Source organism: Cavia porcellus, unplaced genomic scaffold (assembly GCF_034190915.1).
Source record: "Cavia porcellus strain 051 isolate PalLab524CR breed Dunkin Hartley unplaced genomic scaffold, mCavPor4.1 scaffold_15, whole genome shotgun sequence".
In the NCBI taxonomy this organism is placed as follows: Eukaryota; Metazoa; Chordata; class Mammalia; order Rodentia; family Caviidae; genus Cavia; species Cavia porcellus.
In genome coordinates, this window is record NW_026947498.1 from 44,479,721 (window position 1) to 44,551,809 (window position 72,089).

A 72,089-nucleotide genomic window follows, 5' to 3' on the forward strand; every position below is an offset into this window, starting at 1 on the left:
TGAACTGAAACCTCCACAAACTGTGAGCTAAATAAATCTTTCCCCCAGGGTAAAAAAGAAAGAATGATCACTAAAACTCTCCAACTGAAAGAGGTGGAGCTTTTGAAAAATGACTGGATTCATTTCGGGAATACAGCTGACTTGTTCTTAGAAGATGACACATAACTGGATTAAGGTCACTGTGTGAACCACCTGGAAAGGTGTATCTCTCTTGCAGACTTCTCCTCCCTTTCTCAATTCCTGGTAATCCAGGCCATACTGATATGACCGCCAAGGGGTTGTCCTGAGCTGGAACTCTGTACAAATTCACTTTCAGAAAGCATACCTCTGCTAAGAAGAAAGCTTTTAAGGGAGTAAGTCTAACTTAATCATAACATTCCAACTATATCCCCAAAACTTACACACACCTCTTTATGTCACTCTCTTCTTTGACTCACTTGGTCATTGAAATCGTACATTCTACAGGTCTGTTAGGTGTTTCTTAAACAAACGAAATAACATACCAGGATAAATAGAGACAACTCATTGTTGCTACACCAACACATATCAGACCTAATTATTCCTAACCCACAAGTGAAGACATTTCAGATTTATAATTTTGCTTAACATAAGAAAATATATTATTTATAACAAAAAAATGTTATAATCCCTGCTACAAATTTTTAAAGATTCCAGAGTTTCTCAAAGTTCAAAGTCTCTTTGAAGACACAGGCCAAATCTTAGTTGTGAGACTGTGAAAATGCAATACAAGTTATGTAATCCCCAGGTGCAGTGGCGGAAGGCAAGTATTTCCATTCCAAATTGAGAAGGGGAATAGAAAAGAACTGAACCAAAGCCACTTTAAAATACAGCGTGGCGTCATCAAGCACTGTTGAGTCATATCTGGCATGCAAGGCACACCGTGGTAAAATGTGAGTTCCAAGAGGGTTGACTGGTGCAAACACTATGACATTGCTGATTGCAGCCCACATAGCCTTTCTACTGAGTTGCTCCCCTCAGCCTGTAGCTTTCTTTAGTAGAGATTTCACATTCCTACTATCTTCAACTTCCTGTGATTGCTACTGTACCTTTGGTTTTATTCCCACAGGTTTGTATCTTCCGCTCTCAGGCAACTGCTTGGCCTCACCAGCCTTTCACTGAAATCTGTGCAGACGTTTCTTTAACCCACAACACTCAGAGCTTGCATGTTCATAAAATCAGCATCATACCAAAGAAGCCTATCTCTGCTCTCAGTAGAACTAGTGTCCAAAAACTATTAAACCATGGTTGCAGCAGATGGTAGATTTCTTTAGTACTGAACACAGTAAAATGAAGCACAGGCAACTCATTCATCATAAGGCCATTTTAAGAAAGGGACCTAGGGAGTGGCCATACCAAAAGAAAAAAAAAAAAAAAAAGACTGACATTTTTGCACGCATGAGCCTCTGGGGGCTGAGGCCTTGCTGATGTTCGAAATACTCTTGTGGCATTTTCCTTTCTTATTCTGGAAAAACTACTTTACTTCTGTAAAAAGGAAATAATCTCTTTAGTTCCCTTGAGTTTTGGTCTCAATTTTACCTATGCTATCTTCTGGGCCAAATTTTACTCTTTTTAAATTTCTCTGATCTGGCTTTGGTCTCTGATTCTCACTGTAAATCTGGCTAATGGCAACCAGCAGTACCTATGCCACACCCTGAATGTTGTGCCTCTTTGAAACTTTTCCTAACAGATTGATTAGTCCACAGTCCTTAATCTCACTGTCTCACAATAATTTCAGGTCTTGGGTAAAATATAGACAAATTTTATGCCAAAGTGTAAAATACCTGGCATATAGACCAAAGCCATTGAAGTCTCTATTCTCCACTGAAACTCCCCAAATCTGATGATGATTATCAGCATTTCTGGCAGCATTTGATCTTTTGACCTCTGACAAGAATCAACAATAAGGATCTACTAAGAATATTTTAGAATGTATCTGAAAATCTTACTATACACCTTCTACAAACCCGTTTCAAAGGCTAGAAACTAGTAGGCCAGATACAGTCACAACAACAGCCCACTTTCTCAAGTAGTATTCTTTTATATTAACCAGTCTTCTTGTCACTGGAACATAACATGCAACTCATGAAACATAAGGTGACTTAATTTAGCTCATGTTTTAAGAAATCTCATTACATGGTCAGCAGGCTTCAAGATAATAACACTATGGCAAGAGGGCATGATGGAGCAAAGCTGCTTAGTTTACAGTGGTGGGAAGACAAAAGCAGAGAAATAGTGCCAGAGGGAAACAGGTGAAGGACCACATGCTGTACCTGTGGTCAGGCCACTACAACACAGTGTTATGCATCAGGAGTGCATTCTACTAATTTCCTGCTTCTCTTTTGTTTTGTTTTATTTTATTTTATTTGAAAGAGGATAAAGCTGAACAAAATAAACAGAATAAAGCCAATCAGAACTATTTTCTTCAAAATAGTTGCTCACACCATGTGAAATAATAAAATCAAACAAAACAAGACAGAAAAACACAACAATGAAAACAATACGGTAATTCAAAACAAAATAATAGGAAATAACAATGATTATCATCTTCCCTGTCACTTTCACAATGTCCATTGTACATTTTGGGACCTATTTACTCCTTCAGTTTTTTATGGAATGGCCATAACAGAATGCTCACCTATATGAGTTTGAAACATCTCTCCCATAAGCATGATCTCAAGTTGCATCCATTTAAATAGAGAGCCTTGAAATTATCCTTCTTTATAGTGAGAACCTTTCCATAAAAATATATCTTTCTTATCCATTCCATGATTGATGGGCAGGACACCCCTGCTTTTGTTCTGGTTTTCTGTCTCATGGAACACTGTTTTATCTCCTTTGACTTTTGCTTTGTGAATTTCCTTTCGAGTTAAATGTTTTTCTTGTATACAGTGTATTGATGGATCTGGTTCTTGATACACTCTCGCTGTTTTTCCTTTTATTGGTGAACTGAGGCCATCTACATTAATGATGGTTATAACTTGCATGTGTTGGCTTGTCAGTGCCATGCTAACCTCCTGCTGTTGGTTCCCCACTTCTCCCCTCTATTCAACTATCTGCCCTGTTTGGCAGTCCCCTTCTGTTGCTTTTCCTGGAGCTGTGGTCATCTTTATTTTTCTCTAGAATATCCTTCAGCACTCTCTATGGGGTTGGTTTGGCGATCATGGATTCCTTCAGTTGTTCTGTATCATGGAAGTATCTTATTTTTCCATTAATTTTGAAAGATAGTTTTGCAGGGTATATCAAAGCACTGGGTTGGAAGTTGTTTTCTTTTAGGATTTTCAACTCTTCACACTCTTCTTGACTTGATGGTTTGTGTTGCAAAGGCTACCATGATTCTGATGAATTTTCTTTTATAGATGATCTGTCTCTTTTATTTAACAGCCTTTCATACTGTGTTGTGAGGAATATCTGAGATGTTGATCATTACACTTCTGGGTGTAGACTTATTTTGGTTATGGGTAGTTGTAGTTGTATATACCTTGCTTATCTGCATACCAAGACTTTTCCCATGTTTGGGAAGTTTTCTGCTCTTACATCTGTAAGTAGTCTTTTTATGTTATTCATGTTGATGCTTACTTTTTTGCTGATACCTATCATTCTTAAATTTTTTTATTTGTGTTGTCTTGCAGCCATTGTATTATTGTTTCCTGGTTCCTTGTTATTTTTAAGAGATCTTTCCTTTCCTTTCGCAATCACTAGCTGCAATCCAGACTTGAAGGTCTGAAAGTCTTTCTTCAATCTCTTTTGCCAGGTTTTGCTGGAAGTTTTTAATTTCTTTGAATCTGTTTTATGCAGTATATTCCTTCCTATGTGTTCATTCAAAGTTTCCATCATTTTCCTATGCCCTCTTTTTTATTTGTGTCTTCTCAAGATATGTTCAGTAAATCTTTCACGTTGTGATTGCTTTTGCCTGAGTTATTATTTCTGATGTGACTACTTCTGTAGCCTCATTATTTGATTCTTTATTTCCTCTGCTATCCTTTCAGAGATCTCAGGTATGTGATTTCCATTGTCTTCTATGACTATATCTCCTAGACTTGTTCTGTGTGGACTGTACTTCTGAGATTGCCTTGTGCTACTTCACTTTGAAATTTTCCTGACTTCCTTCTGACAAGCTGGTTGTGGAGTCCAAGGCACTTCCCACATTGGGCACCCTCCATGGTGTAGAACAATGGACCAGCCACCTGGGTTTCTCTAAACCCTGGTTCCTGGGGAGGCAGTGGGGCACGGGTGTGTAGGGATTCCAGGCCCATGCAACTACACTGAGGCTTCCTTGATGGACATACGTGTGTGGCTGTGCTGCTGTTGCTTCTCTTGGCCTGTGTGGCTAAACTGGGACTCCTCTAGTGGTGACAGATACACAAGGTGTATCTGGCTGTTTCTCCCTCCACACACTGGTTGAAGGCAGAAAACAAGCAACCCTTTGGTGGGAGGAGCACAGAAGCATGTCCTCTGTTTCTCCCTGCTTGTTCTGGTTCCCTGAGGAAAGCAAGCGTCCCGATGGCAGCAGGTGTGTAGAGGTGGGTCTGGCTGTCTCCATTTCCTGTTTCTTAATCAAATGAAGCTGACATACCCATAGTAATGGTGACAATATGTTTTTTTATGACGGTAGTTGCTGTCCTTTAATCTATACCATATTTTTCTTTTTTGCTGCATATTAGCTATACAGAGTTGTGGGGGTTACATGTTGGCATGGGTTTACATGGGTATAACATATTTTGTCATTACTGTTCCCTTTTGTTCCTGAGTCTACTAAGCCCCACATCCTTCTCTAATAGTATTTCTTACAGTTTCAGATCATCTCTTTCTCTTTATAAAATTATTTTACATTCTTCATGTGAGATATTTGATGTTGTGAACTGTGTTTATTTCAGCCAATCTGTGGGCTCCTGTTTCATTTTTATGTAAATTATAAGGCACTTTTATGCAGCATTTTCAATTTCTTCTTTAAATCTCTTATAATTTTTCTTGTAGATTGTTGTCATTCCATATTTAGGCTTATTTCTAAAGTTTTTTATTATTTGAGGTAAATATTAATGATGTTATTTTGTCATTTTTCCTCAGAAATTTTTTATTAGGATTTAGAAAAGCTACTAATTCAGTTTATGTTGTTTGCCTTACCACTTTGTTGAATTCTTAGCAGACTTAAGCATCTTCAGTGGACTTTAAGGATCTTTTACTGAATGATCCCATTGTCTATAGAGATAACTTGTTTTTACTCCTGTCCTGTTTGCACCCAATTGTTTTGCTTTTCTTGCCTAGTTGCTCGAAAATTTAAAGTCATATAATTGAAAAACATAGCAATTTGGACACCATTATCTACTTCCCAATTTTTAGGAAAAATATTTCAGTTTTTACCCTTTCAATATGACATGGGAAGGCAGTGAATTCAAATTTATTTAGACATTTTTTTCAGTCTGCCAAAGCATCAGATGATGCCTACCCAGAGGCAGCAAGACCTTGTGCTTTCTACAGGATTACATAATACAACAGCAAAAAAAAAAAAAAAAACAAGATATTGAGACACATGCACAAAGAAGAAAATATTCATGACAATTCTAGTCCTCATTTTTCTACCCAGAATGGCATGAAACTCATAGTGATACTCCTTCTTCAACGGGTTCTGGGATTATAGACGTGCACAAATACATATGGCTATTAGAAAATTTTAAAATCAAATCTCTCTTTCATGCATAAATTCTATAGGAAATTAAACTTAGAATTTTTAGCAAGCATAAAGAATTGAGTTTCAAATTAACTATAGGGTTAAAATACATAATTATCCCCAAGCTTCTTAGCCTTTCAATTCTGTTGGTCTTTCTCTGATGCTTGTACTTTTTCTCTGGTTTGTCTTTTCTAGTTACCCAGATGTGTCCTTTCCATTCTGTTCTAATTCCTCTTCTTTTTGTTCTTTTCCCAACAAAATTTGCTGCTCCACTCCTCCTGTCCTTTTTCTCTTCTCCTTCCCTTTTATTCTAATTATAATGGAAAATCATTGAAAATTTTTATAAACAAATCTATTTTGATTTGTAAATATGCCAGCTGTTCTTTCTTCAAGTCCCCTGCAGGGCTCACTCTTTGGCATTTCTTTCCTATTTACTTCTCGTTATTCTCTGTTCTTGATCCTGCACCCAAATGAAATATGCTCTCACTGAAGCCAAGAAAACTGTCTAGGTTTTATAATTAGTGATTTCTGTTCATCATTATCATACATGTGTTTTAGGTTTTAGCACTGTACTTCACCATGTCCTTTTTTGCAGTATTTCCTCGCTTTATGTCCCCATTATTCAACTTTCAAATTTTCTTTCTGATTCTCTGATTTCTCCGCATAGTGTTTTTTGGTCTCTCTCTTGTCTGTCTTTTGTTTGAGCATGGACTCTAGGTTGCAAAAGGAAATTAATTTCTTGCATGGAATTTTGGCTCTTAAATAGAAAACTAGACAGACTGAAGGAATCTGCTGTAAAAATGAGCACGCACAGAATAAAGGCAACTAGTCAACGGCCAAATTTTTTTTCCCAATACCAGCACAGTGAAGGATGCCATGGTGGCTGGGGAAAGTTCGAATGTCAAAGCTCACTATCAGTTCCATTGTCTGGTGCAGCACATGTTTTATGGAGTCTATTCTTGTCTTGATTTCAATTCCAAAATTCCCTTTTTTCTTTGCTCCTTTGATTCCTGCTTTCCACATTCCAAATCTATGATGGACTGATTCAACTTGCCAAGCCTCGATTAAATCTCTTCACTTGAGATTCAACAATGTGCAGCACTTGGGTTTCTAGTTTTTGAGAAACTGAGTCTCCATTTTCAGTGTTTACGTGGAAGCAAAGGATATAAACTGTTGTCCACCTAAAATTGCACACACAAATTTTATAAAGTGTTTAATCGAACTTGTAAGTTTATTTCCTATCTATTTTGTTTTACTTTTAGCATAATTTTCTAGGTATAGGTTATCCTTAACTATGCTTTTAATTACTCCAATGCCTCCCATACTATTATGTTCATAAATGATATTTGCACCAGTAATTGCATCTCATCTGGATTTTCAAATGATGTTTCTTCCACATAACTGCCAAAGAATTTGGGTTCTCATTCTCATTTTAATTCATCATGCGATTCTACTTCTTTTATTGACCGCTCTCTGCACACTTAATATTTCATGCAATCCTATTGGCTCTACATTCATTTTGAGTCAATTCTTTTGGTCCACTTAATGCCTTAACACTTTACATGCATGTGAATCATGCATCATATTTTACCAATCCGTATTTCAAGCCTTCATTATTGAACTACAGAATCTATCTCTGTAGTAATCTCTCGCATTCTGTGAATTAGTAATAAAGTTCCCCCCAGGCAATCAAGATATAATCTGATTTAACATTCCTAGACAATGAAAAGAAGTTCCTGATTATTGTCTTATAATCCTGATTCCACTCATTTCATCCTCTACTGTATTTTCTGTAATAACAACTATTTAAAAACTATCTCACCAGTCATTGTGCCTTAAGAGGTTCATCGTGCATGGCTATTGCCAGGAGACTAAAGCTTAAGGTCTTTCACCTGCCTTACAATATATTTGATAATCTCGCATCTCTTCCTTGAACCTGAATCCACTTGTCAATTTCAGAATCTTTCTAGTGTTCACATACATTTAACATATACTTGGAATAGCTCATTATACCTCTATTTCTGAAATTTCAGTAAACTCAAATCATTGTTTCATTTCTTCAGTTCTCTCCAAATGCTTTCTAGTAATTATAGTTCAATAAGATAAAATCTAAATAAGTCATTGTTCTAAGTGTATAATTTTATTTGAAGTCTCCAAAAATTTTGCCTTATAAGTACTTCAACAGTATTATTTTCTTTGCATTTCGTTTCTAGGGACATCCATTGCCAACATGGAAAATAAAACTGCAGCATTGCTGACGGAGTTTGTCCTCACGGGGCTCCCATATCAACTGGAATGGCAGATTGCCCTCTTCCTGGTGTTCTTCACAACATGTCTCACCGCGATTGTGGGAAACTTGGGGCTCATTGCTCTCATCTGGAATGACCCTCATCTTCACATACCCATGTACCTGTTTCTTGGGAATTTAGCATTTGTGGATACTTGGTTATCATCTACTGTGACACCAAAGATGCTGGTAAACTTGGTAGCTAAGAGCAAATTGATATCGCTCTCTGAATGCATGACAAAATTTTTTTCCTTTGCAACCAGTGCTACAATGGAATGTTTTCTCTTGGCAGCAATGGCTTGTGATCACGACACTGCCATATGAAGCCTTTACTTTATCCGGCTACTATGACCAATAGACTGTATCCATCTATTAATTTTATCATTTGTAGGTGGCTTTCTTAATTCTTTAATTTATAAAGGACTTTTATTCAGATTAACCTTCTGTAACTCCAATGTGATACATCACTTTTATTGTGACATTAGACCATTGTTAAAAATTTCTTGTACAGATCCTTCCATTCATTATCTAACATTTTTTATTTTGTCAGGCTCAATTCAGTTATTCACAATTGTGACTGTTATTGTCTCCTATACATTTGTTTTCTTTACAATTTTAAAAAAGAAATCTCTCAAAGGCACGAGGAAAGCTTTCTCTGCCTGTGGATCTCATCTTCTTTCTATGTCTTAATATTATGGTAGTCTTGTCTTCATCTATATGCCTCCTGCATCTTCACAAGCAGATGATCAAGATATGATGGACTCTTTATTTTACACAGTCATAATTTCTGTGTTAAATCCAGTCATCTACAGCCTGAGAAATAAGAAAGTAATAGATTCTCTAACAAAAGCATTAAGGGGAAATGTTTAGATTTTATACTATAGTATATTTTCCTTAAAATAGTTACAAATTCATACAAGTTAGGTTCGGTTAACTGTTAGTACACATTACCTTATTTTGCAATTATAACAGCCATAGTTTAAGTTACTAGTATCTGATAAACTACATTAAAGATTTGTATCTGTCATTCAGGATCATATAAGGAAATTTAATTAGGTGATTAAACTATGATAATTAAAAGAGGAAAACAAAAATATTTTGCAGACTCTTAAGCTCTTCCATGTGATTTTACAAATGAATTTAGTGCTAAGACTGTGTACGTCTTCTGATCATGACTTAAGAATGGTATTATACTTAAGTATGCAATATCAGTGCAAGGATATATGTTGGAGACTTACTTCATGCTTGCTTCATAGTGGTAGCAGGTTTGTGTTCGAACAGGGAAATCTCATGAATTTTATTGTCCATTGAAAGGTTGTTTATTCTCCTTGATCAGGAAATGGTGGGTTTCACTTTTGTAAGAATTCTACATATATATCACACTGAGAAATGAACAGAAATGGTAAAAAGAAATAAAAATAAGGAAGAAATTATAAATTGGGGCAGCAACAAATAATTAGAAGAGAGTCAGGGGTTTAGCTAGCTCAGCAATATGGCAAGTGTGAGATTGCCTGGCAAGTGTGAGGTTCTGAGTTCAATCCCTGGTACAAAAGAAAAGAAAAGAAAAGAAAAGAAAAGAAAAGAAAAGAAAAGAAAAGAAAAGAAAAGAAAATTAGAATATACTTTAGTTCATTGTGTTCCAATCAGTAAGAAGAGAAAAGTTGTCTTTCCCAGACTATTAAGGATCTTTTGTTTCCAAGGATATGTTTTTATTTTGTTGGTTAATCTTAAAATCTTCATTAGCTTGGAAAGGTAACAGATTACATCGAAGATTAAATTTTGAGGATCTAGACAAGGAAAGTGACAGAACAGAAAGGAAATTGTCTCAGCCGTCTATGAATTTAAAAATTGAATAGTACAACACAAAAATTCATTAAATTTAAAGTTTGCGGAATATGAACTTTCCAATGACAAACTTTAACTTTGTATTACAAAAGTTAAAACAATGCTATTATGATAAGATCTCAAACTGTGCAGTGGGCAGTTGGAGAGAGCGTGAAAATGAAAAAGAGTCAGAATGTTTTGTCCCTTGAAACTGGAGCAAACTAATTCTATAGTCTTCAAGTACAAAAACTTATTCATTTTAGATCACCCCTGCATTTTCTCCCTCAATACTTAAATATTATAATCTCTAACTTTATTGCCTTTAAAACAGATTAACCACATATTTCTACTCTAAATTTTATTTTAAACAATCATTCAGTCATATTTATTCTGAATTACTGATCACGCAGACCTAATATTGATCAGAACCCATTAACTCATCCAAAATATTGGGTCTAAGTGGCTGAACAAACAGGTGCTCAAACTTCTGTATGATGGCAGTATTTTTATCAGTACTGTGCTGCTGAGATAATTCATAAACAGCTTATGGCAATGTGGCTGTCTAATTTTGGATGGTTCCTCCATATGTTACAGAAAATACTTAAAAAGGTATAAATTGGCTTTTCCTGTGTTTACTGTCTTGTGAACTCCATATGAAACCTCTGATGCTAGGTTGGAGAGAAAAGCAAATACAGCGAGATTGGAAATCGTGGAAATTTGAGCCACTCGTGCATGTACCTTTACTTTTGCCACAGAACCTGTCTAGGTCCAACCTCTTTAACACACTTCTTTTGATGACACTGTCCTGCTTTACATGGTCACCTTAATGTTTTGTGTGTCTGATAATACAGAGTTCACGAGGGGTGGCTCAAAGTGCATGATTGCATGTTTGACCTCAGTCAAATGCTTGGCCTCCACAAAGACCCCATAGCAAGCTAAGAACTGCTTATCCAAAGGAGAATACTTGCCTTCAGAAGGTACAAAGCTTTGCTTCAAATTCCAAAGATTTAGCCTGTAAGTCACCTGTGGAGAACTTCCAAAGGCTTGCTAGCCCAAGATACAGCAACTAGACCCAATAATAAAGCTTCTTTCGGTATTGAGCTCTAAAAAGTCAAGATTTGCATCACTGCATCAATGGGTCAATGAACTCATATAAGAAAATGTGGCTTCTGTTATATAAAAAGGTCCACATGTATATGCCTTGTTTTGAGTTGGAAAAGGAACCATATGCAAAATCTTATCTATAACCTTAGAAGAGATATATCAACATATCCCGCATCAGTGGGCCTTGGTAATTTCACTGTTGTAGAAGGTTATTGGATATGTTTCAACTCCTCTGGTATGCAAATATAATGGATGCTTATATCAGTACACAGAATCCAAACAACCTGATATCATCAGTGTAGTGGGCCAGTATGATTTTGTGGCAAGGAAAGGTGGTCATGATCCCTGAAAATATTTGCAAATTGTAATTTGATAAAATACTTATCTCCAGATTAAGAATCCTTTATCAAAATAAAAAGAAAACTAAATAATGAATTTAAAAACTGACAAAAAATTTGAACAGAGGCTTTCATTAAAAAATTATATACAGATATCAAATAAAGATATTAAATGAGATGGGTGGTTTTCAAGTAGGTGAAATTAGATGGCAGAATGGGATTCTCAGTCATCATTCCTATACAGAAACATTAATTTGAACAATCATACACATGAAGATACCTTCACAAGAGGTAAACACATAGTTCAGAAATCACAGAATCTGATGATAAGAATAGGAAGACTCACTGAAGCCAATAGAATGAGCTTTACATCATCAGTGTGGCCCCGCCCTCAAATCCAGGCAGCACAGCATGGAGACAGATAATGTCTGCTTGGAGGAAAGAGAAGGAAATAAGCATAGTATTTTGCATGGGATCCCAGGATAAGGTCAATCACTGTAAAACTCTGGACCGGAAAGAGACAGTTCATAAGCACAAGCAAATCCTTGTGAACTGAGGCTCTAGATTTACCCTGGTACCAGATGGGACGCATGCACCCTGTGAGATGGATATGATTTTATACCTACATCACTGAAGAATGACTGCATTGGTCTCAGATTCTGAAAAAATCTCAGTGGCAGTCAGGCCTCGGTAATTATGGGCTTGAGTTACCCCAATCCTATGCCAGCCTTAGCAGGCATGTGACTCCAGTCTGATCCTCAAAGGCTATGTGCTCCAGCTGAGCTGTACAACCTGGAAAGGAATACACACTATTGCTGACAAAGTTTATTTACATAGAACTCCAGTATCACAGTGGCAAATTCCCAAGTTCTCGCTCTCCTTGATGATATACATTAATACGTCTTGGGAGCATTTGGTATTACTGTTTTTATCTTGAAAAAGTGTCTGTCTCGGTAACTTTTCTCTCATTACTGGGACAAAACACCTGACACTCAAAATGAAGGAAGGGAGGGTTTAAATATTTAGCTCACTATTTGTGCAGGCTTCAGTCCATAATCTGCTGGCTCCAAGGCAGGGTGGCATGGCACTGGGATACCTCTTCAAGGCAGCAGCCAGAGCCAAAAGGGGAGAGAGCAAGCCTCTTTTTCTCCCTTGTATTGTATCCAACCACCCCAACCCTCCCTTCCATACCCCCACCCCGCCTCAGGGCCCTGCTGCACTCACAAAATCCCCTTGCCCTCCTGTTGCACAGGATGAGGATGTTTACAAAGTAAGGAGCCTGGCTCCCTGCTGTGTCTCTCAGTTAAACTTCTAAACTTCTCAAGTTGACACATTGTATCAACCAAAAGAGAGTCTAATGAGGGCCTTTAAAAGGCCCAAAAATGAATAAACATTTTATTGTTTTATGACCCAAAATTCTTTGAAGGCTGGCTTTCATTGTACTTCATAGTCTTTAAATGTACTGAGAGCTCATTTTCATGTCACCTTTGATATGAAAACCAACACTGAAATTCCACACACATCCCTTTGCTGCTGAATTCCTAATGAACTCCTCAATCAAAAGCATACTCATGTGTGTGTTTCACAATCTTTAGTCATTTATCTACCTCATCCTGAGGATACTTTGTTACCAAGAATTATTGTCAGACGGTTCTGCACTTAATGAATTCCAATTAAATCATTTACGTCCTCAATATATTTCAGAGCTGTCTTTACCACCAGATTGTCTGAAAATATGATATATACAGACATATGTATATCTCTATCATCTATCATATCTATCATCCATTTGTCATCTACATAGCATCATCTTCTTTAATCTACTCAGTTGACTTACCTTATTTAATGTCCTTTCTACAAACCCTTTGGTTTAACTGATTTTTTCCCTCGTCCCATTCTTCTAATACAACATATTTATAAATAAATGAATTACTGAACGGTCATTCTTTCAAGTACTTGCCTTTGCTCAGACAGACATCTTTACAGAGAATTCCCTTGCTCCCCTCCAGCTACCCTTTTTATTTATAATTGAAATGATACTCTTTTTAAACGTCTTTCCAGCTCTTACAGTTTCCATAGAGCACTTCAAAATTTTTCAATAAGAATAGAAGACTATCTCATTTGAAGCAGTTTTTGGTCCTTGACCACATTTAGCCACAAGTAGTACTGATTTTCTTATTTTTAAATTACAAATTAATCCAACTGTTATTTTGCCTTTCACACTGAAGAGCACAGTGGCCGACACACATGAAGCTCTAGATAATTATTTCTGAAATATCTGTAGACTTTAATGAAGGTGACAACATGAATACACAGAGTACACAAGAGAACATCGCTCTTTTTGAGACCTGAATAAACCACGGGAGGTTCCTGGGGCTCAGGTGGCTACATCACAACAGCTCCACTTGTTTCCCTCACAAGCAGAGGGTCACGTATCTCAGCCACAGTCCAAGAACAGGGAGTGAAGACACCAAAATCCAGCCAGCCTTACTTATTTGCTGTACAAGATACTTGCTATCACAAATGTCCATTGTTTGTTATGTCTTTACCCTGTTGTCTTCGAAGAGATGGTTTCTTAACAATATTTAGATTTCAGTTCATTTGGTATCTTTCAAACTCTAGCTGAAGAAAGAACTCCTTGATTTCTCTTTCATCATAATGATCTATTTCCTTGAGTGAGAATGTAGATGTTAAGCTACAGATGTGATAAGTATGCGTGACCTGTGGAGTGTACTTTAGGTCCACTGATTAGGGGCCAGGCCTTTAGGATACTCTCTGATGACAGGACTCTCTGAGCCTTCCTTTACCCTTGTGTAGACTACAGCTCCCTCTCTTTTGTTTTTCAGTGAAACCTCAATTACTTTATACCTTCCCGAAACTTACACCATTTCAGTACTGTTGTAGATTTATTTCTCTTTGTGTATGATTTTATCATTGTGTGGAATGTTATGATATGGTAAAATACATACATGTACAAAGCCCAAAATAATATTTGAAATTTCCATGTGTCATTTTACTTTTGTGGTATTATTATTTTTAAACATAAAAATAAACATAAAACTTTTGTATATTAATAGTATACCATGTGAATTTTATATTTGTACATATTAAATAATATTTAAATCTTATATATTTAAATATAATATTTAAATCAGATTAAGCATATGTATCTCATCAGATAATATTTTTATGATGAAAACTCAAAATCTTTTCTCCTACTTTCATAAGTATACGATATATATAGTATATTTACTTTTTCTCATTGCTGAAACAAAATATGCAACATTCAAAGCTAAAGGAGGAAAAGTGTGTTTAGCTCAAATTGTAGAGATTTCAATTCATAGCTGGCTGGTTCCTCGGCTGGGTGACACGGCAAAGGGACATTCTAGAGGAGAAACAGTTTGTGGCAGGTAGAAGCCTGCAGAGGGGGAAAGTAGCACAGAAGCAATGGTGGCCTCCTCCTCTTCTGTCCCTCCACACTGCGGGCCATTTGGGTGAGCAGCACTCACACGCAGAGTGGGGCACCTTTAATTTCAGCGTTGCACACTTAAAATCCCAGCATCACACAATTTAATCCCAGCATCACACACCCTGGAATGAGTCACCTCTGTTAAGCTCCACCAGTGACTGCATGAGGCTTTGGAGGGACATCTAGCCACAGGTCGTGACATTCCTCTCCTGGCTCCTGAAAATTCCTTTATGAAAAAGTCACACCATCCATTTCTAAGAGTTGCCAAAGTCTTTCATTGCTGAAAATGCCAAGTCCTGGGGCTGGGGGTTTAGCTCAGCGGCATAAGCACCTGCCTTGCAAGCAGGCGGTCGTGAGTTCGATCCCCGGTACCGATAAAAATGAAAAAGACAAAAAAAAAAAAAAAAAAAAAAAAAAAAGAAAATGCCAAGTCCAAAGTTTCCCCTGAGGACTTAAGGCAAACTTTTAGCTATGAGCTCTTACACAACTGAGAAGAAAGTTAAACGTTTCCAATGTACAACTTCAGAATATAAACATTACCATTCCAAATGTACAAATAAGGTGATAGGAATAGACTCGAAATTCTAAAATCCAGCAGCCTGCATTTTGTTCTGCCTCCTTTTCTCAAGCAGGAGATGTTGCTTCATTGTAGGCTGCTCATAGACAGTTGAAAAGTGACATAAGCAGTTCTTATAGTCTTCTTCAGTGTCACACTAAGGGTGCAGGGTGGTCTCTCATTTGATTTCCTGAGCAATCATAAGGGCAGCTGGTAAGTCAATACTGCTCAAGCATGTCTTCTCAGGTTTATTTTTTTGTTTGTTTGGTTGGTTTTGGGGGGGAGAGGTTGTGTGTGTGTGTGTGTGTGTGTGTGTGTTGAGGTTTATGGACTGACTAGTGGAAAGCCTTTCTTGTTCATACATAGACCTTTGTAGCTAGTGTGTCATTTTCAGAGGTTCGCTCTGGGAGTGGCTGACAACAGGCCCTGGAGCTAGCCCTGCTGGTTGGCTCTGTTGTTTCTGGATGAAGGTGCAAATCCTCCACACTTGTCTTTTCTCTGGGCACTGGCCTTATCCACAGCCAGGCCTGTCAGTTGTTTGGTGCCTCTGCTGCCCCATGTCAAGGGGAGAAAAATGAAGTACAGACTTGGAGTTATCTGGCATGCACTCATGGTGCAGAATTCCTGGGCAGTGAGTTGGCTGCGGGAACACCCAGCTCTGGGGGATTTCAAGGTCTCTGGGTCCTAGGTTACCTCCTCAGGGGCTGAAGCTCCCTGCAGGCACAGACAGACCACTCCCTGGTCACCACTGTTTCCACCCTCCATGATCTCAGCAACTTGTTCTATAATTCCGAGACATGTATATGAATGCAGTCATCCTTAATTGTCGTACAAAGTAACATAATCATAGGAAATTAATAGGTGGATGTCAGCATTCACTCATCCGGAAGGGGAAAAGTTAGGATTTGATCCCAGAAAATAGAACACATTCTTAGCCAATATGTTTTATTGCCTCCCCCTGACCCGAATATGTGACTCTAAGTCTAGGTGATTGATGGATTAGAAGTTAAAACTTTGGGGAATTTATGAACCTTTACAAATATCACACAGCAACTATCACATCCAGGGTTAAATCCAAGTCTTCTAATGCTTCATCTACTAGGGTTTCAAAATATTGTTTATGACTGGCAATTTGTTTTGATTAAAAAGTATATTTTATGGGCTGGGGATTCAGCTCAGCGGCATAAGCGCCTGCCTTGCAAGTAGACAGTCCTGAGTTCGATCCCTGGTACCGATAAAAGGGGAAAAAAAAAATTGAAAAAAAAAGTATATTTTTCCACTGTGCTTTTATCACTTAATATTTTCAGAAATAAACTGTTGTTTTCAGATCTAGTTAAGATATTAACGATTAAAGCTATGACGTTCAGTCAGAGGAATCAATAAACGTTAATCAATCATCAGCCACATTAAAAAAAAATTGCGTTTTTCCCAGTAACAGGAAAAAGTTTTTATTTGTTTCCTAACTTTTTATTTTATTTTGTCTGTGTTGGCAAGTATAAATTAGTCAGCATTCGGCTCCATTTTTTCCCCCCTTGGAAAAAAGGACATTTATGCCATGCCCTGCCTGGGAATGTGTGGCCTATGCTGCCATCTAGTGGTCATATTGTGCTTAACACTGAGGATTGCCCTGCTCTAGTGCTAGGAGCTCACTGGTGTCCTCACTCCTGAGACAGTTGATTCTGCAGCTCATGAATGACGTGAGAGGGGAATTTAAAAGCTTGGAAAAATATTTTTCTAGTGGAGATTCTGGAATGTTCAGAAACAGAAAGAGCACTGCTGAGCGAAAGCAAGGCTTCTTAGTTAACTAGCAGCACAATTCTCCCTACTTCTCTCACCGTGGTCAGTTACGCTATGGTTCAATATACAAAAGAAAAATAAATTTCAGAAGTAAAACCAAATAACTTTTTACAAGGAACACACATGTACAACTTTTTAATGTAATAGTTTTTACATTTTTACACATAAAACACATGCAGACCTTTTCATTTTAATGACAGTTCTAAATAACAAAATACTACACAGAATTTACACTGTATTAGGCATTATAGAGATGATTTAAAGTGTACGTGAGCATGTGCGCAGTTTGTATAAAAATAATATATCATTTTTAAATAAAGAAATTGAGAATGGTTGAATTATGCTATCTTGGGTGCTTGGAATTTGTTTTTGTTAGGAGTTCTTGATCCAGTCTAAGAGCATAACTTCTTTTATTTTTCATTTGTGGGCAAAATAATAACTCATACCCCAGGATGAATATTAGGGCCATAGCTATGCTTTCCAAGTGTTCACTTTGTTTCCTTTCAAAGAAACTGGCTGACAACACCAGCTCACCAGCGGGGAAGAAGTATAAACAGGAAGCAATTGATGAAAGGGCGAGCTTAAACTAGCAAAACATTCCCCACGGACTCTATGATTCACTTTGTTTCCTGTTCGTTGCCACTTTCTAATTTTGACAGATGTGGCTCCCCTCCCCCACACGCACTCTTTTTTTTTTTTTCTTAAGCTTTCTGGGCTTGCAGAGGAAGGCGCTAACGGGGCGGGGTTAAGAAGTCTGCACAGCATCCACAGAGACAGATGCTTTACTGAAATTGAACTGAAACCCTAAGACCTTCTGTGGATTGTTCCTTGCCTTTGCCTTATTTTTATGCAGGCCATTTCCCGCTTAATGTTCACCGCAAGAATAAACTTCTTATAATTTTGCTGACATACATACTGATGTGAAAATAACATTTGTTATTGATTGATTGATTTCTTGATGAAAACTATTCTTTTTGGAGTGAGATGAAATATCAGTGCTTTTTAAATTTGTAATTCTCAAATAACCAGTGATGTTGAATATTTTTTCATGTATGTATTTGCAATTTGTACTTCTTATCTGAGATGTGTGTATTCTTCTAAAATGCCTTTATTTGAATTACATCTTTGAATTTAGATATCATTTTTTTTTTCAATTCTTTACATGTTCTAGACAGAAGTTCTTTGAGGGACACTTAGATAATTTTTTTTCCATTCTGTGGGTTTTCTTTTCACTCCATTGATTTCTTTTGATGTGTAAAACTTTTTAATAGGGATCCCAGTTGTTGATTCTTTGAAGTATTTCGTGTGCAGTTTACATTTTGTTCATCAAATCTCTGCTTACCTGTCTTCAAGATTTCTATGTACATTGTCTTCCATTACATTTAGTGTTTCTGTTTAATATTTAGATCTTTGATATATTTTGACTTTAATTTATTTCATGGTGATACACATGTGTGTAGTTTTAGTGTTTGGCATGTAGAAAGCCAGTTTTTCCAGCACCATTTATTACAAATGCTTTTGCCCAGAGAACATGTTTGACTCCTTTGCCAAAAATGAAGTGGCTGAATGTCTTTACAGTCCTGTATTCATCTTCTACTCTAATATATTGTTCCTTATGTCTTTTTCCTTGCCAGTACCATACTGATTTTATTACAGTACCTTTGTAGTAGAATTTCAAATCTGGGATTCTGATGCCTCCTGCTTTGCCTTTGTTTCTCAGGATTGGCTTCGCTATCCTAGATCTTTTCTGTTTCCAAATGATTTTTAGAAATGATTTCTCTATATCTGTGAGGTATTTTGATCAAGATTGCATTACATTGTGTAACAGTTTTGGGAGTATGACCATATTTTCACAATATTGGGTCTTTTTATCCATGAGCAAAGCATACTGTAATTTGTAATTTGCAGTATTCAGAATGTTTCTGTGCTTTGTTAGATTTATTCCAAGGTATTTCATTTTTTGGGATGCTATTGTGAAAGGTGCTATTTCTCCAATACTTCTCTCAGTCAATTTGCTTTTTGTGTACAGAAATGCTGTTAATTTTTGGTCCTAACTTTGTATCCAGCTGTGCTACTGAATTTACTTATTTAATCTACTCACTTGGTGGAGTTTTTGAGGTCTGCTATGTAGAGTATCATGCCATTTACAAATAATGATAATTTAGCTTATTCTTTCCTATCTTTGTTTTATTTCTCTCTCTTGTCTACTGCTCTGGCTACTGTTACCAGAACTGTATTGAAGGAGTGGTGATATTGGATGACCTTCTCTTGTTCCTGACTTTATAGTGAAAGCTTCCAGTTTTTGTCTATTTTGTATGATATTGGCTATTCGTTTGTCATAGATGCTTTTTATCAGATCGAGGTAGAGACCGTCTATACTGGTTTTCTGTGGAGTCTTTATCATGAATGACTATTGGACTTTATCAAAAGCACTTTCTACATCTATTTCTATGACCATACGATTTTTGTCTTTGGCTCTTTTGATGTGGTGCATTATGTTTATTGGTTTGCATATATTGACCCATTCCTGGGATGAATCCTACTTGGTCATGATGTATAATCTCCTGAATGATTTGCTGTATTCTGTCTGCTATTTTATTGAGAATTTTTGCCTCTATGTTCATTAGGGAGATTGGCCTGTGGGTCTCCTGTTTGGTTGAGTCTTTCTCTGGTTTCAGCATCAGAACAAGGCTTGCCTCCAGGAATGGGGTAGGGAGCATTGTTACCCTTTCAGTTTCATTAAAGAGTTTGAAGAATATTAACATTAAATCTCTAAATTTATTCTAGAATTCAGCCATAAATCCACAAGGACTTTTATTTGTTAGTAAGTTTTTAATTACATATTTGATTTCAGTAGTTGGTAGTGGGTTATTTGAATTTTTTGTATCTTCTTGATTCAACTTTGCTAACTGGTGAGTTTCTAGGAATCTATCCATTTCTTCTGTGTTTTCCAGCATGAGTAAAGACCTTTAAAGTGATTAATAAAGATCTTCTGAATTTCCACATGATCTGTAGTGATTTCATCATTTTAATTTCTCATTGCACACATTTGAGTTTTTTCTTAACTTTTCTTGATAAGGTTGGCTAAGGTTTTACCAATTTTGTTTAATGTTTCAAAGAACCAACTCAATTAATTCTTTGTACTATTTTCTTAGTCTCAATTACATTAAGTTCTACTCTGATCTTTACAATTTCTTCCCTTCTATGAGCTTTGGTCTTGACTTGCCGATTGCTCATTTGTGCTGTTCTGTTTTCCTGAAATGAGAATTCACTGCCATATTTCCTGCTTAGGATTGCTTTCATCGCATCCCACAGGTTTAAGTACGTTATATCTGCATTTTCATTTAACTGTAGATATTGTTCAATTTGTTCTTTAATTTTATCTGTGACACATTGGTTGTTCAAGAGGGGGTTATTTTTTCGTGCGTCTATGTAGTTTTTGTAGCTTCTTTGCCATTAGTTTCCAATTTCATTGCATTATGTTCAGATAATATGCATGGGATAATGTTAGTTCCTTTGCACTTGCTTAGGCATCTTCCTTGGGTAGTACGTGTTCTATTTTGGAGAACATCCCACGTGCAGCTGAAGAGAATGTGTATTCTGATGTTGTTGGGTGGAACCCTCTGTAAACATCTATTAAATTCATTTGTTAACAGGTTTGATTCATTTCTGCTATTTCTTTGCTGACATTCTGTCTTTTGATCTATCCCTTTGTGATAATGGGTTATTATGCCCCTGTTATCCTTGTGTTACTGCATATTTGATGTTTCCTGTCTATTGATATTTTCTTGTATACTCGGGCACTCCCATGTTGGATGCATACATATTTAAGACTGTTACCCCTTCCTCTTGAACTTTTCCCCTAGCAAGTATGCAGTCACTTTCTCTATCTCAGTCGGTCATTTTTGGTTTTAAGTTCAGTTTATCTGTGAAGAGAGTATCTACCATTTCTTTTCTGGGTTCCTGTTGCATGGAGTACTGCTTTTGATATTTTGACTTTTTGTCCATGAATTTCTTTTTGAGTTAAATGTGTTTCTTGTATACATATCTTTGGATCTTGTTTCGTGACCCATTCTGCCAACCTGTTTTTTGTTTTGTTTTGTTTTGTTTTTTTGGATTAGTAAACTGAGGCCATTTACATTGATGATTATAACTGATAGGGTATTGGCCTAGCTTTGTCATGTTATTTTTTACTTGCTTCTCCCTCCTTTTTGTTTGTCTTGTCCAGTGGCTTCTTTCTATTTTTGTGATCATTTTTATCTCTATCTAGAATGTCTTCCAGTAACCTTTCTAGGATTGTTTTGGCGGACATGAATTTCTGCATTTGTTCTTTGTCATGGAAATATCCTGTCTCTTATTTTTGAAAGACACTTTTGTAGGTTATATCAATCTAGGCAGGAAGCTGTTTTAATTTGATTTTTAAGGACTCAAAAACTTTACTGAGCTCTCCTTGACTTGAAGGTTTGTGTTCAGAAGTCAGTGTGATTCAAAAATAAACTTTCCTTTATAGGTGACCGGTATCTTTGGTCTAACAATTTTTACCATTCTGGGATTTTTGGGGAGCTGAATTTCTGGAATCTTGATTATTATATATTTGGCTGTATATTTATTTTGGTTATAGCTTTTTGGGATTCTATATGCCTCAGTTACCTGTATTTCAGATTCTGTCACCATGCTTTGGCAATTTTCTGCTCTTATTTATTCAATTATTTCTTTTTATATCACTTGTGTTGACTTCTGTTTTTTAATTGATATCTAATCAGTTTTACCTTATTTTTCTTTGTATCGTGTTGGAGGTGTTGAACTGTTATTTCATGGTTCTCTGATATTTTTAAGAGATTTTTTTCATTTTTTATCAGTAGCTGCAATTGTGTCTTCAGGATCTGAAAGTCTTCATTATTGTTCAAGCTATTTTGCCAGATTTCAATAGAATTTTAATTTCCTGGATATCTCTTTGCATCTGCTTCATGCATTTTATTTTTTTCTTGTATTATTCTTTCAAAATGTCTATGATTTTCCTATGTGCATCTGTGTTCCTTTATTCATCTATGTCTTCTCTAGCTGGGGTAAAAAATTCCTTCATTAAGATTGTCATTTGTTACATTAGCTTAGAGATTATTTCTGATCTGATTTTCTCTGTAGCCTCATGGATTTGTTTTCTTTACTTTACTTGGTGTTTTTACAAAAATTTAAATTATGTGTCTTCAATGTCTTTATGTCAGCATCTCCTGTACTTGTTCCAGATGGGCTGGAGGTCTGAGACTGCATTTTGTGTTTTATATTGTCATTTTAACTTCTTGGATTGTATTTCAATCATTTCAGTCCCACTAGTTCTGTCAATCCTTTGTGTGTGTTTCAGTCAGTGTCATACTTTGGCTAATATTCACCTACTTGCTGAGCCCCACACTGTAGGAGACAGGCCAGTCACCTAAATTCCTCCTGCACGGTCAGTTGGGTTGGTCCTGGATTCTTCCTGAGCTAACCAGCCTAGGCATATCGGTGTGATACAAACCTTAGCTAATACTGTTGCTGCAGGCTCATACATTTCCAGGCCACTGCACTTGCCTGTCCATGGAGTGCACTACAGCCGGGGCCCTACTGTGTTACAGGGAATCTTGCAGGCCCAACCAGCTTCCCTGCACTCTTCCTGGCCTCCAAAATCCTCCAGGTGGGGAAAGATGCTGCTGAGGCCTCTGCCAGCTGATCAAGTGTTTAGTATAAACCTCAAATCTCTATCTTCTTTATATTTTCAGCCTAAAATAATAGGAAAATTTCAACCAAAAGAAGCAAATTTTAAAAGTGAACAAAACATAGAAAAATGTTCTAAGACAAGTGTTTTAAGTAGAAACAAATTATGTGCCTATAATGGACACTATAAAATAAGAATTTTTGTGAGAATGGCAATTCCCATTTTTCTTCATGATCTATTATGGTAGCCACGAACATTAGCCTCTTGTACTTCATGAGCATTTGAAATGCAACTAATACAGTTGAGGAATTGAGCTATAAATTTATTTAAATTTAATTTATTTCAATTCAGAATTCTTTACTATTCACCACTTTACAGTGGGCCCCCATGTACATGGTATCTACTTCATTACATTATATCTGGTGATGATGTTTTCTAATTTTCAACATTTTTAGTGTGATTGGCATTATATAACAAAGCATTTTACTGGATTCTCTGCTGTTTCTTCATTAAAATTTCAGAAACACTGTTTATTTTACTTATATAGTATGCCTGAGTTATATTACATGGTTCATTTTGCATAAGGAAAAATGCATTATCTGGTGTGAACAATGATTATCATAAACTAAGCAAATCACACATATTTTATATGCAAAAAGTATTCTAATTTAAAGACTTCAGGTGACTGACTGTGCTTGGAATTGTTTCTGTATACACTAGTGTGTTCCATTGATTTATGGGTCTGCTATTTCCCCATTACCATACTGTTTTGTCACTGTAGCTTGATAGTATAATTGAAGTCAAGGATTGTGATGCCATCCTACCTTGCCTTTGTTTCCAAGAATTGGTTTTATCAGTTCTGCTTCAAAATGAATTTTAGCATTGTTTCCTCCAAATCTGTAATGTATGATATTGATTTTTTTTTGTCTTTTTCCTTTTTATCAGTAACAGGGATCGAACTCACGACTGCCTGCTTTCAAGGCAGGCGCATATGTCGCTGAGCAAAACCCCAGCCCCCAATATTGATATTTTGACCAAGACTGCATTAAATCTGTAAATCATTTTTACAGGATGGCCATTGTGATTGTATGTGTTCTTTCTTCCCAAGAACCAGGAAAATGTTTCCATTTTTTTCATATCATCTTCAGTCTCTTTTTTTTCTGAGTACTGTATGTTTCAATGTAAAGTCTTTTACTTCTTTCCTTACATTGAAACTTAAATATTTAAATTTTTTGGATGCAATTTTGAAAGGTGTTATTTTCATAATTTTCCTCTCAGTGAGTATCCTATTCATATACAGGGATGTTTTTGATTTTTGGATGTTGACTTTCTTTCCAACTACAGTAGTGAATTTTTTATTAAATTTGGAATTATTTTGGTACTGTTTATGGGGTCTTCTATGTAGAGTATCATGTCAATCACAATACTCACAATTTAACTTCTTCTTTTCCTATCCTTATTCCTTTTAATTTTTTCTCTTGTCTAGTTGTTCCAGTTAATGCTTCCAGAACTATATTAAACAGGATTCCTGGCAGTGGACACCCTTGTCTTGTTCCTCATTTCACAGGAATTCTTTCAGTTCTTGACCATTCAGTATGCTGTTGGTTTGGCTGTTGGTTTCTCATAGATCTTGTATCAGATAAAGATTATCTATTCCAATTTTTTGTAATTTTTCCCATGGTTGCATATTTGATTTATCAAATGCTTTTTATGCATGTGTTGAGATGATCATGTCATTTTTGTTCTTAGCTCTGTTAATGTTGTGTATTAAGTTCATTAATTTACTTATTTTCAACCATCCTGCATCCCCTGGATGATCCTTGCTCACTGTGTATAATCTTGAGGATTTGCTGTATTCTGTTTGACAATATCTTATGAGGATTTTTACATCTATATTCATTTGGAAGATTTGCCCGTATCTCTGTTTCTTCGTTAGATCCTTCACTGTTTGGTTTCATGGTGATGCTTATTTCCAAGAATGAATTTGGGAGAGCAGATTCACTTTGAATTTCATTAAAGAGTTCCATGTCTCTGAAATGTTATTTAATTTCCATGTTTTTAAATAGTTTTAATGGTTTCTTTTGCCAGTGATTGCCAATTTCATTGCACTATGGGGATCAGACAATATGCATGGGATAATTTCAGTTCATTTAAATTTACTCAAGCTTGTTTTATGAACCAAAATATGTTCTCTTTTAGAGAAAGTCCTGAATGCATCTGAAAAATATGTATTCTGATGTTGTGGGATACAACACTCTGCAGGTATCACTTAAATTCACTTTTTCAAAATTTTGGTGCATTTTTGAGATTTTGTTGATCTTTTTGGTCTAGTTTATATCTGACTGTAGAGCATTGAGTTCTCCCATTACAATTGCATTAGTGCTTATTTGATTTTTCATGTATTTAATATTCATTTTTTAAGCTGAGTACACTGGCATTTGGGTTTAAATTGAGAAGATGCTGTAATTTTGGTGGTTTTTCCTTTGTAAGTGAATTGTTTCTTTGTCTATAAACTTTTAATATTCCATTCTTGTGATGAATTCCTGGAATCCTTACTGTTATACACCTTTGGGCACATTTTTTTTTATCTACCCGATGGAACTGGAGTTCTATATGTCTCAGTTATCTGGATGTAAAATTCTTTTTACGTGCTTGACAAGTTTCTGCCATTACTTCTTTGGATAGATTTTTATATCATTTGTGCTGTCTCCTGTTTTATCACTGACTCAGTCAATCTGGTTATTTTTCTTTGCATCATCTAGCAACTGTTGGAGTGATATATTCATAGCCCTTTGCTATTTTTAAGAACTCTTTATTTTCATGACCACTATATAATCCTTTCTTCCAGATCTGATCCTTTGTCCTGACAATGGCTCATTCTACTACACATACTTTCAATAGAATTTTTTATCTCCTGGATATCTGATTGAATGTGTTTCATGGATTACATTTCTTTCTTATGTTGGGATTTCATGGTTTGCATCATTTTCCTAAGCTCTTCTACTTTTTATCTTTCTCTTTTCTAGATTCACTAATCATGACCTTTATTATGGTCATCATCTCTGAAGTGAAACTGAGTTATTCACCAGGCACAGCAGTTTGCAGCGTCCATTGTTCCATTCTGCTGGTGTGTTTCTCTTTGGAGCCCTCTGTAGTCACCAGTAGTCAATGTACCTCTACAGGTTTGAGCCACCCCTCCCACACTACAGCTCAGAGAGAAAGTGCCACTCCTCACTTCCCATGTCTGCACTTGGTCCCTCTCCTTTCTCTCTCTGCGGGCCCTAATTCTCACCTCAGATACTTGCTCAGTCCTGGGAAGCCACTTCTCTCTTCTTCCCCTTGCGCTCTTCTAGCATCTGGATTCCAAATATCAGAGAAGATGTGTCACCATCCTCCTGCCATCCCAGAAGGCCTGCTTGCTTCTTTAATCCTATATTAAACTAAACTATAACACAACAATCCATAAACTACTTTCTTTGTTTTCAGAATAGTCAAATACTCACAAGTGCATTTATTTTAGTATCTTATAGACTTGTGGATTTATCATCATATTACTTTTGAAGCTTAAAGTTTGTAAAATGTATATTAGTGATAAATGGTAGACATTTTTTAGTTCTTAACTATCAGCTGTGTGGTGGGGGTAATGCAAGAACAACTTTTATACAAAACATCAGAACATTTAGTACTCCTTTAGTGGTTTATAACCCTGGTTTTAATGATCTTTGCAACACGCTGCAAACAAATTGATAGCACATTAACTTTAGTTTGGTAAGATAACTTCATTTGATAACAAACAATGAGAACATATGTCATGGGAAACTTTCACTAAGTGAAATATAAATGATTTTGAAAAATAGTATTATTTTCATAGAAATGTGGATGATTTTATAGTGGCAAACTTAATTAACTTATTTCTGGTTTTCTTAGCCATTTATATACCATATAATAAGGTACATTTAAGTGCTAGTGTAACTCATAATTTTCATTGAATCACATCATATATTTTTTATGCAACACAAGCAAATTCTTTATTATCCAGTTTTTTATTGATACCAATGCATTGCTTGTATAATACCACTTCTGTTCTAAATATATTTCTTTATAACAGTAAAAAATGTACTTAATTGGAATATCCATTTAGTTTTAATCTTTTTTTAATTGAAAGTATGTGAAATATAAAATAACAAAATGGAATATATCTTTGAAATTGTCCTTTATCTTTGTAGTATTCAAACAGAATAACTAGTGATTATGTAAATAGCTTTAAGAACATATTAAAACCCCAAAATCTGGAGTAATATATAAATAATGACATCTATTTTGCAGAGTTGTAAATTTGATGGCCAGCATTAGATTTCATTGGGTAATTCTTGTTGAATGAGTGGATAAAAACATGCATATGTTAATCAATTTAAGAACATTATTACAGAAATCTTTTGTACTATATATCTAATTCCTTAAATTGTCTTATTGGCATAGGAAAACCGTTGCAAATGTTTTCAAACATGCATTAGCACAATATGATTTAAAATAACATAGGGCTTTAAGTTTAAATATTTCCAAATTATTATATGTATGCCTAATTGTATAATTCTTATAAATAAAAACCAAAAACCAAACAAACAAACAAAACACATTTGGGGAAAATATGTCCAAGCTTCCTTCTTTCACTTTCTCTCCCTTTACTCGGCCTATTCTCTGTCTTATTTCTTCCCACCAGTCTGCCATCTCTTGTCTTTCACTGGAATGTGTGAAGCTTGTACTTTATGTGTGAGCTTTCCAGTAGTGCTCAGATATTCTCACTAGTCGTACACCATGGATGGAACAGTTCTAGAGGTGAATCTACAGATCTCTCACTTCCCCATAAAAACTTTCTTAGCCCTGCTATGCAAAATTAAGGCTTGCTGTTTCAACCACACATATTAAAATGTCTGGTCTAGTTCTCCATATTACCTATTTTCCCTTTAACTACTGAAAATTTTACCATGATGTTTTTCATACCATTTATTTTGCTTTTATGCATAGTGATATTTGCTTGTTATTCACATTTATTGCTTATCTTTTTATCTTATCTGAATGTGAAGTCCATAGAAGAAGGTTTAATATGGAATAGAATAGCAGAAACATCAAATAAAGTATCTGTAACACTCATATAACTGTCAAGTGAATAACTGAATAAATCCAACAAAAACAAAAGTGACAGTCAAAGTTTATATTCAATAGTAAGTAATGAAATTGTCATTATAGACTAGGATTTTCTTATATTAAGGACCTGATGTGACTTAACTAAACAGTATACCACATCAAACATCCTCACTAATACTGAATATATTTTCAGACTCAGATGAACATGCTTCCCTGTGCATTCATTTTAGTGGCAGTAATATTATGAAAAATTTACATATTTGGAAAACTGTAGATGCACAAGCCTTCCATTTCGATGTATTTTGCGCTATCAGTTGAGTAACTGAAAGTTTTCTTTCATCAAATAGAATTTATCAAACACTTGAATCATGGATCAACAGATATTAAATTATTTCTATGGAAACAATTCTGTAGTTTATTTGAGATGGCCAATCTATTTCAATTGTATTTATGGCAGATTTGAATAAAAATCTTTTTGATATAGATTTCAAAAATACTATTAATATATTATAATAATATTCATATATCACTGTTTTGATACGGTAGTGAAAAAATTTTTTGAGTATAAGACTTAAAATAGCATGATGTAGTCAGAAATTTGTAAGCATTTTAATTGAATGAGCTCTTCATATTTGCAATGGAAGATCAAGTGATTTCTCTTTGTAGCAGATTCATCTTGAGTTTTTCAGCATGAGAAGATGAGGAAAGGATAGGAAAAGTTGATACAAATACAGTACTATTGACAAATTTTTTTATTTACACTGCATGTATTTATATCTGATAGATTTTAGGGGTGCCTGTTTGCTAAATATGAACATGCTAATTAGAAGTAAACTGTTAAGAACATTTTTTGGAAGGTAAATTCAGTACATTTTATGTAAAATAAATTCTATTATAAATACAAAAGGTCTGCTTATAATTGAAAAACTAGCATGCCTGAAATTAACTGAATAAATTGGTATCAAAATTAAGAAAACTGCTGATTTTAAAACTATCAGATGTAGAGGTATAAATACATATAGTTTATTATTTGCTTTACAGGGTACTTTTCATGTGATTAAATGTATATTTAATTTGAAAAATTGACTTGATTAAGTGGTATGTTACAATATTATGTTTATTTATTAACAGAAAATATGTTTACTATAAACTATTAGTTTCATTTCTAGGAATCAAATTCTTTTTTAAGTTGCTTCTCTTTTGCTGTTTTTCATATCAGAAGCTATGTAATAAATTTTTCATACATTATTTTTAATATTTTAGCCAATAAATTGTCAAAGAAATTGAGCATAATTCTGTAATTCTTAAATTATATAAAGAGAATATATATACTTTTAAGCTTCCTATTCATTGCTTATATAAATCTATTTTACATATATAATAAAATATTCCATTTAAAATAATTTTCTGATTAAGCCTGATATTATGAAACATGAGTGAAAAATAAAGAAAAATTACAAAGTTGTATTAAGTGAAAGATATGAAAATGCTGATAAAAATATTGATAAATTTGAATTTTTATAAAAAATTTTGATGATTTTAATTAGTATAGGTACTCAGGAAAATAGTAGAATGTTACCTAAAAAAAAATTTAAGAATGGTGCTACCATATGATCCACATTCATGGGTACACATCCAATGGAAATGAAATCTTTAGAAACCTAAACTTTCATGCTTATTATAGCGTTATTGATGAGTTAAACAATACAGTCAAATAGGTTGCCTATGAAACAAAGAGATAAAGAAGTTGTAGTATTATTGAAAGCAGAATTTTTCAACCACAGAAAGAATGCAATGCAGTCATTCACAGCAACATGACAATTAGAGAAAATTAATTATCCTAAGTGAAATGTCAGTCAGAGAAAGACAATGTCTCATGTTCTTATTCATTTGTATAAGATAAAAGTTCAGTGGAGTAGAAAATAAAGTGATAGTCATAAGGGACAAAAAGGTTAAGGGATGAGAACTACGGGTAGATTAGATAATGCATGCCAAAATACAATTAAATCTGAACAATTGGTTCTGGTGTAGGATAACACACGGGATAACTTTAGGAGATAATTTATGCTTTACTTTTAAAAAACTGAATATGAAGAGCCCAAAGTTTCCCAAAACACAGAAAATATAAATATGTTAGGAAATGACAATCCTTAATGCCCTGAGTTTCATCATTACATATTTAACACATCAAATTATTTTACACATAAAAATATTTATGCATCAATGGATTTCATTTATATGTATAAGCAGTATGTACCAATACACTAAAAATGAAAAAATTGAAAATTCAGAAAATTAAGATATAAAATTAATGTACATGGCAATAGGATTGCAAAAACAACTAATAAAAATGAACTCACTCCGGCTGTTAATGCCTGTAAAGCAAGCAGTTGAGCAGGTTAAGACAGGCATTTCATAGGTAACTCAGTGAGATTTTTATCTCAAAGTAAAAATGAATGCCCAAAGCTAGGGTAGGGACATAGGTAAGTGCAAATTCCATCTGACACACACAAACGTGTGCATGTGCACACACAAGCACAAACACCCTCCAAAGCATCAAAAATAAAGGTACAAGACATAAAGAAGCTAAAAAGAAACAATAGCACTACATTGCTCTTGAAAAGCAGTGCAAATAAGAAAACAGAGAAGTATCTTTATGTACTGAGAAATAAAGACAGTGAACGTTCCATTGCATTCCAAAGCCGTGTTTTGTAAAAAATAGGTAAAATAAAAACTTTTTGTGAAATAAAAAGCTGAAAAATAAGTCAATGAAATGAATTTAAATGAAAGATTTGCTGCTCACTGTGAAATGGAGAAAAATGAAATGACTTGGAAAATCCAAGAAATATAAAATGATTCGTAAAGGAATAACAAGTATAATTAAATATCAGAGACTAACAATAGAACAGAGAAGAAATACTTGAAGTAATAATAAAAAATTATTTTCAAAATTAATGTAAGAAAACAAACCATAAGTCTAATTAACTCAGAGTTGCAAAAAATAAATACTAAAAAAATAGCAAAACATGTAATCAGGTCAATTTTAACTTCATGTAGACACATACATACACACATGCACATCTAAAAAGAAACTGAAGCATATAACATTTCCACTAAGAAATAAAGAAAATACATCAAAATTTTCTACATTTAAGCAAGCTAAAATATACATCAAAATTAGTATTGCTTAAATAAAAAGGTACCTCCAAACAACACCCAGGATCCATCAAAGTTGTCTTTTGACAGTAGCAGATCTGACTTCTAAATACATTAAATTTTTTCATGAATAAGAATGCAGGTCAGATTAAAGAAAACTGCTGTTGAATGAATGTAAAATATGAATTAGTTTTTAATTTTTAATTGATCTAATATGTAATTATTCAAAATAAGAGAAAAAATGTATTTTCTGATATTATAATATGAGTAAGTGAAATCAATATATTGTAAAGAATGAAAAAGTAGTATATCTTCACTGGCAATATAGCACTGTAGTACAAATTAGAAGAGGACTTAAGATTCAGGTCATAGACTTAATGTGCATTGTCCACACTAGGGCAAACATTAACACAAAATGTTAATAAAAATGTGTAATGCTTGTATCCATATATTTGTCATATTAAAAGTTCCACTAAAATAAGGGATTCTAAAAGTACAGAAAATAAAAAGAAAATAAAAATCCTAAATAACAGAAAACAGACAGGGTAGCTTTTGTCTGCCTGTGTATTGGTTTGTTTGAACTGTGTCACACTAAGGCGTTCAGTTGCTCAAGCTGTGCCCTAGGTTGTGATCTCCTTGCCTTAGCCTTCCAGTGTGTTGAGATTACAGGCAAACACCACCACAGTCATCTAGATATGATAGATTTTAATCATTTAGGACCTATATTTGTAATCACTTTCAATATAATGTTCTAAATATACAAGTCAAAAACAGAGATTTTTAATTGGAGAAACATACCACCTAAAAGACAACTTAGATATCCAGACTCGTGTAGATTAAAAATAAAGAGAGAGTGAAAATTGTTTCACTCAAACAGTAAAACAGTCTACACTGGCTGTACTAATTTCACCTAAAGTAAATTTCAGAAGGGGAATAATTTTTAGACATAAAAGAGTTAAAAGATAACAATAAAAAGGATCAGTCTTTCAAGAAGACAGAGCAATCATGAGGTCATGTGCATCACACAGAAACATGCCCAAGTATGAAGACAGAAAGCAGTAAGACTGCCGGGAGAAATAAACAAATCTGAAGTTACAAGTGGAGGTGTCAACAGTTCTCATGCCATAATTGATAGACTCAGCAGGCAGAAAATCAATAAAGGTACAGTGGCAGCAAATCTCAGTAATAATCTACTGGATCTAATTGACACTTGTAGACTGGCTTATCCAACAGCAGCAGATGACACATTTGTCTCAAGTTCCCATGGAATATTTCCTAAAGGGAGGGGGATACACTTCTGGACCATAAAGTACACCTAAACTAATTTAAAAGAACAGAAATCTTATGAATTGTCTTCTTGGAACACAATGATCTAAAACTAAAGATCAAAAAAAAAAAAAAAGAAAGATAACTGGAAAAATTAAAAATATTTGGATTAATCAGCATACTTTTAAGTAGACCAAGAGTAAGTAAAGTCTCTGAGATAAAAGTAGAGAACAAATTGAGTATATGGCAAATGTCTATTTTTATTAGCTTTATAATTATTATTTTACTAGCTTTGTAATTATAAACCCAAAATTATTTTTAAAATAAAGATATTAATTGGTTGACGAGATTACTTGGTGGTAGAGCTATTGCTTTACATGCATGGGTTCAATCACCAGAACTACCAAAAAGTAAAAAAAAAATTTTTTAAGTAAATCTAGTCAATACAACAATAAAGCTAAAAAATATAATAAAGAATATTAAAAAAGAAATAGAGGAAAAATAAAAGGACAAATACAAAAAACCCAAAATATTAAAAAGAACAATATTAATAGATAAATGAAAACAACCTGAAAGTTATAAGCAAGAATTTTTAGAGTAACATAGAAAAAGTAGGATTCAACTGTATTTCCTGTCTCTCTTTATTCCCTGTATATATATAATTAAAATTAAGTTAAAACCATAAACATATCTGAATAACAATGGAGAAACAAACAAAACTAATACTAATCAATACCTAATAATACTGGCATATGAACATACAGCAATACAGATTTGGAAAAAATAATGCTACTACAGATAAATAAGTTTATTTCATAATTAAAAAGTTTTAATTTATAGATGGTACATGTAAACACAAGATAATTTTGCATCTGCTAACAAAGGTTCAAAACCAACAACAACATATGATAGTAATACAAGTGGAAAACATGGTGCCAGCCATGCAACTCTTTCAAATTTATAACACAATAAATATACAATAATTTATCTAGGAGGTAAAAGATTTAAATAATATTATCAATTAATTTGACTAATTACAATTACATAAGTTTGATCAAAATTAGAAGAATACATTTTTAAGTTTACTCAAAGTTTGCAAGGGTAGATCATATTTTGGGTTATGACACAATGCCCATAAATTATAAAAATATGTGAAACATATTGATTGTCCTCTGATTAAAATCAAACGATAGCAGAAATGAATATAAATCTGAGAACACAGGCTGGAGATTTAGTTCACTGTAGCATGCTCCACATAGTGCCTTTAACCATGGATTCAATCCCCAGCATGGCATAGAGAAAAAAGGAAAGAAATTAAAATACCCACATACACGGAAATCAATTAACAAAATTAACAGTAACCATGATCAAAGCAATGAGAAAAGTTAAAAATGCAATTAAAAATTAGTTATAGCTGAGTGAAATGAAAATAAAATGACCTAAAGAATTGTTGTAATGCATTTGAGAAAATATTCATAGAAAACTGAATAGCAAGTAATGTTCTTTTAGGAAATCTCCTATCATAGATGTAAACCTACTGCAAAAGAAACTTGAAACAGAAAGATCTAAATATACGTACACAGTAAAGAAATATTAGAAAATAGTACATTAAAAGGAAAAAAATCAACAGGTATTTCCTTGCATTGTGGGGTGTAGTTGTTAGATCTCTATGCAGATTACTTTTCTTCAAAGGATAAAACATAAATACGAGTAATACAAAGACAGTGTTATAGGTTGCATAAACATAGATATAAATGAGAATTGTACAGTCAAGTTCACAGGCATATAATGAGTCTTAGATTTTTTAGAGGTTGGACGGGAGATCCACTTGAGCCCAGTGTTGGAATCCATCCTGCACAAAATAGTGAGATACCAATTTGAGGGAAAAATTAAGCATAAAGAAAAAAAATCAGGTAAGAGATTGCTAAGGATGGGCTTATGTCATTTAATTTGGTAACTGAGTAGTACGGACAACTTGAAGAACAAAACTAAATTCACTCAAGGGAACAATAATATCACTACCTATATCAAAGACTTTGAAATTCCATTTTAAAGTGTTCCCACAAACTAAACTCCTTACCGGTGTACTTCCTTGAAAATTTAAGGAAGAAGTAATACAAATTATAAACAAACAGTCTCAGAAAATTTAAGAGAAGTCACTTCCTACATCAAGGTCCTGAGTTTGATGCCCAGTACAAAAAAACAAACAAACAAAAAACCCCAATGAATAAACACTAATTACTCTGCTTTGGTGCTTTCTGCTTGCTTATCACATATAAGCCTCAAATTGCCAAGGATCAGGGCCTGATACTTTGGAAATGATCCCAATCAGTGCTAGTTGATGTAAAAAAGATCTGTCTCTAAATCCTGGGTGTCACTTCAGTGTTTCTGTTTGTGATTGCACCTTAACTTACTGTGCCCATTATTTGAGATTCTTCTCAAAATCATTTACTTAACAAATGAGGAACATTTCATGATGAAAGGACAATGTTATTAATTATTATGAGAGTATTCTTTTTATTTTCCAACCAACAAAAGATAAATTTTTCTAATGTCAGGTAGATTTTTTCCTTAAAATCAAATAATTTATATCTTTTAGGCAAATTTTGTATCACATCTTATCTCAGAAAAAGTGCTATAGATAGTATTTATTTCTTTTACTCCTTGCATAAATGTAAACTATTATGCACACATTGCAACATTCCTATGTATTTTTACCTAATTGAACATGACAAATGTGATTTGCATTCCATATTTGTTTCTGTTTTTACTCAAGCAAAATAAATTAATAGTTAAATTATCAAATAAACTGTTCTTCAGAATGATTAATGGTGCACTAAAAAGTCTCAAAATACACATCTGAGTATATTTCCCACTTTTCCATCCCTCAGAGAATCTTCGATTTATATTTTAGAATTAACCTTCCAACCAATTTGGCACAAATGGCAAATATGAGTAATGTTTTTTCTTTATGTATATCTTTTATTTTATCATCTATATCTACTCTTTTAAGATGATTTATAATAAGCAATTCTTAACTATGCTCTTTTGCTTTTGCATAATCTTAGACGTTTTTCTAGTAGTTCCCATCATCAAGTTGATAAATGGATCTATGCCTTAAAAGAAGTACAGTCATTGCTGTTGTACTGAGTACCAAACTTAAGAATGCTTGCTTCTCAAACTTGATGTCAGCAAATCCAAAAGAAATCTAAATTCCACATTACTAAATTGTAAGATTCCGCAGAAAAGCAATAGAATTGATACATCATATTCCAAAGGGAATAATGAATATATCATGTTAAGATAAGGAACTAAATACAATAGAACCATCATTCCAAAATAATAATGATCAAGCTGTGTTTGGCTCTGAATATAATTTTGCACTGTAAAAAGTTGAGAAAAAATAAAAATTGGGGAACAAATATGCATATGTATACACTTGTATCTATGTATACCTAGATGAGACAGTAACAGAAATATACACATGTGTATCTTGCTTTAAAATTTAGAGCAACATCTCCTAGTGGAAATTGGTGATGATGATGATGATAATGCTTATACCCTTTGAGGATCCTATGGTCTTTTATCTGTCGTCACTGACAATTTTTGTGACTTAATGTTATATTATGGAATAGAATATGAGATCCTATGGAATATAGACTTTGGGCATCTAACATTGAATCTCATGTTTTCTACATGGTGTCAGTGTAATCTAGAAATTGAAAGAACAGAAAAAAACTTACAAGTACTGCTATGATATTGACTTTCTAAGAAAATTTCTGAAAAGTACTTTACATAGTTTGGTGTAATAAACACAAAAAGAAAGTAATTGTTCAATAGTATTTTCCTCCTTGAGATTTTCTCTTACATAAACAATATATTACATTGAATCACTCTTGGTGGCAACTTTTATATTTACACTCTTAAATATTCTTTCCATTAGCACTGAAATTTTGGCATAATCAGCCCAAGCTTTTGTTTTATGATTAAAAATCTATCTTACTATCAGAAGTTACAGTCCTTAATTTTGGTATGCATATTTTAGAAATTAAAGAATTATAAAAAGTCTCTTTTTTCCATACATCATAATGGATTGATAATGTTGGCACATAAATAAACATACTGAAATACTTACTGTGGTTAAGAAAAGGTAGAGTTACATTTCAAAAATGATTTTGTGTTATATAATTGCAAAGTGGAATAATAGCCAGAACGAAGGAGAATGTAGTTATAATTGCAAGTACTAGTTATTGACAATAATTACCTAGTGTGAAAGCTTTTCTTGTCTACATGCTAAAACAGCTTACAATTCCCTCTATTTTAATAATAATCATGTAATATTGGATTTTATATACATTTGGGATGAAAATTATAGTGAATTATTAATCACATTTGCTTTTGTTTTCAAAACTGGAAAACCAAGTGGTTGTTGGGATGCATTATTTCATAAGGGCTTTCCTTCAGTCTTATTTTCTTGCTTTTTACTCTTTTAAACTCTTTCTTTTTTATTTTATTTTAAAGAGATTACAACAAAACAGGACATAAAACTTTTATGCTCCGTCCAGCTAGAATGAAGGCTCTTTTCATTTATTGTTATATCATTTCAGATTTTAGTTATAGGAAAGAAATCGTTTTGTCCTTTCACTTTCTGTCTGATATTCAGAATTGGAAAGTTTGGGGGGAGGGAAGCAAGGGAGGGAAAAATTCTGCGTTTTCCATCGATGCAGTTACTGGTAATATTATTTTTTGATTCTCAAAAGAATCCTCGTTTTTAGTGTTTTCTAGTTGTGGTGGTAAAAATGCTCTTCATTGGCTAATTTCAAGTTATCTACATGATTCTGAATTCTAGTTAGAAGGAGCAAAACAAAGTTAATCTTGTAAGTCATTGCAACCAAGTATCAGTACAAGACTTTGTGTGTGTGTGTGTGTGTGTGTGTGTGTGTGTGTGTGTGTGTGTGTGTTTCAAATACTGAAGAGAGAACAGAGGGAAATGTACAATGACTACCATTGTTGTGTAGGCCATGAAAGACATAAACACTAAAATTAATAAGTAAGTAAGTGAGTCAAAAACTTCCAGAATACTAGAATTACTTAGAGAAAATAATATCATGATGTAACAGAGACTGGTTTGGGGGCTCTGGCTGAGGAAATATTCTTTGGCTATTTTATCGCTAAAGTCTATTTTGTGAAAGTGCTATTTGGTCTTAAACTTATGTGATATCAGGAATATGCCATATAAAATAAAATATTCAGCTCAGCAGTATTAGAATAGCCTCGAGGTGACTGAGAGATGGTGGAGAAAAGAAGCAAGGAGGGATGCAAAACATGAGTTGAGAAATAGGACAGATTTCATGCAGCCCACTTCAAGTATGATTATCAGTAAAATTTGAGGCCACAAGTCCACACTGTAGTGAGTGTTTACATGTACCTCTAAGTGTGACAGTTTTAGGGAAAGACTTTCAGAAAATTATAAGGATGTCTGCATTTGGCACTGATGGACAAAGTAAGTTAACACAAGGGGTTTTGTTCCCCCAAACTTTTAACATTATAAAGTTAGATTAGGACATTTTTTGTTAGCTTTCTTTCAGCACCAAATGACAGCTTTCTGCCTGGCCCTCAGAGGAACATGGAGCATTCGGGGATAAGAAGGGAAGACATTAGAGCACAGGCAAAGAGATGACGATGCCACAGAAGAGATACAAGATGTACTTTTCAAACAGTAGGTATCACAGCTATATTTTTATAAGAAACATAATTTAAAATGTTCCAAAAAAATCGATTATGAGGTAAACATTATAGCAAATTAATCAATTCACTGACTGCATTTTTCTTCCCTGACACTGAAAGGAAAATGCCTTTCTGAAGACTCAATCTAGGCCAAACATCAAAGAAAGTAAGCATTTATTTACAAATATTGAAAATGTATAAAATCTCCAAAAAATAAAATATGGCTACTGGGAAATTGGTAAACAGGCTGTCTGCAGCAAAAGACAATGAAGTTGCCACTGAAGTACGTGTTCCTGGTCTACTCCTCGTGCTCCATAAAAATGTCTGCAAGTGAAAAGTAGACTATGTACTTATTAACAAGCAGATATGCTTTTCTTAATCTCTTGCACACTAAAACTTAAGAACTTCTGAAATAAAAGTAAAACTTATGACATAAATATCAAACATTTTCTCTATTGCTTTTATTTCCCTTGAAAAGTCTTTGTATAATACAGTATGAAAGATTAGACTGTCTGTAAAATGGAACTTTACAGTCAAGATATCCAATTAGGAGGGAGAGATCAAAATTAAACCACATAAAGGACGTATCGAGAAATGCTGTCTAACAAATGCTTGCTGAGTTGGCTCTGTATGAACTGTGCAAAGGAACAACACATGGTGAAAGACAGTCTGATTGTTTTTTGCAAGTTGGATTGTAGTGTGGACAGCAGAAAAAGAAAATGGGAAGAATTAGGAGGATTGGACAGAGAGTGCTGTCAAACTTCTCAGGAAAATGGGATAAAGAAAATACTTCGTCAGTAAGGTTCCAGTTCAAGGAGTCAGGCAGGAAATGTGGAGGGGAAAAGGCTCTGAGAAATAAGGAAATTAGCAACAGAAGAATGGAAAAGTAGAAAAAGTCACCAAGAAAGGGTCCAACAGTACCCAAGAATAAAAGGGCAACACAAATCATCCATCCTTCATCAAATTGCCATTAATTTAAGAAGAGGAGAGAATTTAAAAATAACTCACTCTTATGTTGATTGTGAACTGTTGTAAAAGTTACATTACTGCAAAAAACTTCTTAGCAAGTAAAAGCCATGGAAAATGTGGCCTACATATCAAAAATGCAATAAATGATACAATGATGTTTTGCATCAGCAACTAACAAAATGCACATCACATAGATCAGCTTTTTGTCCAAGCAGAGATTATGCTGAGGGCTTCCTGTCCAGAAGGATGACTCATGGAGATATGACGAGTTGGCTGTAAATTACTGTGATTGGGAAATGCCTTGGCATTAGGGGGCCCGCAGTTAATTCTCTACAAGTGAGGAGGCTGTGTTTTAAAGAGCAGTCAGTAGGGCAATGACAGAGTTCTCAGAACTAAGCTCAGGAATATGAATGCTTTGCTATCTAGATTCTGTTTTTCTCCATCCACAAATATTTGAAAATATTTTCCTTTCTTCCTAAAATACAGATCATGAAACTATACATGCAGGACAGCTAGCCATGGCAAAAGACTACGGTCTGGTAGAAGAAATATTTAGAGATTTACAGATTGAAACATTTATCTTTTTTGCATGTTGACAGTCATTATGTAGTTTATGGTACAAATACTTTAGGAGGAAAAAGTATAATATAGTAAACCAATAGTGTCACACTTCAATTACTATGCCTAAGACCAGTAATCAAACTAATTTATAGAAATTGATATAATAGGGTGCTGGGGATTTAGCTCAGCAGCATAAGAGCCTGCCTTGCAAGCAGGCAGTCGTGAGTTCGATCCCTGGTACCAATAAAAAGGAAAAAGACAAAAAAAAAAAAAAAGAAAAAGAAATTGACACTATATATATATATATATATATATATATATATATGTATATCATTAAATTTGCTTTATTTGGAACTACTATTAATGCATAGAAAGGATGGATTCTGTTGTCTTTCTCCCCTTACGGGGAAAGAAGCTATTTGAAGTTGGAGTATGCAAGCAATCATAACTCTAAGTAACTTTCTATGTTAAAAATATACAGGTTAATTGCACTGCAAGCACATTATATTTGATATTTAGATATTAACTCTTATTTACTAAAGACATTAAAATTTTAAAAGAGACAAATTCTAAAAATTGTAATTTAGGGAGTCAGCTTATGATAATTTAACTTTCTTGAAAATGTCGTACTAGAAAGATAATGAAGAATTTATACAATCTTCCAAATATTCCTTATCACTGGTATCTGTATCTTTACAGGATACAAATGATCTTGATATATAATCCTCCATAATGTTAAGTCGATGTACACATATAAAAATATATTGATGTATCTTAGGGTATATACATATATATATATCCTAAAAAACTATCTATCTATCTATCTATCTATCTATCTATCTATCTATCTATCTATCTGTGTATCTATGTATCCTTGAGTCTATCTATCTAAAACCATAGACAATGTCAGACACAATAAAGAGGAATTTGCTATCAGAATCTTTTCTCATTTGCTGTTATGTTTTACCAATTTGTCCTCAGGAATTTTGTATCTAAAAAGTTACACATATACTTTAGAAATATATTCACCTTAGGAGAAAAATGAAGCCATTCTTATTGATGTGAAAAATTCTCTTTTAAAATTCAGGTACTGAGAAAATTATTTAATCCACTTTCTTACACCAGGAACAATTTGTTTAAGAAGGAATATTTACTTTACCTATTACATATCCCTTATCAGTTCACCATATGTTATGAAAAAATATCTATATAACACACCCTGATTTATACTTCTACTATTTAAACAAAGACTGTTTTGTGTTCATTTCTGAGTATAGAACAATAATTTTTAGACAAATCACAGGAACAAAAACAAACCACACAAATAAAAATAAATCCTTAAAGTATACTTTTTATTGTACTAAAGAATATCAAGAGAATAGTAAGTAATATTTTCTTTTATTACAGAGTCACAAACTTCCGAACCTAGATGATAAAGTCAAATACTTTGTATTACTCTAGAACCAAAATATTAGTAACTTAATATATTTATATCAGCCTCACATCTTGTATGAATGAGCAACATATTAGAAAATAAAGTCCTAAAATGAATTTTAAAATATAATATTAAATGCGATGGAAAAATAAATGTCAAAAGGTGATGAATAGGTTCCTAGCATTGCCAAAATGTTTGCAAGTTTATTTCCACAGATATTAAATTTATATGTTTTGTCAACTCTAACAGAAAATGTTTTGGCAAAATGTGTTTTATGGTATGGTTTGCAGGATAACAACTTCTATGTAACAAAATTAAGATAGTGACATTTTAGACAAAATAAGGAAGATCAGAAAAGACCAGTAAATGTTACAGGAGTCTCGTTCTCTCTCTCTCTCTCTCTCTCTCTCTCTCTCTCTCTCTCTCTCTCTCTCTGTCTCTCTCTCTCTGTCTCTGTCTCTGTCTCTCTCTGTCTCTGTCTCTCTCTGTCTCTGTCTCTCTCTCTGTCTCTCTCTCTGTCTCTCTCTCTCTCTCTCTCTTTCTCTCTCTCTCTTCATGCTACCAGTGATGCCCTTTTGGCCTAGGATAAAAAAATATTTTTCAGTCATTTAAATTCTTTTATAACTTCACACATGTCCAAATGTGTAGAGTTACAGATTCTCATATTTAGTGTCCACTAACACCAACACTGATTTTAATCCTTATTGTATAAAAACTCTATTTCCATTGTCCATCTAATGTATCTTTTGAACTTTTAAAGTATTCATCAAGTTCAATTTTGGGGGAGCTTTTGCTGTCTATCATAGTCCAACTTTTCTGTTTGTTCTATTAATTGACAAACATAGTTCTGTTTGAATATTATCATACTCTTTTCTGACTATATACCTTTCTACAAACTCATAAAAATACGAATAATTTAGTGTGTATATTTCATATGCCTATACAAAGAACAGACAAGCAGACAAGTGTAATTTTCTACTTACTGAGCATCTAAACTATCCTTTCTAACATCCATATGTCTGTTTATTATCACTGAAACTTTACAAAGGAAATATATACTTAATATTACATTAATGTATAGAATTTTTTGTATTTACTGTTTAATAATTTCAATTTTTGTCTTATATATTGCTAAATTAATATAACCTCTTAATATTCTAGTATCTTACTTTTTATTTTGGCCATGATATATTAGAAACTATGTTTTCAAAGGCAATATTAAGGAGGTAACCCTTGTTTTTCATTTTGCAAAGACTGTGCTTCTTGTAAAATCATGGTATATTTTAGGTGAGGCAAAACCATAGTTATGGTTAGAGGCAGTAAATCAAGCTCGAGCCACTTGTCTCTGTGTGGTTTATGACAGATGAGCTCCTTGTCCAGCAGCTCATGTGTGAGCAGAGTTGTTTCACCCACAGATGATTTATTTTGGGTGATCTACTTGCCCAATGAAGATTTATTGCAGAGGATCCACTCTCCACAGTGATTAAACATGTGCGGTTGGCGTGTACAGAAGTCAGCAAGCAAAACCAAGACAAATGGGCATAGATTATCCCACCTAGAACCACTGAACCCAAGCATGAAGCAGAAATATCAGCGATCTCTTGTGAAATCATAGGAGGCCTCTTTTAATTATACAGTTTTATACTATTTCATTACTCTATAAAAATGAGATTATAAAATTAGGAATACTATTGTCACTTTCAGTGGATCAAATACTGTTTTGAATTATTGAACATGAGCTGTGCCAATATTCACTGTTTAGAGGTTTTAAATGATCTATATATTGTCAGTTTAGGAGTCATGTCAGTCAGATCTCTTTAGTATATGAACTAATGAAAGATTTCCTCGTGTATTGTTGTTTGTTTTGTTTGGTTTTTGTCTTTTTGAGACAAGTTTGGGCTGGCCTTGAGGTCACTGTGTAGCCCAAGATGATCTTGAACTCACAACAGTCTTCCTGCTTCAGTCGCCCAAGTGCTGGGATTACAGGCATGAGCCACCACACTTGGCTAACAGAAGGTTTTCGGTGAACATACTTACATTTATAAAAATATTAAATTATTGCTGTAATTTTTCTAGTAATTATTCTTTATTCTTGTTACTTATTAAATTGTTATTTATCAAATACTATAGAAATTAAGTAACCTTTTTCAAAGAAATTCAGACCTGTATTTATTTATTTATTTATTTCATTTTTTCATCACTAACATCTTTCATTTCTCACCGTAGAATTTTATACAATTTGGTTACTATCATGTTGCAGTTTATTTCTTAGTCAGGTAGTGTGAAGCCTCTTTTTTTTCTTTTTCCCTGAATTTTTATTTGACAGTTTAGATCTTTTGTATAGTCCTATAAGTTTTAAGAGTTTTCTTTAAATTCTATGAAGAATAGTATTGATGATTTGATGATATTTTATTTAATATATAAACTACTTGGGTACAATAAACAATTTAATAATAATAATTCTCCCATTCCACAAAATGACTTTCCAATTACTTGTGTGTACGTTAGTTTCAGCAGCATTATTTTTCAATAGTTTACAGTTTTCAGTGTAGACATCTCTTATCTCTTTGATTAAATTTATTTTCAAGTAACTTATCTTAATTTTGTACTTAAGTCATATTATTTCTTGATTTAGTTTCTAGATAATCCACTTAGTATATAAAATAGTTACCATTCCATACGTGAATTTGTATGTTATCATTTTGCTGAGTTTATTACCTATAAGATGTTCTTATCAGAGTCTTTAGGGTTTTCTATACATAAAATGTTACCTTCAAACACAGAAAACGTAAATGTTTCCTTTCCAATTTAGATATATTTTATTTATTTCTGTTGCCTAATTATTTGACCAAGTATGTACATTAGTACTCATCAAATAAAAATGATGGCTTGAATTATAATTTCCTCTTTTGGCTGTGTATTTCATTAATTTTAACAAATGTATAATATTTATCTACTTACAGAGGTAGTTTACATCTTAAATATGTTAGCCTAAATGAAAACAAAGAGGTAATCTAAAAGTAATAGTTTCGTTTGACAACTGACACAGTAACGGACATACACATGCTGTAATGCACCGTGTACATATTAAGGAGTTCATGGAATGGACAAGTTCTCAAGGGTAAAACAGGAAGTAATACGTAAGTTATTTTTTAAACAAAAACCTTACACAAAATCAGCAGCAAGGGTGGCAGACATCTAAGGATGATGTGCAACCAGAAACGTCTTCTGTGTAAGCGTGCAGTCGCCTTTTTGTAAAGTTTGGTTCTGCAGAGAATTGTTATTGTTATTGTGTTTAAGTGCAGGACATCCCCTCTTTAAGAACCTTCTGAGTGGCTCTCTTTCATTGCCTTGCCTCGCCCCTCACCTCGCCCCGCCCCACTTTTTTTTTTTTTTTTAATGAATTAGGGTTATTAAACTTGGAGATGGACAACCTTATAAGGGCATAACAAACAAAAAATAGAAATTGGTTTAAGACTCCAACAGATAATAATAAAAAGGAAGTGTAAAGACGACTTTTGGTTTTAAGGTTGATAAATGGATCTTTAAATTAGAAGAGATTCTACTAGCATGGTTTGTTGTGTGCTCCAGGCTAGCAGGGAGACAGGCTTGGATAAACTGAAAACCACTGTCCTCACATCACACTGTATGGTACCACTTCAAAGCACTTACATAAATCTGTAATTGAAAATCAAGAGGTACCAGTGTTCCCATTGCCTTAAAATCGAAACATATGAGAAAGGTCTTCCATAAGACCTGAGCTAGGAACATTAGCAGTGAGATGGGACTTTCCTTGAATGTGTTTGTAGATACGGTGCAGATGTAATCTGTGGTACAGTCAACATAACACAGGTAATGCTATCCTTTCTGTTTTTCTGTTTTATTATAAGCAAGCCCTTGATAGTCTCTAACCTAGAGATTGAGAGTGCTGGAAATTTGAGTGCATGATACCCTAAATTGTTGTCTGTTCTCAAATATTATCCTACTCAAACATGTTTTTAACTAAAACAGAGCATGGCACGTGGGGGGAAAAAAGAGCATAATGATTTTCCTTACAACCCTGCTGATAACTAATAATCACATAGTCAGTGGCATGTAAGTTAATTCTTTAAATTTAATCAGTCCTTTATAAAACTTCCCAATTAGTAAAAGTTGGCTTATGTAGCAGCCTTTAATATTGGTCACTATTTAAACATGACATTCTTAAAAAAACGTAATCATATAATAGTTCATAGTAATTTACAAGTGGATGGTATACATTTAGATACAGAGGTAGAAGTTCACTTTTACAATGTTTCACTAATACACATATACCAAATTCAAGGCACAAAATAGTTTGTTTTACAAAAAATACTGTAAAAATGTCATTTGCTGTTCTACAATGTGAATAAACTTTTTAAAGGAATCTTTACACCCTTCCATAATACTCTATAGAATAAGATTTGTTTCCCCTCACTAATCACAGTTGGCACAAAACAGTGACTTTTTAAAAGTGTGGAAGTTCCCATTATTAGAACCTGCTTCTTTGCAGAGCTGCTGTGTATTCTAGACAAGAGTCCATCCAACATTACAAAACACAGCAATTCCCCCGAGGAAAGGGCACTTTCTATTTGCAGCAAAATTCATAGACAGAAAATGAGTGATCTTTTTTGAGTAGGTCTCCAAACAATGGTTTTTCAGAGATATTTAAAACTTAGCTAATACTTTAGTCATTATAAGCTTAAGAAAAGGACCTCATTTCTTTACTGTGATGCTCAGGCATCATCTGTCTCCAACTGGTGGGGTTTTCAACATTCATTTTTTAAAAGAGCTGAACATACAAACACCACAAGAAAGCCACACAGGCTTTGCAAACTGGAGCTTAGAAAACATGAGAAAACACAGCACTATCAGTCCTTGAAGTTGCAAGGATGTCAGTTGGCTAGGGTTTAATAATAAGAATGAATATGGGAAATCAGAAAATTAAATACACATGAAACACACTGTAGTTATCAATTCTAGACTTTCCATTCATTATAAAATGACAGCCCAAAGACATCTTACAGTGCTCGTCTAAAGATTGGATTGGTTTTAAGGTCCTGTCTCAAAGGACCCTATTGGCAGTAATCTATACTCACTTTTACTGATCAAATTTCCCAAGTACTTTAGTCACTTAATTTACATTTTATTATTTTAAAAAGTTGATTTTTAAAAAGTCAACATGGGGTTAGAATCCACAATGTCAGTAATGCTGATGTGTACTGGACTGAAATATCTGGATCATCTTCTGATAAAAATGATATTCCATACACAAAGATTCTTAGATTCCATTTTTTGCTTCATTATTATTTGTGGCTTGTTTTCTTTGAGCAATAAAAGGGTACATGCATTTGTTTGCTCCCAGGAACCGGTACATGCATACAACTGCTTCGAAAGGAAGGATGCTCTTCATGAAGGTCACGATGTACGTGAGGCGGGGGGTGCAGATCATGGGTTGGTCCGTGAGGATGGCCTTCAATGGCCTGCTTCACACAGTAATCAGGCTTCTTAGGGGGCAAAAAAGGCTCGATTTCTTTCCTGATTCGGCAGCCTCTGAACATGCCAGTGTCTACAAGGTAAGGGCAAACCAGTTGTTTTAATCTCATCTTTTTCTGCAGCCTTTAGCTCATGGCTCAGGGATTCATGAAAACCCACAACTCCAAATTTACTGGCACAGTAATCCTCGACTCCAGCAGTACTGAACAATCCCGAGGAACTTGCAACTGTCACAGTATGACCATGATTAATCTCCAGCATTGTAGGAAGAAAGGCTTTAGTTGTCCAGAAGTGTGCATGGCGATTGACCATCATAGTTCTCTCAATGAGCTCATCAGGATATTCCAGAAGGTGATGTCCGGAGACCACACCAGCATTATGGACCAGGACCGAGGCCTCGCCAACTTCCTTTCGGACCCGCTCAGCTGTCAGGTAGACATCTTCTCTCTTCCCCACATCACAGGTGTAGGTAAAAACCTGCAAGTTACAATGGGGCAGAATTTCCTCCTCAGCACTCCCAGCCTACAGCGCCGCGGCGTCCTCCTGCCGCCTCCAGGTGGCGGTAGATGTGGCGCACCCCGCCCGCCGTCTCTCCCTTGCTCTGCGTCCTGATGTCCCAGAGCACCAGAAGCGCCCGGCGCCGGGCGCGCTCTAGCGCGCAGAGGCGGCCCAGGCCGCTGGCGGCGCCCGCGATGCGGCACACCTGGCCGGCCACGCGCTTCTCCGTGGGCCGCCCCAGCCCGCGCGCGGCGGCCAGCACCAACGCCCAGAGCACTTTGAAAGCGACCGCGGAGGACTCCACCACGATGTCCATCGCGACGCCGGGGGCCCCGCGCGAGCTCCGCACTCGTGTCCTGGCCCGCCCCGCGCCAGGCAGCCCAGATCGGAGCTCCGGGGCGACTGTCACCACGGCTGGGACGAGAAGCTGCGCCCCGCCCGCGCCCGAGGTGCCGCCCGGCTGAGTGCGCTGCGCCGCGCCCCGCCTGCGCAGGGCCGCCCTGCCCGAGCTCCGCGCGCCTGTCCCGAGCGCCCGCCCGCCCGTCCCGGTCCCGGTCCCGGTCCCGGTCCCGGTCCCGGTCCGGCTGCAGCGGCGGTGACAGCCGCGAGTTAGGCGCCGCGCGCCGCCCTCATGGCCAAGCCGCCTTGGCCGGAGCCCGCGCCGCTGCTCCCTCGCACCCGGGCAGGGTCGGCGGCGGACACGCACGGCCGGCTGGCCGCGGCAGGAGCGGTCAACCTGACCCAAGCTGCGACAGGGGAGACAGCGGGGTGGCCGGCGGGGAGCCGGGACGCTTGCAGTTGCCCTGCTGGGTTCGGGCGGCCGCGCTGCGCGCTCCGCTGCTGTCACTGGGGCACCGGGCTCCACAGCGGGCGCCGCTCGGCCGTCGGAGCGCTCCGGGCCGGCCCACTTTTTTTTTTCTTTTAGTGAAGCAATGACACAAGTGACTCAGATAGTGTTTTTGTACTTATTTGGTACAAGGTATTTTGTATATTTCTTCAATTTTTAGCTAAGTTTATTTTCTTGTCATTGGATTTTATTTGCTCTTTTATATATCAAATAACAGTCTTTTATTAAAATATGTGTTTTTGAAACATTTTCACCTTGTCTTTAGTTTATCCTTTCACTTTGATCATGGTTTGTCACACAGCAGAACTTTTGAATTATATTGGATTTCACAACATAGAATTTTTAATTTATAAATTATGCTTTCTTATTGTATATAAATTCAGCTAACATCTTGTAGATTTCTCTTATATAATCATCTAAGAATTTTATATTTTTCTATTTTATGTATTTGCATGAAATGTACAAGGCATCTGTAGTTTTTTTCCCATCTTTTTGAGACAGTCTTGCTATGCAGTTCACGTTGACCCTGAGCTCACTTTGTAGCCCAGGCTAGTCTCGAACTTGCAACAATCCTCCTGTGTCAGCCTCCTGTGTGCTAGGATTACAGGTGTGTAACATGCCCAGCCAATTGTGTTCTTCTTTCTTAAATTATTAATGTAGATGTCCACTTATCTCAGACAGTGTGTGAGGACAATCTTTCTCAGATAAGTTTACTATACCTTTGTGAATGTTTTTATGAGCTTTCTGAGCCTTTTGTACCATTGATCTATTTGCCAATTTTATTCCCCCACCCCCAAAATCAAACTTTTTGATTATCATAGCTTCATATCATAAATTAAGTCAGATAGTGTCCACTCTCTAACTTTGCTGTTCTTCAAAGTAGTGCTATAGTATTAGATATTCTGATTTTTGTGTTTCTTTGTAATTTTGTTTTTGTTTTGTTTTTGCAGTGCCAGAGATAGAATCCAGGGCCTTGTGCCTATGAGGCAAGAACTCTACAGCTGAGCCATATCTCCAGCTTTCTTTATAATTCTGAATCTCTTTGTCAACACCTAAATATTCAGCATCTAAATATAATCTGAGTTATAATAAACATTTAAATTAGAATGAATGGATATCATGATGAATTCGAGTATTTTGATGATTTTTATTTATATTTATATTCATAAAGACACTGTCTCATGGTTGGATTCTGGAACCTTTTTGTTTTAGTTTACATTAAGCAAATTTTTAAGTATTGTATTTCTCTGTGTTTACTTTTATAAAGAGTCAACTGTCAAAATCTAGCTTATCAATTTAAATATATATATATATATATATATATATATAGTGACGCACCATAATTGAGACAAGACTTTCCACACTCAGAATATTCATTTTTTTCTTATATGAAATTGAGCATCTTGAAATCTAGTAGGCTCCGAAATTACTGATTTATTCTTTTACACAGTAGTTTTGCCTTTTCTGTAATTGCATACATGTTGAGCTTTATAACACATCATGTTAGGTTTAGTTTCATTCATATAGCAAAGCTTTTCTAATTCTTAGCAGACAATGTACCATATCCATACAATTGAGTATTTATTGATTTGGGCAAGATTTCTACCCAATAATATCATTTATGAATAAAAATATTTCTTCCTTCTAGTAATTACACATTTAGATTCTATTTCATATCCTCTTGCATTACCTAGGATTTGCATTTCAGTATTGAAAAGTAAAAATCAGAGTAAATATTTTGCTTTCATTTTGAACTTAGTGACATTTGTATATTTATGCTGAATGTACCTTTTTGCTTGTTTGACATTTGGTTCTATGAATAAAGCCAGTTTGGATGACTGAGCTCAGGATTTTTAACTAATGACTACACTCATAGTGTTTAGTTAGCGTAAGTATCTATTGAAGGAATTGCTGAATCATTTCATTAGTGTATTTTTATGTGTATAAGAAATTATCACAATAATTTCTAGAATGATTGTACAGTTATTCAAATCATCCACCAGATCTAATAGCTCTAACTCACTAGAAACACTTGGAATTACTAGCCTCTTTAATTGTGGCAATTGTTGATTACACGTACTGCTACTTCACTGTGGATTTAATTTGAATCGTATTAGTAACTGGCAATATTGAACTTTTAAATGTTTACTCATTCTTACATCACTTTGGTCAATATATCTTTTTAAGTGCTTTGCTCATTTAGACAAAAAATTTGGCTGTTTAGTTCCTTGTCACTTACTTTTAGGATATTTTTACCGTATTCTGTCCTTTTAATTTCCTTGGATGTTTGAATTTTGTACTCTTGCACTATATCTTCAAATCCACCTCCATGTGATGGACTAGTTGTTCTGTTCTCTTAGAAATTTGCATCCTTTCCTTCATCCTAAACACAACTTGAAAACTAGAGCTCTGTTTTATAAACTTTTCTATTATTTATGACAATATGCTAATTTCTATAGCAATGGATTATTCATGAGTAAAAGTTTTGTCCAATTGATTGTTGTAATTGTCTTTAAAATCAGGAAGAACCATGTAATGGATGGTTTTAGGATAGTTGGCAACCACTTGAAAAAAGTAGCTTTCTCCTGCCTTATACAGTTAAATCATTTATTGTTATTCACATATAGTACATCAATGAATTATACATAAAAAGTTCAAAATGTGAGAAATAATGATTCTTGAGAAGCAATTTCCAAACATAATTCAAATAGCAAATAAGCAACAAGAAAAAAATGAATACATGAAAATATATTTAAGATATTCAGTTATTTAATCCTCTTCTGCATAAAATTTAGAGTCACAAAAGGAAAGAAACATAGATTAGAATTTATTTATTTTTCAACCACTATTTTAAAAAGATTTGAAAATCTTATGGCTAATTAGGAAAGTAAGTGATGTCTCTCTCTGTCTCTCTCTCTCTGTGTATATATATATATGTATTTATATATATACAATATATATTTATATATGCATATATATTTACCTATAGATGATAGATATGCCAGCTTACATATCATATATGTATGTTTATATTTATTTCTGAATTCAAAATTATCCCAAATTGATAAAAATATAAGATAAAAAGAGCTGTTCCTCAAAAATGAAAAAGAATCAAATTACCAGTTGACACATACTAAATTCATTTTATTAACTTTCAAATAACATTGAAAATTTGGGCTCGCCTCTTTGCATTAAGTGCTATGCTGGTCATGTGTGTAACTACAGGCTGATAAAATTATCCACTTGGTTTAGCACAATTTCTTTTAATTGCTTGTTAATATCACATAATTTTAACTAGCTCTTTCATTGCCATTAAGCAATGCATCCTGTAGTCATCAATGTGCAAATATTTATGTGTTACATGTGACACAGTTTGGATCTAGAATGCCTCACAAAAGTTTATGTTCTAAAGACTTGGTTCCACCATAAAGTATTGTTGAGAGGTGATGGAAGCCGTAGAATTTGAGGACTGGTGGAAATAGGCCACTGAGGATACAATGGACCCTGATACATGCCCCAGCTTCCAGTCCACCATAAGGTTAGTGGCTTTGCTCCTTATACATGCCCTTCCATGGCGCTCTGCCTCCCCATACACCCAGAAAAAGATTAGCCAAATGAGTCTGGATTAAAACCTCCAAAACCATAAGAGGAAAATTTTATTTTTTTAAGTTGTCTCTGTCAGGTATTTTGTCACAGTGATAGAAAATTGCAACATAGGATGAAAGTCCATGGAAAATTTGTATGTTTTTATTGAATTCCATAATACAGCCCTCTTTTTCTTTGCACCTATTCTCTAGAAATTCTCTAGAATTTTAGAAATTCTCTAGAAAATCACAGAAGAAATACAAAATGATATTTTTGTAAACATCATTTATCACATTTGGTAAACTGATTCAGAGAATATAAAATTTATGGCAGACACATCCAGTTGATTGTCTAATAACCATTCATTCATCTCTTTCCTGGTAGTAAAAGTTTTACTCCCCGCCCCAGGTACTGTGTTTCCTAAGCTCCTTCTGAGCTATCGAAGTGGAACAGAGTGGGTGACATAAATGTTGCGGAATCTACTCTTTTAAGTGTGGGAATGTAATGCCTCCATAGCTAACTTGGAAATAATATTTAATGTAAGTTCTCACTATATATGACTGTCTTTTTTCGAGTAATGAATGTGAAAGTATGTGACGCATTGTCAGGTACTCATAATGCCTTCTGAAGGTGGCTATAAACATACTGGGAAAATAACTTAAGTATTTGAATATTTTATATTGCTGTGGTTTTCGCTTTCCTGAAAATGCACAGCCTGTAAATATCATGTCATGTGAGTTAATATTCATTTTATTGTTTGTATTAGCTACATCAAAGAGAACAAAACTGACATAAAACTGTAAATCTGTGAATAAACAAAGAATTGCTTATCACTATGAAACATTTTGCTTCTCTTAAAATCCTGAGAATGGCACCAAAGAGTATTATTTTGATGTAGGAAGACAAAGCTAGCCATGATGATAAATATGCACACTTATGCATAGCATATGTAACAGTTGTCTATGGCTATTAATGTCTATGCACTTAAGAAATGCACTTTTTATGCATGCAGGTATATGATATATCTTTCAGAGCACAGACAAACTTTTGAAGACACATGCCCTAAATGAACAACCATTATAAGTATAGAAAGGGTCACAAGGACTAGGATGTCGATTTCCTGAAAGTTTTCTATATAATAATGTGCAACTTAAAAATATTTATTGTATATACTGAATATGTGCCATATGAGCATGCGTTTAATTATTAAACATTAACATAAAAATTTAATCAATACAAATACGCATGCAAACATTATCAAATTAATAAAGCTAATTATGCAAGTGTACAATAATGCTGCACAATATATAAAACTGAATGCATTAAGAATGATAAACATGTGAGCACTTAGCTAGATTATTACTTCTATTAGATTGTAGTAGATTTCACATCATCAAATACTAAAGGTAAAGAACAGGCTAAGAAGAGAAACTGCTTCATAGGCCACGCGGAATAAGTTTCTAATCTCATGCATATGATTTTTACATGTTTCATGTCTGAGTTATCAGGAAAGAGAAGGTCCACTTGCCTCCCAGGAATCCATCAAACACTGTCAATCATTAGTCTCTTACTTCATATTCCAAATTTAAATGCCCTGAGCAATCTTTATCCTTAATAGTTGAAAAGTTCAGGGTTAGCATAAGAAGGAAGTGAGCACTATAATGATTTAGGTACCCTTTGATGTACTAAAGTGGTAACTTACCAGATGGTACCCTAGAGTTTTAATACATTTCTGCAGGTGCCTAATTAATCCCATATTATAGCTATTAACAATAAAATACTACTTTTGCTTCCATAAATTTTGGAGAGAGTAATTTTTTTAACAATTTCAGTGAAATAACCTATATTTTATCATTGATTTACATTTTTAAACACTGTTAATATATTCATAGGACTTTATTGATTCACTTTTCAAGCTACTAAGTTAATATTATTAAATTATGGAAGAAAATGAATCATTACTAGCCTCATGTTCATGATATTACCTTACAGCTAAATTGAATCCCAACAGTTCAGATAATAAGCCTATTTTAAGAGGGCCGAATACAATATGAATTGTGCTATAACTTGTTTCTGAAAATTGCACATGGATTGATTAGAATATGGGTTAGAATGGTGTGACTTGTGCTAGACTAAATCATAAATTTTAGTTAGGGTAAAAAATACAAACAAAGTATGAATTTGAAATAAGAGTGGTGGGTAAAATTACAATTAAGTTGTGTCTAATGATTAAACTAGTAGATATAATTATAAAGTTAATACAATCATATTGAAGGCATGAATAATATAATTGGTAGTATGAAGATGCTACCAATTTTAATAAAATTTTAGATTGAGAGTTTTCTGTGCATCAGAATTGCTCCAATTGTCCTTGTTAAAAAAGTGAATTATGAACACTAAAGTATCAGTTCCTGGCAATGATAACTTATAAAGTAGTTTCAATTCTTACGGTTGATTTTGGTAAACTTCTTACTAAATTTAATTGAATTTTTCTCTGTAGTATACTCTCCATCACAGTTAATATCAATTTTCTATCACTCTGTACAGTTTTGAAGTTGTGAGACCAGGACAGCCCACAAGACTGTTAGTTTAGTTCTTTAACATCTCTCTCACCTATATGTGCCATATATACATATGTGCCAAAATACATATTATTTCTAGTATCTCTACCTCTGTATTTTTTCTTTATAATATATTTATTTTCTGGATCTCTTGTTCTGACATGCACATTTAAAGGAATCCTAACATTTGACTCACAATTTTTGATGATCTGTAGAATATTTCATTGCTGGCTCACATTTTCATTTATTTCATTTGCCATCATTTATACATACAAAACATGTGATTGAGGAACTTCAATTTGCTGCAAAGTGAGCAGAACTCAATACATGGAAAAGTGAGCCAGTCATTTACAAGACCAAATAGACAAACTCTTGCTTGGAGTAAGCTGGTATGATGTGATTGTAGGAACGTGTTTGTGCTGAATAATTTCTTTTTCTTTTTTTCATACTAGAGATTGAACTCTGGGCTTTTGAATTGAGCTTTACAACTCTAGGTGACTGTAATCATTTATTTATGTGTGTGTGTATGTGCGCGCACATGTGCGTGTGTGTGTGTGTGTATGTGTGTGTGTGTGTGTGTGTGTCTATTAGACACGGTGTCAGTAAGTCCTTAAGCTGCCCAGGCTGGGGTCATACTTGAAATCCTCCTGCTTACACTCGGGGAAGGCTGAAATTACAGGTCTGTACTGCACTTTACTCTAATGAACATTTAAGACGTATATAGTCTAATTTAGAATGCATTATAGTTGTGAAATGTGCAGTGGATTTCAAGTGCTTATGACAAAAAAAATTAAAATGTGTAAAATTAACACTTTCTGAGTTATGTCCACATATGTGATGCATGGCTTCATTCCATACCTCTATTCTGTGAGGTTCAGACTTAATATTTACTTCCTTATATTCCAATCTTTCCACAATGGTTCATATGTAATTTTTTACAGTATATTTATTTTGCAACATTAACAGTTGTGCTTGGCAGTTATTAGATTCTGAAAAAAATTAATCAAATTTTATTTTCTAATAAGTAGTGCTTATTTCACGTGTAAGTGATATAGACATGTTATAAAAAATTTATAAGTAATTTATTTTTCTAGTTTAGGAGATATTTTTACAATCTGTATCATTTCTAGATATCTCTACATTTTCATTTTATCTAGACAGTAGTTACAATGTTTTCTCTAATTACTGAAGAAACTCTCATACCAAACTAATTTCAATTCCATACATTGTGTCATCTGCTGTGTGTCAGCTTCTATTTTAAGTGGCACAAATAGGCTGGCAAATGAAGAAAACAACCCAGTTTCCAAGTATTAAATTTGAGATAGAGCATGCAGAAAAAGAAAGAAAAAATAATTTAACTCAGAAATGCATCAACAACAATAAAGTTAACCTTCGCTTTAGGTGATATGATGAAAAAAGACATCTGTGATAAAGTGAATTTTAACGAGAGAAATCTGATGAAAAGGAGCAGAAATACAATGATATCATTAAAGTTCCTAGCTGAAAGAGGAAGGTGTAGGGGACCTGAATCATTAATAGGGCTGGCCTGAATGAGGATACCATGGAAACCAGTACAACTGGAGTGGCATAAGTGAGTATGAATAGAATAGTGGACAAGAGCAAATAAATGGGCCAGCACAGCTCATGAACGGGCCTATGCCTTAGGTGAGCATTTGAATATACTTTGTAAGGGCAACTTAATATTGTTCCTATTTTTGACACATTTGAAAATATAACATTTAAAATGTGTTATTCCGTTGCATAAAGGATGAATTTTAGCAGGTGTGGTTTGTTAATATCAAGGAGATCATTTAGAAATCCTTTTAGTAAACCAAAGGCAGAAGAAGGTGATGATTGAAAAAAACATTTTCAGTGGAGATGAAATTCAGACAGTGTAAGTTTGTACACAGTTTAAACCTTTGCCCTATATTTTGGATCCACTATGTATTAACCAAAGAAACTTTTTTTCATTGAATATATTTACACTGTTCCAAGGTCGATTTATATTAAATTATATTTTTCTATGCATTTTAGTAACCTTAGACAAGTAGCGTAAATCTTAGACAAGTATGAAGAATGAAATACTAAGATTGATAAATTATTTTCTTAGCATCAAATTGTTAATTAATTGGGATAGAATTCCTCATTTTGAAACTATAGCACCACTTTTAATGCATAATATCACCTCTCCTTTACTAAAGAACCTATCAGATGAACAAATTTAAATTTAATTATGGCTTGTGTAAAGATGCCTTCCCAGCTCTCACGCAGTCATTGGTGGGGCTGTTCCAGAGGTGACTGGATCTAGAGTGCGGGATGCTGGAATTGATTCACGGTGCATTGCTAGGGCACTAGGAATAAGGGTGTGAGTGCCACTCATCCTATTTTGTCCTGGATGAGATATAAGGGATAGAAAGAGCTATGGGTGTCCCTTCTCGCTTTTCTACCTGCACCCTTCCATGAACTGTTTTTCCTCCCCAGTGCCTGTTGACATGACACCTCCCTTGGAGCCAGCCAATTACAGACTCAAATCTTTTAACTGTGGGCTAAAGGTACGTTTTCTCCTTTATTTGGCTGCTGAGTATTTTGTCTCAGCAACAGGAACAGTAACTAAGACACTAATGAGCAGGTTTAAATTAATACTGATTTATAGATACAGAAATGCACATTCACACATTACATGCGTAACTTGTAAAATAAAGAAAAAATGCAATCTAGGTCATTCTCATCTGAAGCCCTGCCATCCCCTTAAATGTGTCACTCATGGCTTGCCGTTGTTATAGGATTCAGGGGCCTTCAGTTTGCACAGTTCAGGGAGACCATTAAGCTTAGTCCCCTTCAGTTTGCAAGCTCTTCCTCAAGAGTTCAAGTTTCACTACTTCCCTTCTTTACCCTTCTTCAGCATCCTCAGAGGTTGGATCCTTCATCTCTGCTCTGAACTCAATCCTCGTAATAATAAATTCCTGGAGCTTATAAATTTCTTTGAATTTGTTTTCCCCACAGACACAAAATGCCCTCTTTTGCCTCTCTCACCTAATTATATGTCTTCTCCATCAAATCTTAATGTTTTAGGAACATATCTATGTCAAATATTCCTACACTTTGTGGTGACATGTGTCTCTGCTGGGCTGCTAGGGGTCCTTAAACAAGTCTATGCCGTAGTTGTCTGCACAATGTCAGTGTTTGGAGCCTCCTGTGTCCGTGTGTGCATGTGTGCATGCGCGTGTGTGTATGTGTGTGTGTGTAAACAATGTTGAATGATTAAATGGACCATGGTTTTGCCAAGAAATATGACATATATTTATTAAACACAAAAGAAGTTCATTTAATAATAAGAATAGCTCAATAAGAATTGATTTTAAAACATTGTGTCATACAGAAGTTAACTACAATGCCCTCACTTTAGGCTACTTTTATTACTCTTCTTCTTTGTGGAGATAAAAATAACTTTTGATCAAACTTAAAAATCATAATTAAATCACTTTGAGGAGCTGTCTCCTCAGAAAATTTTTTCAAATCATTTTGTAAGCCTTACTGATGCAAAGAGAAGTAACAATATATATTTGAAGTTTCAAATATTATTTGGTAAAATAAATCATTTTCATCATTAAGATCACAGGCCCGAAATGTGTTTATTTGTAATCAGTTTTATTTTAATTGAGTTTATCTGAAATCTTCTTATTCTTAATAGTGCATTGAATTTTTCAACTGCCATTTGACCTGTTACCAAAGGAAATATATCTGCTTGCTCACTTATTAATTTAATATTAAAATTTGTCACAACAGGAAATTTTAACAGAGATTTGAGAGTTAAGAAGAAATGGTAAAATACAGTTTGAGGGCAAATCCTTAAAACGAAGACTTTCCAGTGACCTTTTATTGATATTATATTGTAATTCCTCTTTGTCCTCAATCTATGAGTAAATTTCAAATTTTAAAGTTATTAAGTTTAATTAAGCAATTGAGTTGGGTAATTTCATGTTTCACTAGTTTTATGACACAAAAGTTTTATAGTTCACTGTCATCTATCATTAAATTTTTTCATCCAGTCATTTCTAAAATAAACTCATGATGGAATATTTTCTCGCTAAGTTCTCCTGTCAAGTTTGAAAAGTCAGTTCAAAGAGTTATAGCTAGCAAATTGGAGCATAATTTCTTATATAAATTATAACAGTTTATTAGAAATGTGGACATTTTAATGTATAAACACCTTATCTAATATCACATGCCTTTGTGCTGCCATGACATAAATATCAGAGGAAATATTTTTCTTTAAATTTTTCTATTTTGTAGTCTTTAAGCAAGTATTGTGTGTACACTTTATTCACTAGCTTAGAAATAGTTTATCACAGCAACAGTGGGTTTGGCCATTAAAAGCAAAGAATATAACAAATAATGTTGGGAACAGTGAAAGGAAAATTATTTGCCAAAGAGAGGGTTTGATCCATTCCACGATATATTGAATCTCTGATTGTTAAAAAATTATCCATTTTTCACATCCTAACAGGATCTATCAGTTCTTTAATTTTTTACATGTGCCCAGTTATGTCTAAAAGCGAACAAATGCCAAATTATCGTTGTGATTATATATTTTTAAAATTACAGATGAAACAAATAATATATTGGAGAAGTTAGTTAATTTATACTGTCAGTAGAGTCACTGATTGGAAGAAAGCAATCAATCTATACCCAGTAATTATGTTTTGTACCGTAAGCCACAAACTCCAATTTACAGATAAGCCTGAAAATATTTTAAGTTTCTCTCTAAAATCTAAAATTTTTAACACAGTAAAATAAAGAAACAAATATAAAATAATTCCAATTATTTAAGAGTCATTGAAACTTGGAAAAAGATTTAACAAAGATACTCACTAAAACTTTAAGAACTGCTTCAGAAAATGACAAGAATGGTGGAAGAAATATGTTTAAAGGAAAGGAGAAAGTTTAATGGGAATTAATGTTTATGTGTTTTTTAAAGTAATAGTTTTACAAATTTAAATGTATATCTTATTTTTGATTATATTATATACACTAAAATTAATAAACAATTTGAGGCATCCACAGGTAACAATAAAATGAATTTTGTTTTTCAATTATATTCATTGAATATTTATATTCAATTATGTTCCTATCTAGAAATGTTAAATGCAGAACCAGAATACAATTTTCAAACTGTTGATTTTATGAATAAGAAAAGTTATCTTCACTCCACAAAAATATCAAAATCTCAATAATTCAAAGCAAAGCAAATGTTTTCAAATGCAAAGTTTTGAGTAATAAATCCGAAAAGGATCAAATTGTACTTTTAATAAGACATTAACAAAACATTATCAAATTTTTTGGCAAAAGTGAATCTTTTTTTATCTTTGTCTGTAAATCTTACCATGTATTTTAAATATCTACTGAATATTTCATTATACTTAAATGTCGTTCTACAGAGCATGTTTTACGGATTAGTATAAACACATTTTAGACTGAGAAATCTCCATATTGTTTTAAATGACCTTATGGCTTATAACCTTTTGATATTTTTGATTACTAGCTTATTATACAGTTTTGTAAACTTTAATAAAAAACGTTGAGCAATGCTTAGTCTTCCTGTGATGGTGAAGATACCTGATTTAGTACCCTACTTTGATTATCTTTTATTTAAAATTCAAAATTATAACATGACTTTTATAATGAAATTTCTCTCTCCTTTATGCATTCTTTTAACTGCAGCCAGCAGTGCAACACACAGAAACACACCCAAGCCACACCTTTGCCACGTATGTGCTACTATTTTGTCTTCACATCGTTACTATTTGTGTGTGTGTGTGTGTGTGTGTATTTTATCAGTAGTTATGAGAGTAATTATATGGAGAATGTATAATTTGTCAGCATTCACTTTTCTTCATCTGTTCTATTATTGGAACAGTTCATGGATATGACTGTGTAGTAGTTAATGTGCAAAGACACAATAGATTTACGTCAGGATAGTGCTGTCAACCCATTGACTTATAAGCAACGCAGTTACTATCATGCCATGTCAAAGACTACTTTTCTATTTCTGTTTTTCCCTTGGTTTCAAGTAGAGCATCAGCAATTTCTAATGCAGGAAAAACACTCTAACATAAAGCAATTTATTTGGGACTACTGGTTATTGATCTTGGGATACTTGAACTGCCTCTGAAATGTTACATCTCATGTGCTCTAGCCAGTGCCACAGATTTGTGTTTTTTTTTTCCTATCTAGAGAAATAAGATATTTGGGTAGAAAAAAAGATTAATTTTAGAATAAAATAATGTGTGATTACAAAAATCTTAACTGTTATCTACTTTGACTTTATACTTGGAGATAGTGTAGTTTTGCTTTGAACTGATAATTTGGTTGATTTTGATTTTAGAGTCTTTGATTATGGTGAGGAATAGAATATCAAATTATCATACTTACATAAATTTAGAATATTTAATGTGATTGAAACCCTCTTTGAGTACACAGTTGACCGATTTTTCAAGGGTGCAGTAGTCTGTATTTACCTGAATTTTTACTCTTATAAAATAATGTAATCATTTGCAGTAACTACAAAGAGCAAATATCATTTTTCTAAATATAAAATACTATTAGAACATACAGAAATATTATATTGCTATAAAAATACAACAAATATATTTCTGAATATTTTGGGGCCTAAAGTATAACTTACAAAGTCATTGGAAAATTTATGCACTTTTTTGCTTTGTATATAGTGTGTATTCTTCAAAAGGAATAGCAAATTATTGATGTTACATAAATCGGGCAACCAATGCATAACTATTAATAAAAGCATAATATCAACTATTCAGCAAAGTCAGTTTTGTTCTTTGCAGTAGGAAACTCAAAAGGTAATAATAAATATCACAATGAAACATCATCAGTAGAAAAATTTTAGAAAGTTTTAAAATTCTACATTTTTAAATATATTCTAATTATAAAATTTCAATGATAAAAAATTTCTTGACAAAAATGAATCCAGACTAACTGAATAGATAAACAGACTCTTCGATGGTATATAGATTGCAGTGTCCTCTGATTAAATGTATGTGATAGCACCGAGTGTAGTTTGGTTATTGCATTTACTTTGAGTGCTGCCAGTTCTTACAATAATCACCAGTTTTGCATTCTCAAAAATGAACCCTGAAGAATGACTACAGTGTTAGCCATTTTGTTTTATGGTACTCAAGGCCTTGTGGCATTTGTTCTCCCTTGGGGAGTTTGGAATTAGTAGAAAACATTTAACAAGGAATTGCATCCAAGGGCCTTTAAATGCACTAGATTTTATACTTTGCCCTTCTTTTCTTCAGCATTCACACTTTGCCTAGCATATTTTTAGAGTTAGGAGAAATTCATGGAGAATCCGCCTAAAAATATTTATTTTAATACTCTAAAATTTAAATGAACTTCCAGTCACTTCCCAAATGTGTTACAGGAAAATTTGGATAAAACTGAATCTATAAAACAAAAGATTGATGGGGGGAAGCAGAGAAATCAATAGTAAAAAAATAACTAATTTGAGTCGTTTACATGTATCAACTCCTCATGATGAATTTAATCATTTATAAAGACTTTGTGCATACATACGCACATTTGTAAATATACAAACACATTAGCTTGTTTGTATTTATCTTAATTAACAAGATATTTTTGTAATCAATTTTAATGAACTATTTCTTTAGAAAAACACAGAAAAATTAAATGAAAGTTACAAATTCTTGAAAACTTTTCTCATCATATTTATACAATCTTTCTACTATCAATATGCCTCACCAGAGCATTATATCTGTAGATGTTGATGAAACTATGTATATAAACCATTGTTACTACGTCTACAGCTTACTTTTGAATTCATTCTGGGAGTTGTATATTCTAAAGATTAAGACAATATATGACCATATACACATCATCATAACTCAATATTTTATCACCCTAAATATCCTTTGCTGGCTAAGGATCATTCTCCCTCATGCTCTAATCATTTCTGAAAACTATTAATCATTTTACTGTCCTTGCAGATTTCAGTATTCCAGAAAGTCGTACAGTTGGAATTAGTATGTTGCCATGTTTGTTTTAGTTCTCCAGAGGAACAGCATAAGTAGAAAATACAAACACTTAGTCAAGAGGATTTTTTTAGGTAAGGTTAGAGGATGAGAAGCAGAAGAGTCCACAGTGATTATCTGTGTGAGGGAGAACTGGAAGATACAGAAGCTGTTCAACCCAGCTGGATGGACAAGAAGGGTCAAGGATACAGCAGCAGTCCAAGATCAAAAGCCTGGAAACTGACTAGCGTGACATCTGTGTAAGTCTGCACTGGAAGGCTGAAGAAAGTAGAAACCGACATCCATAGTGATGGGAATCTTAAGAGCTCTTCCAAACATGTGACAATAAGCCTTTTAAAATGTATGTTGTCATTTAGGATTGTGTTTGCTGAGACTTTTGCTCAAATCTTTTGCCTATTTTTCCAATCAGTGTTTTTTTCTTACTGTTACTATAAAGGAGTCCTTGCACATTTTGGAATATTGCTTTCATTAGAGGTTTACTGAAGAAACATTTTCTCTCAGTCTGTGGGGTTGTGCCTTCATTTCCTTATTGTTGTCTTTTGCATGGCTGGAGCTTTCAGTTTTAATAGACAAACTGACAGCTACTGACTGAAAAAGAGCTCAACAGAAATGAGGCAGAGAAGATTGGATGATAGGAACAGCTATTTTGGAGAAAATGACATCTTATTAGGTAATACTGATTTAGTATCATCTTGTTTTGAAGTCTCATCTAGCTTTTGTCCTTCTGTCTCCAAAGGTCTAAATAGGCTGTATCTTATTGGATTTTATTATGTACGATAGTATAAGCAAAAACCTTTTAAAGACAAGGAGATTATACAGAAACCATTGTTCATTTTCTGTTAGTCGATTCTAAATACTCTGTAATGCTGTCATTCTCTTGAATGGTTTTACATTGTTTTGATATACTTAATGCTACAGTATACGAAGTTGTACTCAAGGATTTCAAAGAAAGAGACAATATGGTAACTACTTTTATGTCAGGATTATCTTGTGGTGAAACACTATTCTGCTTAAATGGTTATGTTTTGATCTGTGCTGTTTCGTTGTTATGCCCTCTTTTATCTCAATCTCCACTCCATTATTTACTTTTTTATCTTTATCCTTTTAATTAAAGGAAAAAAATAGCAGGATATATTATAGTAACCCACTTTGACTTTTCATTACCTTGATTTAAAGCCCTGTATTACTCTCACCATCTGGTTTTTAACTGATGTTCCCCTATTCTGTTTTGCTGGATAGTATCAGGTTCGAAAGTTTAGGCATCAGCTGTGAAGATAATGAGATTCATTATGACACCCATTCTTGTTGACTTTTATCTACTTTTGAAGACCTACAATGTCTCCAATGTTTTGGTCTTGTCGGTTTTATTCTTTACTGTTTTGTTCAATTGTATTATAACTAACAATATAGGCAATTCTATTAGAGATAGCGGGAGGCATTATGGTAACCATTGTTGATCACCTTGTATTATGTTTTTACATTATCTATTATGTCCACCCTTTTGACTTGACCGATTCTGTTCTGTTATGTCACTTTTGGTTTTACTCTCTTCCAAAAAAGTAGTAAGAACCGTGGGAGCAATGAAACCCAAAATGTGTAATAGTCATGGTACAAAAGAGAGGAAAAGAAAGTGCTCCAAACTATATAACTGCATGTATATTTAAGTGTATAAGATAGAAAATGATATCACAGAGTTTTATTGGATCAATGAACAGAACTGTTTGCAGTATCATTGATGGAATGTCCACTTTACAAGCTTTAATTTTGTGACTTGAACAATTATTTCTAAGATGACAATATGTAATCCATTAACTAGTGATTTCCTACTGTTCATTTTTTTCTGTAAATCTGTATAACTTGTACCCTTTCCCTGCTTTTTTTCTTTTCTCCTTAAATAAAATTTTAAAAAAGAATAAAGTGAGTGTTTTCAACTACTTTTTAATATCTTTGTTATTAGAGATATCATCAAAAAGTGACCTAGGCTTTCTTTTAGGTTATCCTCCGTGAGTTTTACAATTTTGAAGTCTATGTTTAAGACCATGGTCCACTTTGAGTTAATTTTTGTGAAGTTGATGAAGTTTGTATCTACATTAATTTGTTTTGCAACCAGATGTCCAGTATTTTCATGGTCATTTATTTAAGTCTACCTACTTTGTATGTGTTTTACCAATACTCAGTTGATTATGTTTCTGTGTTGCTATTTATGGGCTCACTATTGCGTGCATTTTTCTCTTTGCTTATTGTCTTGGTTACTTTTTACTCGTCGCTGAGACAAAATATCCCACAAAGTGGGAGAGGAAAGATTTTTTTTTTTAACAGTTTTTGGCGGTTTCAGTCCATACTCAGTTGGCTCCAAGGCAGGGTGGCATGGCATAGCCACAGTTCATGGAGCCTGCAAACAGCAAGGCTGAAACCAGCAAAAGAGCCTGACACACCTTCTTCATGCCATTACATCACATCTTGGCTCCACCTCTCTGTGAGTGGAGCACTCACACCATCAATCCAAGCACTAGATGATGAACCAATCACAAATGCACGATGCAAACTCCTGAGGCCTGGGGGACACAACATACACCATGACACTTACTCTTTCACCAGTATCATGTTAATTCTGAATACTTTTTCTTGATAGTTACATTTAATTATTAACAACTTTTTAAAATTTTTTCAAAATTATAAGTAGGCAGATTAAATCTCAGTTGCTTGACCAACCCATTAAAGTATCTAAAATTACCTGCAGCTTTTATTAAAAGGCATATTTATTTTGAGAAGACTCATTGTAGATTTAGTACTGTGCATTGTAAATGAGCACAGGATGATGGTAGTGCTGATGGTTCCTAGGTCATATTTTTAAAAATAAACCAAAATACTAAAATAACTTTGAGGCTGTTTAACCAGTGATTCTACAAAATGTTCTTCTCTATTATACACATATATACTTTTTAATAAAAAAGGATAGTCTCTAAAACTTTTAATAAACACATCATCTCAAATCATCATATATCTATATTTTTATTTGATTTAAAACATATTAATATATATTTTACATATAAATGATTCTTAACAGATGAACAAAGCTACTGTAGTCATAGAATTTATTTTGGAAGTCATTGTGGTCAAATAGCATGTTCTTTGAATTAAACAGTATTTTATTAAACTTATTTAAATTTTATGTATATAAAATTACTATCATTTTTGATGTAAGCCCTGGAATATCCTAATAATACATTTTTTCTACTTGATAATAATTTATCCATGAGTAAAAATTATTACAATAATTTTTAGTATAATGAAATTTTTATCAACTACTTGGGTTTCACAGATCTAATAAATCTTTTTCAGGAATATATAAAACGTATTAAAGCAAACACTGAAAGTAAGCAGTCTCAATACAAAACTAGAAAAGAAACCTAGAAAACGGATTAGAAGGGTAAAGGTCTAGTTTTTAATTTTAACTGGAAAAATTTAACTGGAAAATAGAAAATTAGATTTATAAAACTATATAGAAATTTTACCAACTTATTTCTTGCATCTGATTGTAGTATTGTGTTTTCCAGAAAAATCATTTTCAATTTAACCTTCGTTAAATCTCAAAGTATCCACTTGTTTTCAGTGACTTCATAGCTTTTCATGTCCTCCATTTTTGGTAAGTGTTCAAGTGTTGTATGCTATGATGAATTGGAAAAGATTGATTTCACTGCACATTAGCTATTACTTGACTAAAAAAAAACTATATGTAATTAGGATGCTTTAATGTAGCTGTTTTCAAATGATTGGTAGATGTAGTTCCCTCCATCAGAATGATTAAACTTGCTTCTTCAGAAAAAAGATGTAGAAATGATCTGTTCATATCAAAACAGTGTCAGAGGTCCTCCAGTGTTCTCATTATGAACACATGCAAGCTAAATGTCACTGTTTCATTATGTATCAGCCCGGTCAAAGACAAGGAAAAGTACTATTATATGACCCGTGGCAACAGGACAAACTGGAGATTCCACTTTTGTATCCAGAAACTTACCATCTTCAGGATCCTCAGGGATTTGAAGATACATGATCCACTAAATGTGTTTCTTTCACGCGATGGCAAAGCCATTATCTTGGGAACTCATGGTTCCAGAATTTCCCAAAAAGAGAACATGGAGTAAAATCTCCCAATTCAGTGGTTTCCCTTATCTTATTCTCATTTTCTCATTTCTAAGGACGTGGCTTAGAATATAGAAGACTCAACCCCTTGCTCACTATTGTGACATTCTGCCCATTCCCCATACTTCTCTAGTCTGGAAAAAACATTTCTCCTTTTTCCTTCTCTATTTCCTTCTCCTATTTCCTTCTCATTAGGTATACCTGACTTCTGGGCAACATATAATCTCCACACTGCTTAAGAAACACTAGGAACTAAACTGGTCTACCTCAAAATCTGATACAGAAATCAAGGGAAGCCAAGCGATAAAGGGTGAAAAAAGACAGCATAATTTCTTTAACATGTCAAAATATCATTTCTTTTTGTATAACAAATACAACAGATACAACATTTCCTTGTGAATATATAAGACTTCCCAGGAAACTTCAATAAAAACTTAAGTGCTTTGATATAATTGCATACTGTATTTTAAGTAAGTTATTTTGCCCTCAAAATTTTAGCAGAAGAGACAACAGCATAAACATTCTGGCATATCTTGTTTGACTGCAGAATTTCAAGTTTCTCATTTATCACTGTAAAGCAAGCACAATTTTATGACTTTTCTGTATGAGCTGCAACAATCAGCTACATATGTAGCTGTACATCACTCTTAAAAAAAGATTCCTCAATATTTTTCCCTTTAAGTCAAGCGCCTTGTTTCTTCAATAAACTTCTTGTTCAAAATGAAAAACTATAAAATAATAAAACCTTGTTTATTTAGCAATATTTTAGTTTTCAAACAGGTTTAAAATGTGGCCTTTTGAAAACTAAGTGTGAGGTTATATGTTTTTCTTCTTAATTTTAAATTCCTTTAATAAAAACCTTACAAATAGTTCCAGAAAAAAGTCTACTGACAGTTTTAGTAAAAAGTGCTTTTCATGTTGCATTAGTAAATTTCAGTACTTTAAATTTTATGTTTTTAAACTGATATTATTTTTAATACTGTTAACTGATATTTTAGGAGGCCAAAGTAATATAAATAAATTAATGTATTTTGTAAAACTATTTGTTCAGTATAGACAATATTTTATCAGCACAGAAGTCAGAAATGATAAAATTGTTGAATTATACCACAAAATCCTTATTAGACACATAGATCAAATACAGAAACACACTTAAACATTTATGTATTTAAAATGGAGAATTTATTCAGCTTTGATGAGGTCAGTAGTTAAGGAAATTAATGGTATTGAATAAATAGTATTCAAAAGGAAAAGGAGAACTGTAATCTCTGGAGAACTGCACAAGAAAGTACCAGGCTTAGTAAAGTAGCAGAATAAGTGATGACAAAGTCATGGATAAGAACACGTACTGTGATTTTTGTGAGAAAGTGAAGATGAGACGAGCAGGGGCACTGGATGAAGGGTTGTTCCATGTAAAACAAGCCCAGGGCTTTGGTATGTAGAAATTCTCTCATTGCTGGCCCTGGATTGTAGGAAAGCGGGAAGATATTATTTCAACCCGTGTGAGCCGAATAAAGGGCATAGTTCACCATACAGGATTTGGATTTTTTGGTTTGCATATATTTCCATGACAGTCATTTGGTATTGTAGGAAGTAAGTATCTCTTCAAGGAGCAGTATTTCCAGGATTATTATATGTGTGATTACTGGGAAAGGATAGATAATCATAACGTTAGCTAACTCCTATGTGACATATAATAAAATCAAGTAATACATATAAGTTACATAATAAATATATTATAATGCTTTATGCATTTAGTAATATGTAATGTTTCATTACACATTCACAGGGTTATAATTACTCATTTTAAGACCAACGGCTTCCTTCCATTTGTATTTTATTCAAATACACTGTTTGCCAGTTTCCATCATTGTGACAAAATATTTAAGTTAAAAATATACTTAAAAATTAGAGTCTTACATCAGTTGATAGCATCAAAGATTTCAGTCCATATTCAATTGGCTCTGTTGATATGGGGCTGTGGTGATGCAATACACCTTGGAAAAACATGTGGCAGAGAGGTATGTTCAGTTCAGGGCATCTAGAAAGCAAAGAGAAAAAGTGGAGGGTTTTAGAATTACATATCCACTTTAAGGCACTTCTGCTAATATCTAACTTCTGATGCCACCATTTAGTGTTATAGGGCATCCTAAGTCGCAGCCTTTAATGCATGAGCCATTGAGGGACATTTAAGATATAAACTAAAGCATACACTATAAAAATATTTTAAAATGGCTTCTTATGTTGATATATATATATATATCATATATGTTGTCCATATGCTTTGAAGTTTATATACATTATGAAATTAAAAAATCTAGCTAATTAGCTAGATTTCATTTCATTATCATTTTTGTGATGAGAACATGATCAATTCAATTGTATTTGTTTCATATGGAATTGAGTATACTAGACAAAATTCAGAAATAAAGTGAGTAGTCATTACAAAAGTGTACTTTTTCTGAGTGAAAAAATGTAAAATGATTGTATTTGAGCACACCAGGCATAATAATTTTGTACTTTAAATAGGTGGTATTTAACATTTTGCTCACTAGGAAGCATTTAGGAGTCCTTACAAAGTTCAGAATTAGGTGAAATCGCAGACACAGTACTATTGATATTTCAAAAGCTCAAGAAACCATTTTGATATTAAACTACAATTAGAATTTTCATTATAAGACACTTTTTTGATTATAAGACACAATAAAATCATTAAATCAGTACACTAGAAATCTTAAATCAGTAAGAAATCAGTACAAAAAAATCATTAAAAATAAATATTTCCATTAATGAAAGTTGAAATAATAATATAGTTCTAACTGAGAGCTCAAATATATTTCCATATATAGCCCTGTAATTAAAATGCTGAGGTATTCTTCTGCTTTCTAAAACAGAGGATTCCAAGTTCTAATTAGGATAACAGTAATTAAATTAGTGATTCTAAATCTTTGTGTATGCATGCCTTGTCATTTTTTAAACTTGAACTTTAAGCCAATTGACAATGTTTATGAAAAGTTTCATTTTACTAATTTTATTGCAATGTAAATACAGGAAAAAAGTAATACATTATTACAATAACCATCAAAAGGTTAACTCATTAATTAAAAATACTAACAATCCTTACTCTTGCTTCAATTGATTTTCAAACATTTCTTCCACAAAAATAACTTTTCATTATGCACTGTGATATAGCCAATGATTTGTGTATAAACATTGAAAGAAATGAGTGCTAGAGGTTCAGTATGAAAATTAACGGTATGTGAACAGCGGAGGTGGTCATTTATAAGTGTCCTTCAGATGGCTCCTGGGAGCATCACCAATTACTCTTCTTCCTCCTCTTCCTCTTCCTCCTCTTCCACAGCAGGGCCAGCAGAGCCCCCTGAGTATGGAAAGCCAGCAGGCCGGACCTCAAACAAGGTCATGGTGACCCGTTGCCACCTCACAGTGCTGCTCATGGTGCTGGCGGCCCTACAGGCAGGAGAGCAGCGCCGGGGCACCTCAGTGGCAGCCATCAAGCTCTACATCCTGCACAAGTACCCCACAGTCGATGTCACCCGCTTCAAGTACCTACTGAAGCAGGCCCTTGCCACAGGCATGAGCCGTGGCTTCCTTGCCAGGCCCATCAACTCCAAGGCCAGGGGTGCCACTGGCAGCTTCAAGCTTGTCCCCAGGTGTCAGAAGAAGCCGCAGTGCAGCAGGAAAAGTACTCGGACAGGGCCTGCTGGCTCCAGCAAGAAAAAGATTGCAGAACCATGTGAAGCAAGAGCTCCCCGCAAACAGGGCAAACCCTAGAGACAGCCCCTCAGGGAGGCTGCAAGGCGAAAGGCACTGGGCCACAGCAGGTTGTAGCCAAGAAGGACCCCCCAAAGTCAGCTGGGGCTTCCTCAACTGTCCACAAGCTTGGCAGGAAGCCCAAGGTCCCAGGCAGCAGGAGCAGGCAAGAAGACACAGGAGCCCCTGGGAAAACTTCAACTGCAGCCTCCAAGGCTGGAAAATGTGCTGCCTCCCTGAAGGGTACAAAACCCGCAGTGAAGGCCGCCCCAGGGCCTGGACTCAAAGTCACTGCTGCCCCCAAAGCCGCCACTGCTTCCAAGGCTGGTGCCCCCAGGACCAGGACTCTGTCTCCAGCCAGGAAGGCTGGGGGCCCCAAGAACCCCAGGCCACTGGTCAAGAGCTCGAATTGTACTCAGAGCTCAGCAGCTATAGGCCGGTGGGACTGTGGGTGGCTGGGCTGGAGTTTTTATTCCTCCAAATCGTTGCACTACTTATTTAACCCTAACTTATTTCTCAAATCATGACCTAGTTATCAATAAAGACACTGATGTATCACAAAAAAAAAAAAAAGAAAATTAACATTACAAAAGTCACACATGCTAACTTAAAATAATAAAATGAATTTGGAAGTATACATATAAGACTGTATTAACATGCTCAGATTCCGAATATTTTTCATATAAATTTTGATAAGTTTGACATGTAAAATAGGAGTGCTGCTATCTCATATTTAAGTTATTTTTCCTCCACAATAGTGATCGTGGATTTTAAATCACATGCTAAGTCTAATCTATTAATACCGCCTGACAAATAAGCTGAATCAATATCACTACCCTTTTGTGACCCACAGTGAATTGATCTGCAACTGATAACTCCCTGACTTTTGTGGCTCAGAATGATGCAATTCCCCCATGAATTTTTCATTCATTCATACCAAAATGCAACACAATACTTCCTATATTCCACTAAATGAGAAACTTAGATTCACCATTCTATTCTAACAATCAGAAAAAAAAAAATACCTGAAGGAAGTGGACAAGCTCTATCTGTTACCAGATTGAGAACTGTAAAAGAAGTGAAAGCACAGGACAGCGAATTTGTCCTCAGCACACTTAGAGAGCCAGGTGAACACAGACAACCCAGTGAGTTACTTCAGGGTCCTACAAATGTGGCCAAATGTCAGGCTAAGAAACTGTGAATTGAAGTTGAAGAATTTTTGGAAGTTCAGTGTCATTCTGAGAATTAAAATACGCAATGAGATTTAGCCACAATACTTTTGTGTTTTACCTAAACAAGTCTCACCTGGTTCCTATAGTAAATACAAGAGAGAAACTTTATTGTAGATTTAAAGATAGAAAAAGAATTATTTTGACCAGCATTTTCTGTACCCAACAAAGTTTTCTCAGTATAAATTATTTTACAAAAACTGAACTGCTTGGGTTTTTTCAAAGCTTTACTGATATGACATAAACAAAATATCTCCCTCCTGGGGCTGGGGATTTAGCTCAGCGGCATAAGCACCTGCCTTGCAAGCAGGCAGTCGTGAGTTCGATCCCTGGTACCGATAAAAACGAAAAAGACAAAAAAAAAAAAAAAAAATCTCCCTCCAATCTTCCATGTGACAAAAGAAAACTACTGACCCTTGCTTTTGTTTTTATTCTAGCCATTTTATTTCACTTCACGAATCCGTGGTGGTGGTTAAGGGCTTATGTAATGTAAAGGTTACATGCATAGCTTCACCAAAAGATAAGCGAGATATAAGACTGTAAAATGTTTTCCTTCCTGCCCCTGCCTATAAGCCATTCAGAGTGCAGGTGGGGAGAGCTGAGATGGAAGCAAAGGCCCTGCCTGTGAGCCAGCTGGTGCATGGGGTGGGGTGAGGAGTACAGCTTCCCCTGTGAGCAGCAAGCTGACTCGGAGGCACTGTATTGTTTGACTGACTTAGCGAGCCTAAACCAAGCAACTATTTAGAGGACAACAGTATGTAGTATAGTAACTGTGGTACATTTCCTACTGTCTTATCACTGTTTAGATGCATTTTATTGCATTTTATTCCCCTTAAATTTAAAGATAAGGAAAAACT

General features: G+C 34.3%; 1 long non-coding RNA gene and 2 pseudogenes across 1 annotated transcript; 2 read left to right on the forward strand and 1 right to left on the reverse strand.

Annotated features, from left to right (window-relative positions):
• Nucleotides 1-7,916: 7,916 nt before the first annotated feature.
• LOC134470567 (olfactory receptor 5H8-like) lies at nucleotides 7,917-8,843 on the forward strand (annotated as a pseudogene).
• Nucleotides 8,844-24,933: 16,090 nt separating this feature from the next.
• On the forward strand, nucleotides 24,934-26,209 carry LOC134470568 (uncharacterized). The gene is made up of 2 exons (XR_010039509.1): nucleotides 24,934-25,012; nucleotides 25,777-26,209. It is a non-coding gene; the product is annotated as an uncharacterized LOC134470568 (long non-coding RNA).
• An 18,248-nt stretch (nucleotides 26,210-44,457) lies between these two features.
• Nucleotides 44,458-47,432, reverse strand: LOC134470475 (retinol dehydrogenase 10-like; annotated as a pseudogene).
• Nucleotides 47,433-72,089: the final 24,657 nt, after the last annotated feature.